The sequence below is a fragment of the Lactuca sativa genome, chromosome 5 (assembly GCF_002870075.4).
Source record: "Lactuca sativa cultivar Salinas chromosome 5, Lsat_Salinas_v11, whole genome shotgun sequence".
In the NCBI taxonomy this organism is placed as follows: Eukaryota; Viridiplantae; Streptophyta; class Magnoliopsida; order Asterales; family Asteraceae; genus Lactuca; species Lactuca sativa.
Genome location: NC_056627.2, coordinates 365,014,766 through 365,086,854, shown reverse-complemented (window position 1 = coordinate 365,086,854; position 72,089 = coordinate 365,014,766).

Here is a 72,089-nt window from a genome sequence, read left to right as displayed (position 1 = left end):
CTGGGAAGGAGAACGAAACATTTCCTTATAAAGGGGTGTGGATATCTTCCCTATCACAACGCGTTTTAAAGCCGTGAGGGCAACAGATCCCATAAGAACTCTGCAGTTAAGCGTGCTCGGGCGGGAGTAGTACCAGGATGGGTGACCCCCTGGGAAGTACTCGTGCCGAGTGGCCCAAAGCGGACAATATTGTGATACGTGCCAAAGGGGGATGTTAGAAATGGTATCAGAGCTAGGGCACGGGTCGATGTGTTCGACAGGGACGTCGAACCCTATAATGGGGGTGAAAGTGGGTTAGATCTGATCCCACATCGGCTGGGAAGGAGAACGAAACATTTCCTTATAAAGGGGTGTGGATATCTTCCCTATCACAACGCGTTTTAAAGTCGTGAGGGCAGCAGATCCCATAAGAACTCTACAGTTAAGCGTGCTCGGGCGGGAGTAGTACCAGGATGGGTGACCCCCTGGGAAGTCCTTGTGCCGAGTGGCCCAAAGCGGACAATATTGTGATACGTGCCAGAGGGGGATGTTACAAATGGTATCAGAGCCAGGGCACGGGTCGATGTGTTCGACGGGGACATCGAACCCTATAATGGGGGGTGAAAGTAGGTTAGATCTGATCCCACATCGGCTTGGAAGGAGAACTAAACACTCTTTATAAGGGGTGTGGATACCTTTCTTATCACAACGCGTTTTAAAGTCGTGAGGGCAGCAGATCCCATAAGAACTCTGCAGTTAAGCGTGCTCGGGCGGGAGTAGTACCAGGATGGGTGACCCCTTGGGAAGTCCTTGTGTCGAGTGGCCCAAAGCGGACAATATTGTGATACGTGCCAGAGGGGGATGTTACACGTTGTCATCAGCTTGGTCATATCCAAGAGAATTTCCCCCGCTTGGTGATAGGGGCAGCTCAGGGTCCATCGCAGGTACTTAGGTAGGAAGAGGGAGTTAGGGTTTCTTCAGGTGATATTGCAGGTATATTATCTGTTGCTTTCTTCTTGATTATTATCAGAATTTATATTGATTGGGAATTTTGTTCGAATTGTATCATCAAGAATTGTTATATGCCATTTTGTGTGCCATGAATCGTTAGTGGGTCAGTAAGGGGCTGTATCTTGTTAGTGGTTTTCAATGTGTTCGGTTGTTATTTTGGTTCTTGGTCGAGATCAGTTCAGGGGTATTGTGTGGAAGGACTATGATCAGCTTCATCAGGTTATTTCTCCAGTATCGTTGGGGTTTAGTGGTTTTATCATCTGTTTTGCTATGATCGGCGGTTGCCTATGGGAGAACTTTTGGGTTCAAGCACTACCGTTGCTAGGAGAGGAGCGGTAACAGGAAGATAGTGGTGCTAGGTTTGGTCACTGGATATGTCAAGGGAGTTTGTATATTCGCATGGGTTGTATTCAGTTAGAGTTCAGTGGTTCTGTGAGAATGGAAGTTAGCGTGAAGATTCGTCAGTCACGGTAAGGGTTATGGTTTCTAGTAGCCAGCATAGGAACTCAAGGAATTGGTATGGTATCATGGAAGGTGAATTGGAGTATCATATTTTTTAATATTTCAAGAGTACTCTTCAGGATTTCAGAGGTTGGGTGATCATTGGGTTCGAGCTAGTAATGGAACACTAGCATTGGTGAGTGCAGGTTGTCAGCAGTTCAATCATAAGGGGTAAGGTGGATTGGGAATCCTTCAAACCTTGTGTATTGGAAGAGGTTCGTCGAATCAAGTGGGGGAGAACCATTCAAATATCCGGGAGTGGATTCAGGCATGAAATTAGGATGAGTTTCACAACCCCGTCAAGGAGGAAGGCAGCTCAAGTGGCCGTCTCTGGATTGAGGATTGTGCGAGTTAGGGGTTCGGGAAACTTCCCAACAGTTGGTTAGCACCTTCTTGATGATGGATATCACGCTTTTGTTGGACCCAGGTTGGGGACTTCAGTCATGACTCAAGTTCAGCTTGGGTGCTTAGTTGAGTGCGTGCTCGACTCTGGATGTGTTCGGATTGATAGATGAGTGGCCATGCCATGGGCGGTGGTAATGGCAGTTAGTGTCGAAGTGTTTTAAGACTATGGGGTGGCCCGTAGCATTCACTTGTTGGTAGTTAGTGTGGAAGTGTTGTAAGACTGCGGGGTGGCCCATAACATTCACTAGTTGGCAGTTAGTGTGGAAGTGTTGTAAGATTGCGAGGTGGCCCGTAGCATTCACTAGTTGGCAGTTAGGGTGGGAGTGTTGTAAGATTGCAGGGTGGCACGTAGCATTCATTGGTCCCTGTGCAGCAGCAAGGGTGTGGCAAATCCATGATTGGTCACATATTTCTTCAGATGGTTTATATAGGGTGGGTCAATTTGTAAGACTGTGGGAGGGCCACAAAATGCTTGGAATCAGGAATTGGTAGGTCGTTGGAGAACGGGTTGTGATATAAGACTACAATTGGACATGTAGCATTCACTTTTAGCATTGGATTTAGTGATGAGATAGTTTGAGCATTTATTTTCATATGAGGCTTTCTTTCGGAAGCCACATGGGGTGACTGTGTGTGTGTCTTTTGACTCAACAACCAGGCGGGAATCCCGTGTTTCAATTAGTTGGCAGACAAGTTGGCACCAGGGAGGTCTCGGCTTCTATTGGAAAGCAGCTAGGGGCAACAAGATGAGTCAGGCGGTAATAGTGTTTTGGGATCCGTATGTGGAATCGGTTAATATTTGAGGAATATGCTAAGTCACTTGAAATTGCATTAAATAATCTCAAAGTAATTGGTTAAACCCTCTTGTGCAGGTCTCGTTTGAGTCTAATTGTTGCAGGGATGAATCTTCTACTCGAAGGATTATCTAAGCCTTCTTTCAAGTATAAGTGTTCTACAGCAGGAATGGCCAACGATTTTTTTTTCCTTATGGAGGTATCAAAATAATCAAGGATTGGAAGCGTTTTGTTGGTATGGAAGTAAATAAGGTTTTAGTATGGTAGTGATTCTATATGGGCGATCTGTTAAGGAGTCTGACCAATTCGAAAATTGGAGATTTCAAGTTTTAGCTAAGGTAGGGATGATAGTCTACATGGTTTTATGGATTCGTCTTCTTTGGGTTTGGAGAGTTCTGCTATGGGTGGGTTCGATAGCCTTGGGAAGGCCGGGTGTGTTCGTGGTTGTGATTGCATTCTTTAGGCTGTCTGGGCGCATGGGATGGTAAGGAACGATTTCGAGGACAAAATCTAATTCAAGTGGGGGAGAATTGTAACACCCATAATCTTGAGGAGCAATTGTAAGGAATAGATCCTATTTTGGGGATTGGAACGCGACGTGCTGCATGAACCAACACGGCGTGTCTAGTTAAGGACAAGCATGGTTTTTTATTAAGACCAACACAACATGTTGGTGTCTAAACACAGCGTGTTGCCAGCTGGGAAGGAAACCCTAATTTGCACCCTATAGAATCTCCTTAATCCCCAAGGGCTGGTCTTCTTACCAACCTCCATTTCCACTTAAACCTTAATTCGTCCCTTAATCTTTCTTGGTGGTGTTTTTGAACCTTGAGTGGATTCTTGTGATTATTATGCTCATTTCCAAAGGAAGCTTTGAAGATTGAAGGTGCTTAGCTTGGAAGGAAGATCATAGATCCTGAATGTCTCCACTTCTTGCAGTCTCTTTGAGGTATCAAGATTACATCTTGGCTTGTGTATGATTAGATCTCTTCATAGCTAGTGTGTTATAATTTTGGTCTTCTTTTTGGGTCTTGGTATGAGTTGAGTTATTTAAGGGCTTGTTCTTTCGGATATGGGTTTGTTTTGGTATTCTTGAGCATAAAGGTGCAAGCTTTATGTGAGGAATGGTGTCATGCATGCTTCAAGTCCCCTATTAAGTTCCTTTTTAGCTTAAGAGCTTTATTTAGTCATATATGGATGTAAAGTTGGCAACTTTACATGATAATCCAGCTCAAGGAGGTCAGATCTATGTTTTGGGGACATGTCTTTAAGGATTAAGTGCTTATTGGTTAAGATGTTGAATCTCAAGCAAACACAGCATGTTTTCAAGCCAACACGACGTGTTGGCTAGGGATTTCCTTATTATCTGGGAAGAACACGGCGTGTTGGGTCAACATGGAGTGTTGACCTTGACCTTGACTTTTGCAGTTGACCAGGGTTGACCATAGGGTATTTTGAGTTTGGGCTATCTTTTGGGCTTGGTTGTTTGGGGCATTGTTGGGCCATCTGAGAGCAAGTGTTTTGGACTAGGGAAAAGTTAATGGGCTTTAGGGTAAGGCCCATGTAAGGGTTTGGTCCCAATTTGGAAAATTAGGCCATAAGTGGACTTTGGTTGAGGGGTAAATGGTCTTTTTCCCCATGTATGTGTATTATCAGTTTTATTTTGGAACCCAATTGTTAACTGGATGTTATTTGTTTGATAGCTCGGGGTTTCTAGCAGATCAACGGTAAGATATTTATTCGTGGGTTCAGTTGTTGAGGTGAGTTTCCTCACTATGTTTAGCAGGTCAAAGGCACCAATGTCGGCCCATGTTTTGCTATGTAGGGTGCTAGATGTCTGTGTGGCTCTTGCACATGTATGTGTTTATATGCTTCTGGGCAGGTCCCGATGTTTATTATGTATGTGGTTACACATATATGATTGTATGTGGACGGGGCCCGATGATTGTATAGCATGCTATTATATTTGTGGTTTTCTCATGTGTTTTAATGTTTATATGATTTGAAACATCCCAAAAATATACTCCAAAATTTTCATTTTAATTTATAAATAAAACCATAGTAATTCAGATCATCTCATAAAAACATAAATGATAATATCTCAAAACATCATACCAAAACACTGTATCAAAATCACATGTCCAAATATTAGAGTAAATCCTCCCAGGCTAAACGTTATGCTGTGTGCGATGCAGTCATCCCGAGCTCTTCCCCTTACTAGCTGAAGTACCTGAAACCAAAAATGAAAATTATAAGCACGAAGCTTAGTGAGTCTCCCCAAACTACCACATACCATACACAAAATCACATAATAACATACATTAGGCCTTGCCAGCTACATCGGGCCCCGCATGGCATCAGACCGTAGTCCGGCATCGGACCGTAGCCCGGCATCGGGCCCCGCCCGACATTGAACCGAAGTCCGATATACAAATAACATATCAACAAAGCATATAACATAAACACATGACATAAGCATATAAACATTCCTCGGGCTTGCCCCGACATCTGACCGAAGCCCAGAACATATAAACATAACATATAAGCTAAACATTCCTCGGGCTTGCCCCGACATTGGACCAAAGCCCGGAACATATAAACCATCACATGCAAGAATCACGAAGACATCAAACCTAAGTCCGGCGTATACTAACGTACATAAATGGGCCGGCATCGAACTGAAGTCCGGAAACATATAACCTACATCAGGCTAACCCCGACATAGACCCTAAGTCCGACATATACTAACATACATAAACGGTTCGGCATTGGTGCCTTCGACCCGTTCCTACTGGAGGAAAACTCACCTCGCAAAGTTGAATGTGAAATCTCACGGTGAGGAATCTCTAACTGTTGCTCCAACGAATCCCCGTCTATCATTATCATAATAACACTTAGTCAAAATTCGATAATCCTTCTTAGGTTAAAATGACCATTTTACCCCTGGTCAAAGTCAACAGTCTGGTCAAAGTCAACATTCTAGGTTGATTCAACTCGTCGAGTTCCATAAATCAAAAACCCAGAAATCGCGATCCAACTCATCAAGTCATCCCCCTGACTCGTCGAGTTCACTGGCTACTCAAAGTTGCATTTAGACAAGTCAACTCACCAAGTCATCCTCAGACTCGTCAAGTTCTACTATGTTCAGAATCGGGACAAATCGTCTCAACTCATCGAGTTCCTCTGTGGACTCGACGAGTTCATCTGTTTGTTTGGGCCATCTTAACAGATTAAGCCCCTACACTTCAGATCTAAGATTCTTGCTTCTCATTCACACTAAAAACGTCCTTTTAAGGGTAAAGTTTCCAACTTTACCCATTAATACCCTCATTTGGCGGGTTTGTCTCAAACCCTAACTCTATAGGACTTAGATCTTGGTCCACAAGTCATCCATACTCCAAACTAAAGCATACAAAGAGAGATCTAGGCCTTAGACACCATTTGAACATGTAAAGTTTCCACCTTTCACTCCATGCATGGCCTTTTGGAGCTTAAAAGGCCAAAAATAACATCCTATGGCTTGCATGGGGATTCAATGGCCATAAAGTTTGCACCTTTATGCCATGAAAGCCCTTAATGATTCCAAATCTGATGGTTCACTCAGTTGGGACGTCCATATCCCAAAGATTAAGCTTCTTGGACCAAAAAATCAATAAAAAGATGATAAAGAGATCTAAGAAGCTACTAAGTGTTGGATTAGTGTCTAAGTCCATAACTATTTTGGTATGTACTTGACCCGATGGTGCATGGTCCTTTTGGGTTGCCTTCACCAAAACAACTTGATAGGATGAATTATGGAGAGAAAGGATTAAATATTATGTATTAATATATTATGAGAATAATATATTAAAGGAGAAATCATATTGTTTAAATTAATATTAGTCAATAATTAATTGGTAATTAGTTTTGTGACTAAAAGAGATTAATTAAACTTAAAGGACTGGAATTGTAATTATAGGACAATTGCAATTTGGGCTATGGATTGTCTTAAATTAAGGAGTGGACGAATTCTATGGGGAAACCCATAAGGAAATCGTCCAAGGCCCTAATTAAAGAAGTCCATGGGTTGCTTAGGGCTTAAGCATCCAAATTAGGGTTTCCTTGTTAGATAACCCTAATAGCCTCACTATAAATAGACCCCTTAAGGACCAAAAACATGGACAAGTAACCTTCTAGGGTTTGTAGACATTTTTGGGAATCCTACATCCTCTCTCCTCTTCATCCTCTTGCTTATGGTGTTTGTGAACCATTAGAGGAGTGACATTTGTGACTCTAAGCTTTCTAAGTCAATACAAGGAGGAATTGGATTGTTATTGCTACATAACAATCAAGGTAATATCTTAAACCCATTCTCATGTTAATATGATTACTTGTATGCTAGAATTAGGGTTTATAGTCTTGGATAACTTGCATGTACAATAGAGAAACCTAGATCCAAGCATTAGGGTTTGTATGAGCACATAGGATGTTCTTAGGACCAAAACCCATCACTAAGCACGTGTGAGACTTATTTACCATAAAATGATGAGGAAAAAACGAATTTGCTGGATCTAGTATCTCCGTCTTGAGTCCTCAAGCTTTCCCTTCCTTCACAAGCTTATAAACACACAAGGTTTTACTAAAAAATGGCTCACAAGCTCATAATGGCTTTAGGGTTTTTGAATCTAGGGTTTGGGACTTGGAGGCTGGAAATGAGGCCAGCAAGTGGGGATTAGGATGCTTAAATAAGGTGTAAAACCCTGAAATTAGGGTTTCATCCTGGCAACCCTACTCATTGAGTTGAGGCTCTCAACTCATCGAGTACGTGACTTAAAATCCCGCATCCATTCTGGTTTCTACTCGACAAGTTTGGGGCTTCCAACTCGTCTAGTTGCTCTACAAAAGTGAATAAATTGTAATTAAATGCGTACCAAGAGCCAGGCATTACAATTGTCCCCCACATGTCTTAGATTTCGTCCTTGAAGTCTGATGTGTCTGGAAACAACTCCGGGTAATGCTCCCTTATCTCCTCCTTGGGCTCCCAAGTCCACTCCGAGCCCTTGCGGTGCTGCCACTGCATATTTACTAGCTCCACCCTCTTGTTCCTCAGCTCCTTCTTCTTGTCGAGAATAGCTACCGGACTCTCGATGTAATTCAGGTTGTCATCAACCTGAATATCCTCTAGAGGCATAACCATGAGTCATCCACTAAGCACTTCCTCCGCTGAAAACATGGAAAGTGTTATGGATCTGGATGAGCTCTACTGGAAGATCCAAACGGTAAGCAACCCGGCCAACCCGAGCCAAAACCCTGAACGATACGATGTATCTGGGGCCCAGCTTGCCTCGCTTCCTGAACCAGATGACACCTTTCCAAGGTGACAACTTCAGAAGGACCATGTCGTCCATCAGAAACTCCAAGTCTGAACGGCGCTTGTCAGCATAGCTTTTCTTCCGACTCTGAGCAGTTTGGAGCCTGCTCCGGACCTGATGCATCCTCTCAGTGGTCTTGAGTACTACCTCAATACTCCCCATGTCTCTCTGACCGAACTCACCCCAACAGATTGGGGTCCTACACTTCCTCCCGTAGAGCATCTCGAAGGGAGGTCGGTCTATGCTGGCGTGGTAACTGTTGTTATACAAAAATTCCGATAATGGAAGATATGTATCCCAACTGCCACCGAAATCCAAAACACATGCACGCAGCATGTCCTTAAGAGTCTGAATCATCCTCTCGCTCTGTCCATCCGTCTGACGGTGGAAAGTGGTGCAGAAGCGGAGACAAGTACCCATCTCGTCGTGAAACCGCTTCCAAAATTTGGATGTGAAATGAACATCTTGGTCTGAAACCACCGAAACGGGCACTCCATGACGTGCCACTACCTCATGTACGTAGATCTCTACTAGCTTATCAACCGATATACTCTCCTAGATCGGGATGAAATGAGAACGTTTGGTCAACCGATCCACGATGACCCATATTGAATCTACTCCACGTGCGGTCCTAGGAAGCTTGGTGATGAAATCCATGGTGATCTCTTCCCATTTCCACATAGGAATATCCAACGGTTGCATCTTGCCATGAGGTCGCTAGTGCTCGGCCTTGACCTTCCTGCAGGTCAAGCACCGCTCCACATACCATGCTACATCCCGCTTCATGCAGGGCTACCAGTAATCATGGAAAAGATCCCGATACATCTTCGTCGCCCCGAGATGGATGGAGAACCTCGACTTGTGGGCCTCATCCATCAGAACCTAACGTACTCTACCCAGTACGGAACCCATACCCTCCCATGCAGGGTCAACAACCCACGACTATCATAATCAAATGATGCCACATGACCTATGATCCACTCAAACTTTTGGCGCTCCTCTTTTATACCCTCGACCTGCGCCTCTCGGATATGCTGCAGTAGCGGAGTAATCATTGTCATCCTCAGACATATTTCTCGAATCGGAGCTGCCACCACCTTGCGGCTAAGAGCATTGGCCACCACATTGGCCTTGTCTGGGTGGTAAAGGATCTCATAATCGTGATCCTTCACCACATCTAACCATCGACACTGCCTCATGTTCAGATTCGACTGATCCATGAGGTACCTCAAACTCTTGTGGTCTGTGTAAATTGTACAACGAACCACATAGAGGTAATTCCGCCAGATCTTGAGGGCGAAAACCACAGCCCCTAACTTTAAATCATGCGTCAGATACTTCACCTCGTGAGGGTTCAACTACCTCGAAGCGTAAGCTATCACATGACCCCGTTGCATCAATACCGCACTCAGGCCCGTGATTGAAGTGTCAGGGTAAACTACGATGTCGTCGACGCCCTTTGGAAAAGTCAGAATCAATGCCTCATATAACTGTTGCCTGAGAGTCTCGAAGGTTGCCTGCTGCTCATGCCCCCAGCGGAATGTCACCGACTTCTTGGTCAGTCGGGTCAGAGGAACAGCTATCTTGGAGAAATCCTGTGTGAATCTTCGATAGTAACCCGCTAGACCAAGAAAACTCTAAATCTCATATGGAGACCACGAAACCTCCCACTGCATCACGACCGCAATCTTGGCCGGATCGAACAGAATACTTTTCTGGTTGACAAGGTGCCCTAGAAACTGCACCTCGCGCAACCAGAACTCATACTTGGAGAACTTTGTGAAAATTATCTCCCTTCTCAGTGTCTCCAGCACCTCCCTCAGGTGCTCCTCATGTTGCTCCTGAGTCATGGAGTAAACCAAGATGTCATCGATGAACATTATCACAGACCGGTCCAGCATCGGTCTGCACATGTGGTTCATGAGGTCCATGAACGCGGCAGGGGCATTGGTGAGCCCAAACGGCATCACCACGAATTCATACTGACCATAGTGAGTCCGAAAGGTTGTCTTCGGCACATCGTCGTCCCTGAATCGCATCTGGTGATAACCCGATCGTAGATCAATCTTGGAGAACCAAGATGCACCCTTTAGCTTGTCAAACAAATCATCGATCCTCGGAAGGGGATAACGGTTCTTCACCGCTATCTTATTCAACTCCCAGTAGTCTATACACATCCGATGTGACCCGTCCTTCTTCTTCACAAACAGGATCGGGGCTCCCCATGGTGAACTACTCGGTCTGCTAAATCCCTTGTCTAACAGATCCTGCAGCTGTATAGACAAGTCCTGCATCTCAGGAGGAGCCAACCGATATGGTGCCTTGTCTATCGGAGTCGCATTAGGGACTAGGTCAGTCCTAAACTCAACCTGTATCTCCGGATGTACCCCAGGCAAATCCTTCGGGAATACATTAGGGTACTCTCGCACGATCGGTACATCATCCACTGTCGCCTTATCCTTCTCCTGGGTATCCATGACATAGGCGACATAACCTATGCAACCCTGCTACAGGTATCGCCTCGTTCTCACTGCTAAACATAGAGTCGGTCCACCCTGCGGCCTCTCCCCTGAATCACTAACCATCCCCCACTAGGAGTCCGAACTCTCACTAGCTGTTGCTCGTAGTCGATCAATGCCCCATTGGGGCTCAACCAGTCCATAACAACTATAACCTTATTCCCTCTCATGGGAATAGGGAACAAATCCACGGAAAACTGCTCATCGAACAACTAGAGTGTACATCCTCGGTGAATCCTCGCATCCGAAAGGTCCTATCATATACTATCTCCACATCAAGCGGGCAATCCAGCTCCCCCGGAGCCCCTATGAACCGCTTGTTGAGCGCAAGCAACACAAAAGATCGAGTAGCCCCTGAATCAAACAATACTAGGGTAAATATATTGTTCACAAGGAACGATCCGAAAATGAAACACAGAACTTAAGCAATAATCAATATAAGTAAAGAGATAAGGAGAAGATACATACTCGTCACCACGTCGGGAGCTGAACATGCCTCCTCCGCTGTCAACTAAAAGGCCCTACTCCTCGCCATAGGTGCCTCTGCCCGGCCCTGACGGTTGTTAGTAATCCTCAACGTAGCAGGAGCGGGTGCTGCCACGTGTCCTGCTGCTGCTAAACTCGGGCACTAGGACTGCTTGTGTCCCCTCTAATTTGACTGAAAGCAAATCAAATATGATACTGTCATGGTGGTGGTAGTAGCTATACAATCTCTGATCACATGACCAGTTCGGTCGTACTTAAAGCAGCTTGAACTCCCTGCCTTGCATGTCCCCTCGTGCAACTTGCTGCATTTGCCACAATAGTTGCATCCCTATGGGCTCCTAGATATGTGGTCTGATACCTTGGGCTTCTTGCCTGAACCCTCCATACTGTTGGATAAGGTGTCTAAGTCCATAACTTATTTGGTATATACTTGTCCCGACCCGGCATGGTCCATTTGGGTTGCATTTCATCCAAACTATTTATGGATAATTTTATGAGAGTTATACACATATGTTTATTAATATATTGTAAGTTATAATATATTAATATGAAGTTATTTAATTAGTGTTAGTCTTAAATTAATTATGAATTAATTTAGAGATTAAAAGGAAGACTAATTAAATTGTGGGCTATTGTTTTATATGGTGTGGGCTAACACTCATTTGTTAATGGGCTAGGCTTATATGGAAGTCCATGGATGATCCATGGAGCTTTTAACCCATGGATCCTTGGAAAGGAAAAGACATGGGTTATTAGGGTTTCACCCTAATCATGTACACTATATAAGCATGCTTATGTTGCATGAAATAGCCACTAGTGGCACTAGTTGTGTGAGACTTAGGTGTGGCCGATTTCTATGTGTGTGTACACTCTCTCAAAGTTTTCCAAGAGTTTGTGGTGATTTGTGATTCCATTTGAGGCATTCACACTATTGGTGCTTGGCCCTCAAACTCCTTAGGAATTGAACTCATCATCAAAAGGTATGTAATCTCATCTAATTCTTTTATGTTTAAAAGTACCCCATGCCATGTTAGATAGGTTATGAACCTTGGAAAAATTATTATTTTGCATGTATTTAGACAAACATAGATCCAAGGTTTATTAGGGTTGCATGCACACTTAGGAAGTGTTAGATTGCTCAAAACCCAACAGTGGTATCAGAGCCTAGGCTTGCTTGTTTGATACTTGATGCAAAATAGTGAAAAAGGTTGAAATTGTTGCTGTCTGGCTGATGGACTCGCCGAGTCCATGGGGGGGACTCGCCGAGTTCAAGGCAAAATTCATCCTACTCGGCGAGTAGGTTCGTGCACTCGGCGAGTAGAATGATCAGAATGCAGAATTTCGACTTTTGCTGCTGGAAATGGACTAGAAACATTACCCTAAACTGTTTTGGTGTTTTAAAACTTGTTTTAGTTGGTGTAATGGTTGTTCTAATCCATTTACAATAGCATATATCAAAATTCAATGATTTTTATGTGTTCATATAATTCTTGAAATTTTGATGATCATGTTCATGTTCTTATGAATTTAGAAGATGATAGGAATTATTTGCTGAATTGTTTAGAATTAATTCTTGATCATTTATGTGTTTTAATGGAGTCCATAATTTGTCCTCAAGTTATGGATATCCAAAGGTCACTTTTCTTTAACACACATTAAAAACACATAAGTTACATAAAATGAAGAGTCTTCATTTTTATGAACCTTTAATTCATAAGTTATGAAATGAAAAGTTTTGGATGGTTACAAAAGATGAAGAGTCTTGTCCTTAAGTTATGGAGGTTCAAGAGTCACTTCATTAATAAATATATAAATAAAGTGTAACCTTAATTAATTCCATAAGTTATAAAATAAAGAAAAGTAATTCTTTTATTAGTTTAAAGTCTTCCATAACTTGTCCTCAAGTTATGGAACTTGAAGAGTTTTTGGATTAAAACTACTTTAAACACATAAATCATGGAATTAATTAGTTTTGAATAGTTTCAAAACTTGCCCTCAAGTTTTGGAATTTGTAAAGTTTCACACACTTTAACAAACTTTAATTCCAACCCTTAGAAGTTTTAAAAGTTAAAATTCTACCCTTATACTATTATAAGATTAAGGGTTAATTATTATATATATATATATATATATGTATGTATAAGAACAAGTCGTTTTACCGTTAGTAGGCCTCATTCACGAAGCCGGTCTATAAGGTGGGTATAAGGTTGTTGCCTATAAAATGGCGACTTAATGGGTGTCCACTCTCACCCACCGCTTGCTTGACTGGTGGAGGGTCGTTAGCCGAACGGGTAGGACAATGACTTTAAATTCTCATTAAAAGTATAATGATTATTATAAAGTAACTAAATATTTTTATTTAAATTCCCAATCATAGTTACTTTAGGAAAAATGTGAATTTAGTGCTAGCCCATGGAATTCACACTTTGTACCTTACCAAGTTGTTGGTGGAGCGTGTGTGGTTAACCGGCACACTAACTTGGACTAGTAAGGATCACGAAGGGTGACTTAATGTTTGTCATAGATCAATGAAGCGTGTGTGGTTAACCGGCACATTGATTGGGTGATAATATTAAGGGTACCAAGTGAATTGGATTGTTTTGTGATCCTCGGCATCCCAGTCACAAAATTTGAGAGGGCACACTCGAGATTGAAACATGCCATTGAAAAGTTCAATGAATCTCAAAAGATCTAGGAATTTCAAATCCAATTAAAACCTAATAAATTATTTCGTTTTTCATGGTGGAAATTGGTGAATCGACATTCGCCTACCTTCAAATATTTTATAGCTTGGATTACGGCATCCCTCTTCCAAATTATAAAATATTGTGTTGGGTCCTAGCCTTAATATTTCATATTGGGTGTTATATTAAGGACTTTGAATCAACTAACTTGATTTTCTCCCATTATAGATGTCTGGTTCAGACAACTATGATCTTCCCAAATCTCTTGAAGATGGTGTCCCTCAACATCATGCTTCACTTCCTCCACCTCCTCCAATTATTCTCCCTCACCCACAAGTTCTTGAAAAGTTTAAAGTCACTCAATCCCTATTGGCAAGCATAGTCTATGTGTGCTCACATCTTGGAGATAGAGTCACATATTGACAAGCCGGGAGAGTTGGGTGTCAAAATCTCGTGAAAGTTGGATGTTCAATCACTTTCTTAGTAACATAGTGAGTCTCTTTGGGACTACTATGAGACAGACTATGACATGACCCTTAATGATGTTATCTATTTGCTTGGTGTTGTGAAATCAGCAATGATTTGGAACACCAGTAAAGCAAATTTGATTAAAAGAACAACTTCCCAAGTCTTAAATGGACATTGACAATGGTAGCATTGGATATCTAGAAAAGGATTTCTCTTCCCAATGGAAAGGGATCGGCCATAGTCAAATCGGTTGACCAAATGGTAAAGAGAAAGGCTAAGTCTGAGATAGTCTCATGTGCCATTACCAAAGGGTCCATGTGTTTTGTTGCCAAAGGAAGGGGCATTGGTTTCGAAGCTGCCCTATTTACTTGAAAGATCATAAGATTGATCAAGTCAAAAAGTTTGACTCTACTTCGGGTAAAGTCCACTGTCTAACTCTATTAAGTTCCTATTTGGAGATTCTTATTACATAATGTGAATGGGTCACATGCTAATGTTTTAAGAATCAAATAGGAAGCTTAAAGTAAGTATATGTTGATTCTGATTCCGAAGGTGGGTTTTGATCGCATGGTTCGGTAATCAAAATTTTGAGATGTTGCTTAAGAGTTATAATATATTGCTTATGAATAGATAACAACAAGGTTTTCATGTGGATTGTAAGGATAAGTTTTTCCGCAAAGTTTTAAAGTAATTTTATTTATTTATTTTAAAAATATCCTTACAATGGCATCTGTGGAAAACTGTTGCTTATATGTTTCCAGTAATAGCAATATTGGAAAGTGGATTTGATTCCTTCATTTGTGGTAGTGTCTGAATTTACTGAATGAAGAAATTTTTTCATCACCCAAGTTCCAATTGGATAGAAACTTGGAATCATACAAGTTGTATTGTATGATGAATGAGAATTTTCATCTTTGAAAATTAAGACTAATTTTTTGATTACATGTATATGTGAGTCAGTTGAAGGACTAAGGAATTAGGTACACTGGGTGTGCACTGGTCAAGGTCCACCACAAAGATTGACTTGTCATGATTTACTAAAGATTAGTAAATATGATTATACTTATAAGGTTAAGTATAATTATGTAACATTGGAAAGGTTACAATGTATGACAAAACAAATGAGAAGAATCAAATTATGCAAAAAGATAAAAGTTTCTCAAATCTAAAAGGATGGGAGAGTACTTTAGTATCGTATTTCATGATCATCTTAATGATTATGAAACCATATCACAAATTCATACTCTAAGGACGTCTTAGTGCATTGTTATGGCTAAGAAGAGAGGTCATGAATTGTTGGATTGGTTAAAATCAAGAAGATGAGTCATACTTCGTTCCAAAACAATTCTTAGAGTCATACTCCAAGATTGTAACTTTGAGTGACATAAAGGAAGATTTATTAACACTAGTCAAATGTAAGAGTAAAATGTTTTCTACTCTTGTACATTTGAGATTGGTAAGTTGTGATGTCTTGGATGAGACAAAGACCAACTAAGACCAATTTTGTGAAGTGTTAGTCTTGATAAGAATCCGCATTGTCCCTTGAATATTTGTTTTGTCAAGGAATGGTTCTTGACTGGGGAAACTTATATGTCAAGGGGACAGTGGGAGCCTTAAAGATCCTGAAAGAGTTTCAAGATTTAATCAAGAGTAAAACCTGTAATTTATCACTAGCACACGACTTAAGGTTTGCAACCTATCGTGTTGACATAATTCTTATTTCTGTACCTACTTCAAATAAGTTGAATTTGCATGTGAGTTATCAGAGTTCAACTTGGAAGCATTGGTGGGCCTTGTGCTACCAAGGTAACAAGAAACTAAAATTGAACAAGTTTAATCCATGTAAGGCTGAATTTGTACTAATCTTATCTTGTGATTATGGTTTTGACAAATTCACATGGATAGGAACTCATACACTATAAAATCTAAGTTTCATAAGGTTTCTCTCCGATTCATGAAAATGATGGTGAGGAAACGCTTTCACTAAGTAGATTTTATGTAGATATCAATTGTGTTATTTGCATTTTCAAAAGTCGTTAGTGGAGCGCGTGTGGTTAACCGGCACACTAACATGGACTTGTGAGAAATGGCAAATGCCTAAGCAATTGAGACTATGATTACGGCATCCTTTTTCATAGTCCTAAAAATTGTTTAGACACACATGTGAGCTATCTAAGAAAGGGTGTGTGAATCTAAATTTCAGAAGTCCAGTAACTTTCTGGAAATATGTCAGAGCTAGTGGGAGCATAAGTGTTATGCTGATAATCATCATGTTAGTGGGAGCATGATCATTACGTTTAGTGTTGCAAGTTAGCAATGTTAATTATAGAAAACAAAGTTTCAATTCGTGAAGTTGCAGGGGTTGAAAAGTTGTTTTGCTATAATTAAGGGAGATGAAATTATACTTCATTTTCATTCTAAACCTTAGATTGAGATTTTAATCATCTTTAGTCAAGAATATATATATGAATTTTATGTTGGAATGGTTCAACTTGAAGAAATTCTATATATATTGCGGTTTCAAAATTTGATTATGATTACGGCATCCCTCTTCATAGTTAAATTTTGAAAACATGGCAAATAAAAAATATTGTAGTAAAAGACTTGTCTAGTATCATATCTTTATGTCAAACATCATGAATCGTGTCCCATATGCTTCGGATATAGGATCGATTGCATGTGCTATAATATTCATCTTTTCTAAATTTTCCAAATGCTTAAGGCATTGAGAAGGGAAAAGTCTAGAACTGGATATGACTAAAGTGATTAACCAATTTTCGAGGACAAATATGAGGTTTGCCAAAGATTGGTTGCTCAGGGACAGTTGGAAGTATGATGTAAGTTGTCGGAAAGGACCATATTGACATATTCTGAAAAGAAGTAACTCTTGTTCGGAAGTGATAGTCAAAATGGGACTATGGAAATGTCTCCATAAGTGGAAGTTATTCAATCTATGTAAGATTAGAAAACCTTAATGCAAGAAGGATGTTCAAAGCAATGTACTTTGAATATGAGACTTCCGTTCCATAGAAGTTGACCTTCTTTGGAATACTCTGTAATGACTGGTGACAAGGTTTTGGTGACTTTGCGCATAATCATTACAAGAGGAACATTGCATAAAAGTTTAAAATCTAACAGATTTTTTGGTAAATGATAGGAATCGGGGATTCTCACATTTACAATAAGGATTTGGGATTGTGAAATGAGTATCAATGGAATCGTGTTCAATTGATCTACATCACAATGTAAGGATCATAGACAAACATAGTGTGCATACTTGGAGTATGGCATAACTATTGTTTAGAAAAACAAAGTGTACATGCTAGGAGCATGGGACGAGTGTTGTTTTTATTCAAGTCTTAAGTTGATTGTTTGAAACATTATACAATGAATAATGTGTAATCAATATGGTGATAAATAAAAGATGGTTCTATATATATTCAAAAGGGTTCTGAGACCATATTGGATTCGATTATTATTGTGTTTCACTTTGCATGTTTTGACTTCCAAAATAGCTAGGTTATTCTTTCCGAATGACTAAGTTATTTAAACACTCCACAGTCGTTCATATGTTGGAAGTAGGTATGAATCAAGACTGTCATGAATCGAGTTTGTAGATGGCTAAATGGGTTTAGTCATAGCAATGGTTGCTACAACATTCATGAGTGCTCATAAGTTATGAGTATTGGAATAAACCCACGCTCACTTGTATCACTTCATGGAATTTATCTCGAGTGATCATGAGAAGGTAATATCATATAAATCTTCAAACCTAGAGATATGAGTTGTTACCTATGAGTTGGTTGTGCATTGATTGCACGTAAACGCATCAGTAACTTGATGTTATAAAGCGTGCCTTTGTGTAAAATTCAACAAGTAGTAGAACAAGCATATGAGTCGAAGTTTATCTGTTCCTTCTAGAAATAGAAGCGATATCTGGGCCCCTCGATGATTTTGTTGTGACCTATGTACCGGCCGGTCAGAACTAAATTGATGTGTTCGATTAAGTTCTTTGTCAAACAAATCGGAAATCGGGAAACAAACTGCTGGACAATAAGTACAACATTGTTCCATGTATTTGTCCGGCAGATATCATGAGAACAGAGGATTATATGATCACTTATCTAAAATGGCGCTTCATAGTTCAACAGAGTTTTCGAGAGCTACGATTGCTGGTTGGTTCTTGAAGTAACATACGCAAATATAGTTATTAGACTTATCCAAGTGGGAGTCTGTTGGATAAGGTGTCTAAGTCCATAACTTATTTGGTATATACTTGACCCGACCCGGCATGGTCCATTTGGGTTGCATTTCATCCAAACTATTTATGGATAATTTTATGAGAGTTATACACATATGTTTATTAATATATTGTAAGTTATAATATATTAATATGAAGTTATTTAATTAGTGTTAGTCTTAAATTAATTATGAATTAATTTAGAGATTAAAAGGAAGACTAATTAAATTGTGGGCTATTGTTTTATATGGTGTGGGCTAACACTCATTTGTTAATGGGCTAGGCTTATATGGAAGTCCATGGATGATCCATGGAGCTTTTAACCCATGGATCCTTGGAAAGGAAAAGACATGGGTTATTAGGGTTTCACCCTAATCATGTACACTATATAAGCATGCTTATGTTGCATGAAATAGCCACTAGTGGCACTAGTTGTGTGAGACTTAGGTGTGGCCGATTTCTATGTGTGTGTACACTCTCTCAAAGTTTTCCAAGAGTTTGTGGTGATTTGTGATTCCATTTGAGGCATTCACACTATTGGTGCTTGGCCCTCAAACTCCTTAGGAATTGAACTCATCATCAAAAGGTATGTAATCTCATCTAATTCTTTTATGTTTAAAAGTACCCCATGCCATGTTAGATAGGTTATGAACCTTGGAAAAATTATTATTTTGCATGTATTTAGACAAACATAGATCCAAGGTTTATTAGGGTTGCATGCACACTTAGGAAGTGTTAGATTGCTCAAAACCTAACACATACCAGATGTCGCATCTGGTTTCCTCTTCTTCTCCATTTCTAAATTAATCTCTCTCTCTCTCTCTAACTCTAGCAATCATATCTTCTAGCGTATTGCAGCTGGATCGGCACACGAGCTGCCGAATATCGTTCCTCAACATCTCATGATATCGGGCCTTTTTCATCTCCTTGTCCGCCACGTACTGCGGAACGAGAAGGGACCTCTCCCTGAACTTAGCGGTGATCTCCGTCACCGTCTCAGTCGTCTGTCAGAGATCTTGGAACTCCCTAGCAAGTTGCTGCACCTCAATCACAGGTGCAAACTCGGCCCTGAACCTGGCCAAAAAATCACTCCAGGTCATTGCATCTAGAACTGCATCATCTCCAATGGCATGTCGGACCTCTTCCCACCAGTCACGTGCCCTGTCCTTCAGAAGATAGGAAGAAAGTCGGTCCTTGTCCCCCTCGGGACATTGGCTCATACGGAAGGCATTGGCGACATCAGCCAACCATTTGTTGCTAGCAATGGGGTCCCGAGCCCCATGGTAGTCTGGAGCTCCACAAGCTCAGAACTCCCTGAATGTCAGCGTGCGCGACCCCATCATGGCCGCCACCTCGGTGCAGAATGCACTCGGTCTCTCATCCAGAAGCTCTAGGATACCCTCCTTGATCGTACTGAAGATCACAGGAGTCTGGTCTAAAGTATTGCGCGTGACCTTAGACGAAATGAACTCTCTCGTCTGCTCGTCGATCTGCCTGGCTCCAGAGCCCGAGCCAGATCCCTCACCGACACCTGAACTGTCGACTGGCCTAGTTCATAACGTTACCATTCTGAAAATACACCATAACAAACATCAATATACACATCATAACTCGAGGGATCTCACATACTACAAGTTTCCTGGGTTCATCTCAGTCTTCCTTGATTTAAGTTTGGATCCTCTTCTTTCAGTAGTACGGGCCCTACTACCTTCCACATCTATCCATACTTTCCTCAACAACTACCTCGACTCCACCAAGTACCTTTTACTTTTATTTTTTCATGCGCTAATCTCATCCTAGGACTACCCTAGGGAAATCACCAACCCACTCTCTGCCATCAGCTTCATAAGAAATCCCTGTTATCTCCCACTAACTAGCTCGAGAATAACATTACATATCACTAAGACTAGATAATTCTTCGAATGAGAGGTTCTACCCTACAACGGTTGGACTCAAACAAGAGCTACAAAATAGAGCTAAACCTAACCTTCTGAAATTATTTAGTCCTCGCAATATGTAACTTAACATATTCGCTTACTAGTTAGTTGAAGATAACTAGAACTCCTAAAAGCACAAAGCAAGCAGCATTCACGCATTGAGTACAAACAATCAAGCATATCCTAATCAGGCCATCGTATCATTGATTAATTTGTACTAATCAGGCCATCATATCACCGATTAATATGTACTATCATGCAGTTCATAAAGCTAATATACATATAATAGGCACATAAGGCATCCTTCTTAGATCCTTAGCCCTAATCTAGCATGAAGTTCTCATAACATATCATAACTTAAACTTGTATGGGTAATTTGGGAGTACTTAGTTGAGCTCGGTTGATTGCATGCACCACACCCTTTTCTCTTTTCAAAGTTATTTTTCTCTTTTCAAAATTAATTTTACAAAAATGATTTTCTTTTGAAAATTTTCATACTAAGTCCTCAGTTTGAGTTCAGACACACCCGAGAGTGTGCCCGAACCAAGGCTTTGATACCAACTTGAAATATCCCAAAAATACAGTCCTAAAATTTCGTTTTAATTTATAAATTAAACCATAGTAATTCAGATCATCTCATAAAAACATAAATGATAATATCTCAAAACATCATATCAAAACACTATATCAAAATCACATGTCCAAATATCAGAGTAAATCCTCGCATGCTAAATGTTGTGGTGTGTGCGATGCAGTCATCCCGAGCTCTTCCCCTTACTAGCGAAAGTACCTGAAACCAAAACTGAAAACTGTAAGCACGAGGCCTAGTGAGTCTCTCCAAACTACCACATACCATACACATAATCACAAAATAACATACATTGGGCCTTGCCCGCTAAATCGGGTCCCGCCCGACATCGAACCGTAGTCCAGCATCGGGCCCTGCCCAGCATCGGACTGAAGTCTGGTATACATATAACATATCAACAAAGCATATAACATAAACACATAACATAAGCATATAAACATTCCTCGGACTTGCCCCCACATCGGACCGAAGCCCGGAACATATAAACTGTAACGCCTGTGTTTCCGGGCTTGCCACTTTTAGCAATGTAATAGTCTAGGTTAACCTTTGTAACCCATTTTGAAGTAATAAGATTGTACTATTTGAGTATTTTGTGTTTTGTGCTTAATTGCTAAATTATGTGGTTTGATTAATTAAGAATAAAAATAAGCGTCAAAATTTAAGTGTAAAATAAACTTAATAACTTTGATTTATGTTGTAGTAGTTGAAACGAGGTTTCCGAATATATATAGAGCGCCCACATCTGACTTCGTATGAGGAAGTTATGATTTATCGAAGTTTCGGCTTAGCAGTATGCAGCCTAAAATACTCGATTTGAGATCGAGCGGTTTTTAGCCGAAGCAATCTAAACGAGGATCGAAGGTCTCGTTGTTGGTATCGAAGCGATAAAAAGTTAGGCGAGAACGGACGTCAAACGAAGAAGTTATGAATTTATAACGAAGTTTTTCTGTCGCGGCCTATTAAAATAAAATAATAAAAATAAAGTCAAAATTAGCCGACGGAGTCTAAACGAAAGTCGTAGAGCGTAGTCTCACCTTTCCGTGGATATAAAGAACGTCGAAAACGGATTTCGTATGAAGAAGTTATGAATTTCCGAAGTTTATTAATCATTTTGTATTTAAATTTAAATCAAAATTCAGAAGCCTTATCCGAAGGCGAGTCATCGATTTGATCCGAGGTACGCGCCGCGTACTCGAGTACGCCCCGTGTACTCCGAAGGTGTCGACATCACAGCAAGTGGCTTCGGATGACGCATGCGCTTACGAACTTGGAGCAGTACGCCCCGCGTAATTGAGGCTTCCAGCCTCCTATAAATAGGATGCGAGGGTTCTGGGTTCATTTGCTAATTTCCTCTCGTTTTTGTGCCGAAGCTTTGTGCGTAAACCCCCGAAGCCATCCCGAAGCCCCGGTAATATTCCCGAGCCCCGAGGCAAGTCCCGAGATCCCGAAAATCCCGAGAAGTGCGGTTTCCGAGTCGAAGCTCTGCCCGCGAGAAGTTCGATTTTCGAGGAGATCTTCCAGATCTGCTGAGGATTACTACTTCTACAAGTCGTAGTGCTGTCCGATCATCTTCTGATCAAGTGAGTGTATACTAACTTTCATAAACACGATAATAATACAAGTTTGGTTCGAGTGTATTAAGTATATTGTTGTTTATAAGTGTGAGTGTGTAGTTACCTTCTTCTAACACATAAATATTAAGTATTTTCTATAAAATACGTGCTATGTGTATAGTATATTGTTGTTTATATGTGTGAATGTGTATTCACTCTCTTCTATCTCATAGATATGATTTATTCTCTATGAGATATGTGCTATGTGTGTGTGTGCCTCATCTGTTATGTGGATTATATGTTGATTAAAGCATGCTATACAGGTTTTTAAAGTATGTATACAAATGTATATTTTTATCTACTAATATGTTGGGTAGAATATGGGTAGATAGTTGGTGTGTAATAAACAGATGAGAGGCCTCGTTGTTGTTTGATTTAGTCATCTAGCGGAGTTTAGATGACGATCACATACTTTTCTAGACAGTCTTGTGGAAACATTAGCAGGTTCGCCACCTGTAGGTGTTAATGAACTCGGGTGTTCATTTGCTGTACTCCATCCCCCTCATGGTTACCTTATTTGACTTATATTGCTGAGGTACCCCCGAAGCATGTGTTGTCGCCCCGATGAAATATTCTTAGACTAGGTCCCTTGTGTTAGCTGTTTTAGGGACATAAAGTAAGAATAACGGGAATGGGTAATTGGGTTATTGTTGGTTGGTGAAAATTAAATATGATTATTTATTGTGGGTTGAAAACCCTATATGCTCACCAGGCTCCCAAGCCTGACCCACTCAGTTTTAATTGTATTACAGGAAGTGGCGCGAGGGCATGAGATGGATGAACCATCAGTTGTTTTGATTGCAAGTTTGTATATGTTTATATTTGTTGAATGACTTGTAATGTATTCGTTTATGCTTATTGGTCTGTATCGGAACATGACACCCCGAGTTTTGATTATAATGAAAATACATTTCTTTTATGAAATGCTTTGGTAAACATTGTTTTATCATGTTTTGTTTTTGGGAACAAATTCCGCAACTCTTTCAAATCAAAAGGATTTACTCTGAAAATATTTTAAAAGCATAAATGAAAATCGGTCTTTTCTGGCCGAGATTTTGGGGATGTCACAGTTGGTATCAGAGCATTAGTTTAAGCGAACTAGGAATTTGTAGGATTTCTAGACTTAAACTTAGAATGCTAAGTGAAGTTTTGAGATGTGTGTATGTTATGTTTTAGACACGAGCACTGGTTTATTTTAGGAAAGTTGCCTAAAATGATTTTATGTGCTAAATGTTATATGTTGCCATATATGATATTATTTGTTCGGATCTATGGTCTGTTGCTGACCGGGTCTGGAAACCTTATGTGTGTAGGATTCTAAGCATACGTCTACGATATTAGAACTAGCATGTAAACGTTTCAGTGTGATGAGGAAGATTTGAATATCTACCATGATTGAGGATCTAATTTCACCTTATTCGGTGTGTTGATCAAAATGGTGAGAACAAGAAGTGGAGTTGGAAATGCTAATGAAAACAGGAATCAACCACCAGTGATTGAACAAGTACCTGTCGTAGCAGCAGCACCTGAGCCAATAACCATGGCTGGTGTGCAAATGATGATTCAGACGATGTTGGATCGTCAGATGGATGAAACTAGACGGTTGCTTCAGCAGCATCGTGAAGAACTGTCAATTCGTGTGGAGGAGCCTGAATTAAATGAAGGGCACTCGGAAGGTGGAAACTTTAGTGGGTCTATTGGTCAAGCCAACCCACCGATAGCTAGGCAAGTTAACCATGATGGAAGGAATGATGGAATGGGATGCAAGTACAAGGATTTTCAAACTTGCAAACCATCGACCTTCAATGGAAAGGAGGATCCGATTGGGGTTATGGATTGGATCTCCGAAATGGAGTTAGCCTTTATGACATGTGGTTGCAGAGGCAAGTTGCAGACTATCTATGCCGTGCGTCAGTTCCGAGGTGGAGCCGTTCGTTGGTGGAACACTCTAGGGAAGACGTTGAGCCCTAATGAGCCACTGCAATTGTCATGGGCAGAGTTCTTGGTGCAGTTCAAGTGCAAGTTCTGCTCGGCTCAAAATCTGTTGGAACTAGAGAACAAGTTTCTGACATTGACGAAAGGCAGCATGTCAGTTGATGAATACACCAATAGCTTCACCGATAAGATGGAGTTTGCCTTGCGTATCGTCCCAGACGAGTTGACAAAGGTGGACCGGTATGCGAAGGGACTCCCATGGGAGTACGAGGTGCCAGTACGTCAGGCACTTACTCTAGAGGCAGCTATCTGGGCTGCCAAGTCTATTGAGAACATGATAAAGGGAAGAACCACTGTCAAAGTTGAGGTTGGTGAGAAAAGGAAGTTTGAGGGAACATCTGGTTCCGGTAAGAAAGGAAAATTTTCGAAATCTGATTCGAAAAAGTTTGGGGGAAAAGGAGGCGAAGCAAAGTGGTGTGATAAGTGTAAGAAAAGGCACTTTGGGAAATGTAGCGAGGATGTAACTTGCTACAAGTGTGGAAAGGTCGGACATTTTGCCAATGAATGTCCGAACAACAAAAGGATGTGTTTTGGGTGTAATGAAGAGGGGCACATTTTGAAAGACTGTCCGAAGAAGAAGGAGGCAGCTAGGCCCAACATTCCACTAAAGCCGAAGGCGAGAGCCTTCCAGATGACACTTGAGGCTGCGAAAGATGAAGCTGATGTCGCTTCAGGTACCTTTCTCGTAAATGAATTACCTGCTCAAATTTTGTTTGATTCTGGAGCCAACTACTCCTTTATTTCGCATGAGTTTGGTAGAAAGCTAGCTTTGCCTATTGATAGACTAGATGATGCTTTATTAGTCGAAGTAGCTAGTGGCAAGTTTGTACCTGTTAGCCATCGTATGAAAAACATCTTAATTGATCTGAATGGGAATAAGTTTCACGAGGAATTATTGCCTATCGAGCTTAATGGTTTCGACATCGTTTTGGCAATGGATTGGCTTAGCGCCAATGATGCCGAAATTTTATGCAAGAAGAAGATAGTTAAAGTAAACCCGCCTGGGAAAGATTCGTTTATGGTGTATGTGGACAAACGCAACAATAAAGAAGAAAGATGGAAGTATGAGAATGTGCATCGATTACAGAGAGCTGAACAAGGCAACAATAAAGAATAGATATCCGTTGCCAAGGATTGATGACCTATTTGATCAATTGCAAGGTTCGAGCTATTTCTCGAAGATCGATCTTAGGTCAGGATATCACCAGCTGAAAGTAAGAGAGCAAGATATCAAGAAGAATGCATTCAGAACTAGATATGGACACTACGAGTTCTTGGTTATGTCGTTTGGACTAACTAATGCTCCGGCAGCGTTCATGGATTTGATGAATAGGGTTTGTAATCCTTTCCTTGATAAATCCGTGATAGTGTTCATAGACGACATTCTGATTTACTCGAAAAGCCAGGAGGAGCATGGCAGACACTTGCGAGAAGTGTTAAAAGTTTTGAAGCAGGAGAAGCTGTATGCAAAGTTCTCCAAATGTGATTTTTGGATTCGTGAAGTCCAATTCTTGGGTCACGTGGTCAACCAAGAAGGGATAATGGTTGATCCAGCGAAGATTGAAGCTGTGACGAAGTGGGAACAACCGAAAAGTCCCACGGAGGTTCGAAGCTTTTTAGGATTAGCCGGATATTACCAAAGGTTTATCCAAGGCTTTTCTTCGATCGCTAGCCCATTGACAGCTTTGACCCACAAAGGAGCTACTTATGCTTGGAGTGATAAGCATAGAGAAGCATTCGAGAAGTTAAAGAAGAAGCTATGCGAGGCACCGATACTTTCTTTACCCGATGGAGTTGAAGACTTTGCTGTTTATAGCGATGCGTCTGGGGTTGGATTGGGTTGTGTTTTGACCCAAAGAGAAAAGGTGATAGCATATGCGTCTCGACAGCTGAAAGAGCATGAAATGAATTACCCGACTCATGATTTGGAGTTGGCAGCGGTAGTTTTCGCTCTGAAAATATGGAGGCATTACCTCTATGGCACGAAGTGCAAACTTTTTACTGATCATAAGAGTCTCCAATATCTCTTTAATCAGAAGGAATTGAATATGAGGCAACGACGCTGGCTAGAATTACTTAAAGACTACGACTGTGAGATACTTTACCACCCCTGTAAAGCTAATGTTGTTGCTGATGCTCTCAGTCGGAAGGTCAATCTTGAAAGGAAAAGGCCAAAGAGCGTTGAGAATTGAAGTTGTCTCAACCATTGTGGAAAGTATAAAGAAAGCTCAAGAGGAAGCTTCTGAAAAGAATGACCGAAAGGAGGAACGTTTGGGCAAAACGTTGGTGTTTGGTACAAACGGTCATGGACTGAAGGTATTCCAAGATCGTATTTGGGTACCTAAGTCAGGAGGAATTAGGGATCTTCTGATGGAAGAAGCTCACAAAACCATGTACTCAATTCATCCTGGTAGCACTAAAATGTATAGGGACCTGAAACCCTACTACTGGTGGCCGACGATGAAGCTCGATGTTGCAAAGTATGTGGCCGAGTGTGTGACTTGTGCGAGAGTCAAGACACAACATCAGAAACCTTACGGGAGTTTAGAACCATTGCCTGTGCCTATGGGTAAGTGGGAAGACATTGCTATGGATTTTGTCACTAAACTGCCCAGAACAAAGAATGGTCACGACATGATTTGGGTGGTCGTAGATCGATTCACTAAGAGTGCGCATTTCATAGCGGCCAAGGAGAAATGGTCTATGGAAAAGCTTGCGAATTCTTACGTGAAGGAAATTGTGAGGCTTCACGGTGTTCCGTTAACGATTGTATCGGATCGTGATAGTCGTTTCACCTCAAGGTTTTGGAAATGTCTACAAGAGGAAATGGGTACCAAGTTATGTTTAAGCACAGCTTACCATCCGCAGACTGATGGTCAGAGTGAAAGAACAATACAAACACTTGAAGATATGCTGAGAGCATGTACCTTGTAATTCCTAGGTAATTGGGATGAACATTTACCTTTGGTAGAATTTTCCTATAATAATAGTTTCCACTCGAGCATTAAGATGGCACCTTATCAAGCTTTGTATGGACAGAAGTGTCGTACGCTATCTTGTTGGCTTGAGGCTGGGGAAAAGCAGTTTATGGGACCGGAGTTGGTTCATCAAACTGCTGAAAAGTTGAAAATAATTAGGGAAAGAATGTTAGCAGCTCAAGATCGTCAAAAGAGCTATGCTGACAAGAAGCGAAGACCGATGACTTTTGAAATTGGAGATTCGGTTTTGCTTAAAGTCTCGCCGTGGAAGGGACTTATAAGATTTGGTAAAAGGGGAAAGTTGAGTCCAAAGTTTATTGGACCGTTTAAAGTTCTTCAGAGGATTGGGAACCAAGCTTACAAGCTCGAATTACCCGAAGAACTGAATGGAATTCACAACACTTTTCATGTGTGTTATTTGAGGAAGTTCACGGGAGAAGTTCCCGATATAATTCCAATTTCTGAATTGAGAATTGATGAGAACAAAAGGTTGATTGAAGAACCAGAGGCAATTGTTGACCGAAAGACTAAGAAGTTGCGACCCAAAATGGTTGGGTTAGTGTTTGTCCGATGGAAACACATGAATGGGCCGAATCTCACCTGGGAGACGGAGAGTGACATGTTGAGTCGCTATCCGCATTTGTTTGTTGATGTGTCATTCCGGGGACGGAATCATTCTAAGGTGGAGAGAATTGTAACGCCCGTGTTTCCGGGCTTGCTACTTTTAGCAATGTAATAGTCTAGGTTAACCTTTGTAACCCATTTTGAAGTAATAAGATTGTATTATTTGAGTATTTTGTGTTTTGTGCTTAATTGCTAAATTATGTGGTTTGATTAATTAAGAATAAAAATAAGCGTCAAAATTTAAGTGTAAAATAAACTTAATAACTTTGATTTATGTTGTAGTAGTTGAAACGAGGTTTCTGAATATATATATAGAGCGCCCAAATTTGACTTCGTATGAGGAAGTTATGATTTATCGAAGTTTCGGCTTAGCAGTATGCAGCCTGAAATACTCGATTTGAGATCGAGCGGTTTTTAGCCGAAGCAATCTAAACGAGGATCGAAGGTCTCGTTGTTGGTATCGAAGCGATAAAAAGTTAGGCGAGAACGGATGTCAAACGAAGAAGTTATGAATTTATAACGAAGTTTTTCTGTCGCGGCCTATTAAAAATAAATAATAAAAATAAAGTTGAAATTAGCCGACGGAGTCTAAACGAAAGTCGTAGAGCGTAGTCTCACCTTTCCGTGGATATAAAGAACGTCGAAAACGGAGTTCGTATGAAGAAGTTATGAATTTCCGAAGTTTATTAATCATTTTGTATTTAAATTTAAATCAAAATTCGGAAGCCTTATCCGAAGGCGAGTCATCGATCTGATCCGAGGTACGCGCCGCGTACTCCGAAGGTGTCGACATCGCAGCAAGTGGCTTCGGATGACGCATGCGCTTACGAACTTGGAGCAGTACGCCCCGCGTAATTGAGGCTTCCAGCCTCCTATAAATAGGATGCGAGGGTTCCGGGTTCATTTGCTAATTTCCTCTCGTTTTTGTGTCGAAGCTCTGCGCGTAAACCCCCAAAGCCATCCCGAAGCCCCGGTAATATTCCCGAGCCCCGAGGCAAGTCCCGAGATCCCGAAAATCCCGAGAAGTGCGGTTTCCGAGTCGAAGCTCTGCCCGCGAGAAGTTCGATTTTCGAGGAGATCTTTCAGATCTGCTGAGGATTACTACTTCTGCAAGTCGTAGTGCTGTCCGATCATCTTCTGATCAAGTGAGTGTATACTAACTTTCATAAACACGATAATAATACAAGTTTGGTTCGAGTGTATTAAGTATATTGTTGTTTATAAGTGTGAGTGTGTAGTTACCTTCTTCTAACACATAAATATTAAGTATTTTCTATAAAATACGTGCTATGTGTATAGTATGTTGTTGTTTATATGTGTGAATGTGTATTCACTCTCTTCTATCTCATAGATATGATTTATTCTCTATGAGATATGTGCTATGTGTGTGTGCCTCATCTGTTATGTGGATTATGTGTTGATTAAAGCATGCTATACAGGTTTTTAAACTATGTATACAAATGTATATTTTTATCTACTAATATGTTGGGTAGAACATGGGTAGATAGTTGGTGTGTAATAAACAGATGAGAGGCCTCGTTGTTGTTTGATTTAGTCATCTAGCGGAGTTTAGATGACGACCACTGGCTATTCTAGACAGTCTTGTGGAAACATTAGCAGGTTCGCCACCTGTAGGTGTTAATGAACTCGGCTGTTCATTTGCTGTACTCCATCCCCCTCATGGTTGCCTTATTTGACTTATATTGTTGAGGTACCCCCGAAGCATGTGTTGTCGCCCCGATGAAATATTCTTAGACTAGGTCCCTTGTGTTAGCTGTTTTAGGGACATAAAGTGAGAATAACGGGAATGGGTAATTAGGTTATTGTTGGTTGGTGAAAATTAAATATGATTATTTATTGTGGGTTGAAAACCCTATATGCTCACCAGGCTCCCAAGCCTGACCCACTCAGTTTTAAATTGTATTACAGGTAGTGGCGGAAGGGCATGAGATGGATGAACCATCAAGTTGTTTTGCTTACAAGTCTGCATATGTTTATATTTGTTATATGACTTGTAATGTATTCGTTTATGCTTATTGGTCTGTATCGAAACATGACACCCCGAGTTTCGATTATAATGAAAAATACATTTCTTTTATGAAATGCTTCGGTAAACAATGTTTTATCATGTTTTGTTTTTGGGAACAAATTCCGCAACCCTTTCAAATCAAAAGGATTTACTCTGAAAATATTTTAAAAGCATAAATGAAAATCGGTCTTTTCTGGCCGAGATTTTGGGGATGTCACATAAACATAACATATAAGCTAAACATTCCTCGGGCTGGCCCCGACATCGGACTGAATCTCGAAACATATAGACAATCACATGCAAGAATCACGGAGACAATAAGCTTATAAACATTCTGTGGGCTTCCCCCAGCATCAGACCGAAGTCCAGAGACATATAACCTACATCGAGCTAACCTCGACATCGGACCTAAGTCCGGCATATACTAACATACATAAACATGCCAGCATTGGTGCCTTCGACCCGTTCCTACTGGAGGAAAACTCACCCCGCAAAGCTGACTGTGAAATCTCGTGGTGAGGAATCTCTAACTGTTGCTCCAACGACTCCCCGACTATCATTATTACAATAACACTTAGTCAAAATTCAATAATCCTTCTTAGGTTAAAATGACCATTTTACACCTGGTCAAATTCAACATTTTGGGTTGATTCAACTCGCCAAGTTGACCGATCAACACGTCGAGTTCCATATATCAAAAACCCTGAAATCGCGATCCAACTCGTTGAGTCATCCCCCTGACTCACTGTGTTCCCTAGCTACTCATATTTGCGATTAGGCGAGTCAATTCGCCGAGTCATCCTCAGAATTGTCAAGTTCTACCATGTTCAGAATCGGGACAAATAGACTCAACTCGTCGAGTTCCTATATGGACTCGACGAGTTCCACTGTCTATTTGGGCCATCTTAACGGATTAAGCCCCTATACTTCAGATCTAAGATTCTTGCTTCTCATTCACACTAAAAACGTCCTTTTAAGGGTAAAGTTTCCAACTTTACCCATTAATACCCTCATTTAGCGGGTTTGTCTCAAACCCTAACTCTATAGGACTTAGATCTTGGTCCACAAGTCACCCATACTCCAAACTAAAGCATACAAACAGAGATCTAGGCCTTAGACACCATTTGAACACATAAAGTTTCCACGTTTCGCTCCATGCATGGCCTTTTGGAGCTTAAAATGCCAAAAATAACATCCTATGGCTTGCATGGGGCTTTAATGGCCATAAAGTTTGCACCTTTATGCCATGAAAGCCCTTGATGATTCCAGATCTGATGGTTCACTCACTTGGGTTGTCCATATCCAAAAGATTAAGCTTCTTTGACCAAAAACTCAATAAAAAGATGATAAAGAGTTCTAAGAAGCTACTAAGCAAGTTTGAGACTTGTTTACCAGAAAATGATGAGGAAGAAACGAAGTTTTTGGATCCGGTATCTCCTTCTTGAGTCCTCAAGCCTCCCCTTCCTTCACAAGCTTCAAAAGACACAAGGTTTCACTCAAAAATGGCTCACAAACTCACAATGGTTTTTGGGTTTTTGAATCTAGGGTTTGGGGCTTGGAGGCTAGAAATGAGGCCAAAAGTGGGTTTGGGACTTGGAGGCGCAAAACCCGAAATTAGGATTTCATCCTGGCAACCCTACTCATCGAGTTGAGGCACTCAACTCATCGAGTAGGTGACTTAAAATCCCGCATCCATTCTGGTTTCTACTCGACGAGTTTGGGGCTCCCAACTCGTCGAGTTGCTCTACAAAAGTGAATAAATTATAATTAAATGCATACCAGGAACCAGGCGTTACAATTATATGGTTATTCGAGTGTTCGGGGCCCGTATCTCATCGTTATTCGAGTGTGGGAGGGGACCGTATCTCATTGGGCAGGGGCCATTATTCGAGTGTGGGCGGGGCCCTTATCTCATTGGGTGGGGCCCGTTATTCGAGTGTGAGCGGGGCTCCTTGTGCGAGTGTGGGCGGGGCCCGTTATATGATATGTGGGGTATGTGGTATTTGGGGAACTCACTAAGCTTTGTGCTTCTAATTTTTGGTTTATGATTTCAGGTACTTCCGGTTCGAAAGGGAAGTACCCGCCTTGATCGCAGCACATACACCCGTGTTTTCTGCTATACGTGATTTTGGGAATGAACTTTGATAACTATTTTATCTTGGAATGCTTTTAAATGTTTGAATAAAGGCTACAAGAGTGTTTCGATTATAATAAAATTAAAATTTTTACCTTGTGATTTTCGGGATGTTTCACCAAAAATGACCTACACCCTAAATGACTTTTCATACGCTTTTAAAAGTAAATGATTAATTCTTTTGTTTGATAACATTATAATACATGATTATTTTAGAGATGGATACTTGAGAGTTTTCCTGTCAGCGGTTTGTTTGGTACCCGACAAGCACATGTGATCCCTCAGGCTGTTGCATGGTCGAAATTGAGGCCTTTCATGCAACAGAGTGCAACCAGTTTATAAAAATTGATGATGTATGGTTACTACTACATTTTATAATTTTATTTTATATGTACAATTTATGTTTATTTATAATTTTATAATTTGTTAGCAGGATAATAGACTTGTACATAAGTTGGAGCAGACAAAAGCTGAGAGTCGTGTTGAATGGTGGATAGTTAGCTCGACGTGAATTGATCATCCTGATTTTCTTGACACAGAAGTTCATAGGGCACCTTCGCTAACACCATTACCCAAACACTCCCCTATCCAAGAGCCTCAACAAAAGAAGGCACATATAGATGTTCCATCTCACCCGTCACCGCCGCTGTTGCCGTCGTCCACTGTACCACCAACTGATAAGAACCAAATTATTACTGAGTAGAAAAACGAGATTTGTGAATTGCAAAACGAGGTTAGTTAATGTCGCGAGCAGTTGAGGTCACAGGATAAGCACTTAGTAGAGCATCACGCTACTTTAGCCATGCTTCTAAAACTTATCAATAAGACCCCCGAAGATGATGTTGGTACCTCGAAGGGGGTGTAGGTACATTGTTAAGTATTCCACTCACAAATATTTTTTATTTAACTTTATGGTCCTTATGGTTTGAATCGTTTATACTTAAACAATATTGAACCGTGCATACATTTATCATGCAAGATGTTGGTACCATAAAGTACAATGATAATAACTTATGGGAGCATGATTATGGGTTAGGCACACCCGAACAACCGTTGAACCACGACTCTAAGCACCCGTCTGCATGTATTCAATCGTCAGATGTAAAAGAGATTTTGCACAGGGATGGATCCACCTTGGAGCCCGGGATGCTCTACAAAAAAATTAGTAGCATATTTTTTTCGGAAAATTTTGTTTATGTTGCGGTGATGGAGCTTGAAGTGTCTTCTTCCACACTAAAACCCTAGCCAACCTCACTCATTTCTAGTCTTTTTCTCTCGGGTTTGGTAGCTAAGAAGGAGAGAGAAACGATTCAAATGGTACAAGGGAAGGTTACTAAGGATAAGGGTTAAGAGGCTTTCCCAGATTCGCATTCCTGCTGGCCTAAATCGAGAAAAGGTATCCAATGTATAACTGCGATGCTACAATAAAGAACAGGCTCCATATTTTGGATTTTAACACAAATTGACCCTCATGTTTGGCATATAACCTAAATCTAACATAAATTCTATTTATTTTAACTAAAATAGTTTTTGAAAGTTACCGTTCACCCCCTTGACATATATATAATGTTTATTCAATGAGTAATATTTATTTTTATTATTACTATTAATATTATTTATTATTATTATTATTATTATTATTATTATTATCTTTTAAAACAATTAAAAAAATTACATACGAAATTGAAACAGATGTTACAGATATCTATTATCACTCTTTGTTCTATGGAAGCAGCTATCTTTTCTTTTGGTTTATAGATTATTAAAACTAACTTTAGTTTTGTCTGTTGCAACCGCAACCGTTGAACGGTGTTTTTCTGCAATGAAGTTGTTGAAGACCGATTTGCGTAATAGAATAGGTGACAGTTTTTTGAATGACGTTTTGATTTGTAGATTAGAAAAGAAAGTACTTGTGAATGTTAATACTAAAAATGTAAGTAGTTGTTTTCGTAAAATGATAGAGCGTAGAGGTGAACTTTAAAACATAACTGTGTTAAGGAAGTTTAACTTTATGTCGAATAAAATTGCAGTTTTTATTATTTTTTTTTTATATTACACGATTTTTTTGGATACCCCTTTACTTTGACCTTTGCTCCACCATTGATTCCGCAGGACGGATACAAAACGTCGCCGATAGCACCTCTTAGGCGTTTTATGTGCCAAAAGATTGAGTGTTTCTGTATTGGTTCCTGGAGATGTTGATTACCGGGAAATCGTATTTTATACAGGGTAAAAACAGTCCGTGGACTATATCATATCGTAAATGATTGGCGAAAATTTTTTGGGGTACAAAAACAAAAGCCATTTGAACATTGTAATATTATATAAAACAATCCCTTAAGTTTATACGTTTATTTATTATTATTTTCTTTTTGTTGATTTTTAGATTACAGTTTAATTTTAGATTTTATAAAAACAAAACTTATACAAAAAGAAAAAGAAAAGAAATAACACAAAACACATTTTACGGAAAAAAATTGGAATGAATGTCCAGAATACTAATCTGTTGTTTCGCATAACTCTATGAATTGCTTTATTCCGAACATAATCGTTATTTAAAAAAAAATCTTTTTTTTTCATTTATATGTATTTTATTACTCAATTTCCTTTTTGCAAATAAACTTAATATTTTCCTATATTTGTAATTATCCCATAATCAAAATTGTAAGAATCACCATCAGTATTAATGTATAAAACTATTTGTCTTATATGGCCATAAATATAACGGTAATTGTAGTATTTAATGAGACAGTGAGAGATATATGACAACTTGTTAAAGAAGTAACAAGTACATGAAAATAAATCATACTGAGAATTACTGATTCCATTTTTACTAATTACACAACCTTCGCATTTCTGACGTTTTACCAATTTCCACTCGTACCTTTTGCATTCATTAATCCTCCCTGCCCACTCCATCACTCTATTCAATTTCACTCTCATTTCATTTCTTTCAATTTCAGTCTGATTTATTATTTAAATTATATGCAAGTCCAAGTAGATAGGTTATGTTAATTAATGAGTTGATCAGATATATCTTTTCAAATAGTTATTTAAGATATATCTTTTCCGATAGTTATTTATGATATCTTTTCAAAATATTTGGTAATATTAGTAGTTCTATTAGAGCTGGGTTAATACCTATTAGGGTTTAGGTTAGGCTAAAAGCTCATTTTATATACCTATTAATATAAGGTTAAATCATCATTATCAATCAAGCAATCTATTTTATAACAGTATTCTAAACACTGGAAACCAACTATGTCAATTAAATCAGAAAAGTCAGTCGATACTTGGAACATAATGAGAAGAAAAATAAAATGAGAAATTAGGTTTACAATGAACTGTTTATATAAAAGAATCTAGAAGAAGAATTTTTACTAATTTCTAGATGACTTGAAGATTTATAATGAATCTTTTATATAGGTGAATCTAAATTTGATAGTTACTGGTAAATTTTTAAAAATTAAAAAAAAAATGCAATTTTATAAAAAATAAGCCTTAATCAATATCTGAAGGCAGTCATGGAAATCGTGTTTAAGTATAACTAAAACAGGAAAATAAAATGAGAAGTAAGCATGAATTGAGGTAAAATTGTAACCGTTAAGAACTTTTCGTCCCACTCGAAATTCATGACGGATCAAAAGTCATGATTCTTATTGCCATTTTTATTAGTCTTATTTATGTGTATTATTACCATAATTAAATGTAAAATACATTAATTATAAATAATGTTATTTATATTAATATTTATTATATTTAATTATGATAATATTCCTCGTATTAACACTTTACTTAATGCTTCTTATATGCGCTTTTAAGACATAGTATTAGAAAATTCCTTTATTAAAACCTTTGCTAAGTCCTTAATATCTTGTGCATCAAAACCAAATTAAACTGGTTATAATGGTGCACACCTTTTCGTAGTAAAAATGGTTAAAATTTCAAAAAGAAATACGGAATTTGAAACCGGTCCAGACCGATTTCAAACCCATTTTGTACACCTTTTAGCTCTAACGAAATAATGAATAACACAACATATTTATATTTTGCAAACAAAATAGTGAAATGATGAGAGCATATTGGCCCAATAGAGAGGCCCAAATACTACAAACAAATGTAACATTATTTTTTTAAATTTTTTAAAGGCAAATCTAATCTTCTATTAAATTATTTTGCCACAACAAAACTTGAACCTTCAATTTAGAAGAAAGGACCCTTTAATACAAATGTAACACACTAATTTCCTCGATGTTTAACTTTGTAATATAACTCTTTATTTTCTAAACTTTTATGTTTACCCTTCTAGTATATATATTTTATTTTATTTTAATAACTTTCATTCGTTTATTTATTAAAAAAACATTTTATGTGATTTTTTATGTATGTATCGGTATAAATTGAAGGTGGTTAATATTTCAATGTAAATTTAGAATTTTTGTTACTTGCTTTGTTTTATGTATATGTCAGTATAAATTCTAGATAAAATTGCAAAAATGGTCCCTGTGGTATGCAAAATTTTGGGGTTTTAGTCCAAACAGTGACTTTTTTGGTTTCGTAGTCCTTTTGGAGTGGTTTGTATGTGAAAATGGTCCCTCCAAAAATTGAAATGACTATAATACCCTTGGGGTATTTATTTTTCATTTTTCTTTCACTATTCTTAAATTTTAATATTTATTTATTCATTTTAACAATTAAAAAAATAATAAAGGACCCACCTTTCTCTCTCTCTCTCTCTCTCAAAAACTCAAGCAGAAAACGGAGGCTGTTACCCTCTGTTCCAGCCATGTTTCTTTCTTCTTTCTCGATGACAAAGCAGAAAACGGAGGCTGTTACCCTCTGTTCCAGCCATGTTTCTTTCTTCTTTCTCGATGACAAGCAAGCCAAACAATTACCGATACATGGTTTTGCTACCTTCCTCCTCTTTTTTCACTTCTCTGGACTTGGAGGAATCGTCTTCACCACCGATCATCCATATCGTCGGCATCCAAACCCACCGGATTTCTATAGGTAAAAAAACACCAGTTCTTACCAACATCCTCGTCTCCTTCCCCTCTCTCTCATATAATATATTTATGGAGGTAAAATCGCATAGAACATTGGCACACAAATCACCGGGAATGGGAGAATGGAGGTTTGATTTTGGGTAACTGCATCGAGAAATTAATCACTTTGGTAACCAGGGTAAAGAACATGGAAGAAGATGGATACTCCCTTCATCATCATCAACCATCGATCACATGCTTCTGCTCTAAGGTATCTTCTCCACTTTTAGGATTTCAGACACCTAATCTTTCTCATCGTTTCCCATCTAATCATCCTCAATCCAAGGGTTTTTGGAAGAAGCTGGATAACCCCCTCTTATCATAAACATCGATCACAAACCACTCATTCGCAAACTCCTATCGATCCGGATCCACTTTTCTGAATCCCTACATAAACATCAACCACCGGATTAGATCATCTAAGGAAGAATCGTTGAAGTCGATACCTTTCAGATGAACGAGAGATAGAGAAGATGAAGAATGTGGATTTCGTTTTTGGTGGGGATTTGGCGATGGCTGATCGGAAGAAAAAGAGGCACGAAATCGATAGCAAACAAGCAACCCTCTTCAATGATTGATTGGTTTGAGGAAGGAGATGAGCGATGCAGAAAGGCTGCTCGCGCAGTTCCTAATCCATTGTTTCTTCTGCCTCGGAAGTGATATGCGAGGGTGAAGGGTTAGACGGGGGCTGCAGCGGATCTCGGTGGTGTTTACTCAATCGAAAGAAGAAGAAAATGGGTCTTCGATTCCTTGACTGACCAAAGGGAAGAAGATGAGCAGAAGCAACCATTTCAAAAAGATGGATCAATAAGCAGAGGTAGAGATGTATAGCTGATCTCTGGGGAGTCCTCGTGATTTCCTTTCTCGTCTTCAGCAGTAGAACACAAAGAAAGAGTTGGTGTTCGTCAGGAAGAAGGGGAAAAACGAGAGAGAGAGAGAGAGAGAGAGAGGTGGGTCCCATTCTTGATTTGATTTAATATTTATAATTAAATAAAAGAAAAAAATATTTAAGTAAATGGAAAAAAAAATAAAAGGGCAATATAGTCTTTTCAAGATTATCAGGGACCAATTCTACAATGAAAATAGTCGAAAAGGACCATCAATCCAAAAAAGTCACTGTTTGGACTAAAACCCCAAAAAATTGCATACCACAGGGACCATTTTTGCAATTTTGTCTAAATTCTATTATCTATGTTTCGAATTAATTTTTTTTAAGTGTTTGCGTTTATGTTTATGGATGTTTGGTCGCTTCCTACATACGAGTTTGGTAACATATAATACGTTTTTTATTATTTGAACTTTCGTTTGTTAACTTAAAACATAATCTTACTTATTAATTTTTTTTATGTACGTGTCTCATTAACTCCGTCAAATGTCAATTTCACACCTCCGTTTTAAACTTTATAAACTGTCACTTCAACCGCTTGACATTCTAAACTTTTGTGTTAACCCCATCTACCGATAGTAATCTTAGCCTTATATATTTACCAACCAACATATACAATAGTACCTGACTTTTATTAATACAATTATCAAAAATTCAATTTACAAAACATATTATCACTGCCAAAAATACTACTTTGTATTAAAGTATAACTTCTATAATCTATATTCAGAGCTTCTTGGATTTATATTTCAACCATTCTCATTTCGTTGTGTTTCACATGAACTTAAAGCTTCTATGAAGATCCAATATTTTTCCTGTATGATAACTATTCCTTTTAAACTAAGAAAGCGTGTTTCATATACTAAGAAAAAAAAAACATTTCTAAACTTTTGGACTAAGCCGTTGGAACAAACATCAATATAAGTAAAAGTAAGATATTACAAAACCAAACAATATATATATATATATATATATATATATATATATATATATATATATATATATATATATATATATATATATATATATATATATATATATATATATATATATATATATATATACCCTTAAGGGTTTATAAGCATAGGTACTCACACTTTATTACGTCGTTTTGTATTATATATACATTGTAATTGTCCAATGTTCTTATAATTCAACTTCTAATTTAATTTACTTCCAAAAATTTTATAATATCACATTCATCGTCCTCTTACATAATTTTCATTTTCAACTATAATATATATAGTTTACTAGGTGTTCATTAAAAAAATATGATGTAAGAGGAATATAACGCTGAAATTTTAAAAATTTTAAAAGTAAATCAAAAAAACCATAAAAATCATAAAAATGCATAAAAAAATACTTAGAGATCACAAAAGTTTTTTTTACTTTAAATATGAAAAAATTGCAGGTTTTTCTTAAAATTCGCTGAAAAAAAAAATCGATTTTGTTTTTTTTTTTCAAAAAAAATTCCAGCAAATTTTCCCTAAAAACTGCGATTTTTTCATTTATAAAAGAATGGTTTTGTCATCCAGAAAGGGCAAGCGGTGCAGCTTGTTGCTCGTTTGGCTTCAATCGATATGTATTGAACTTTTATGTATATATTATGTTTTCAAATTATATAATAAAATTTCACTTATTAAAAAAAATCAAAATTTTTTTTTGTGATCTCAAAGTATTTTTTTTATGCGGTTTTTTGTTTTCCTTAAAACCTGAACTTTTATATATATATATATATATATATATATATATATATATATATATATATATATATATATATATATATTTCTCGGAGTCGGAGGAAGATCTCTCATCCGATCATCCTAAACACGAAGGAGCTTTTATATATATATATATGTATATATATATATATATATATATATATATATATATATATATATATATATATATATATAATGTCTTCAAAATAATATTAATTTTATTATAACTTGTACATTGTATGAAAGCATGGTATACCGTCGTCTTCCTATATATAAAATGACCATTTACTCCCTCACGGAGTGGATGCCTGGGTGGAGGTATTGAGTGTAACACGTCAACATTTGTCTTAAGTAACTTATTTATTTTCTATTTATGGAAAGTTTTTGTAGAATCAAGTGTACTTGGGTGGGGTTCTTTCTTCTTCAGGCAGCCTCCCCATTCAACGTCACGTGCTAATCACGTGGCTATCTTTTATTGGAGTTATTCAAGGAGTGGCATGAGGTGTCATGTGCTCTATTTATTACGGTGAAATTAGGCTTCAATTTGGATTGACGAATATGATTTTAATATATTTACATTAGTTAGATTGATTTTTAACGGTATCGCATTATTATTTTAATTTTCAGGTTGTTTTTTGGTTATCAAAATGATAATCGAAATATTTTTGAAGAAAAGAAGTGTGGATAATATATGAAATTTTATGCAATGGATCAAATTTTGTCATATCCAAAATATTTATAGTGAATGCAATTAACATCCCAAGTAATAGGCCCCATGACCGGTCGATAGGATTGTCATCCAGAAAGGACTAGCGGCGCAGCTTGTTATCCGTTTGCCTTCAATCGATATCTATTGAACTTTCATATTTATAGGGGAAAAAATTATCATATGATATGACAATTGTTATCTACTTATTTATGAAAGTATTTTCATTTTATTTTATCAAAAAATAATCGAAACAAACCGAATAACATTTGTTTATTTAATATATTTTTGCTTTTTAATTTATTTCTTTAGCTGTTTGTAAAATTAGTAGCATTGTTTTTAACTCAAATTAGAACAAATGTTCAAAATAAAAAAGATTTAATTAATATAATTTTATTTTTAAGTAAGTTATCTGTTTTTCTATCTTTGTTTACTAAGATGGTATGATACTATGATGATTGGTGCGAATCAATACTTTGTGGAATTAAATTTGAAAAATCAAGTTTCTTAATATTAAAATTTTATATTTATTGTTTAGGAATATCTTCCGGCTTAATTATAATTTAATTGATTTCGTATAGAATTTTAATTTATTTAAATTATTTATATTTATATTTTAAAATTTGAAATCAATTAAAATTAATTTCTTAGACCAATTGTCCGTGTGAGATTTGTCCATCATTTAATCGGATGATACATGTGTAGTAAAAAAATGATGTCAGCGTCACTTCTAGTTCCCTCCTACTTTGGGTTGCCAGACCGTGTGAAATGACCGAAAGCATACGTATACTTACCAATGTACAACTCCTTTGTGCGTAAGATACAAGTATGAGCGCAATTAAGTGACCATTTTGAATATTTTAATATTTTTTTATATAAAAGGTAATTGATAAAGAAATAAAAAGGAACGGAAATATTAGAAATACATTCAAACATTTAAAAGACAAAATTACAAGAATGGTATGTGTATTATGTAACAGCTAGTAAGTTTATCCAAAAATATTTTGATTATTATTAATGGTCCAAAACTTTAATTTTGTTATGAGTTTTTCTTTTTTTTCTTATTTATATTTTTAATTTTCAGATTTAAAAAAAACAAGAAAATTAAAATTAAAATTAAACTTACCCTTACTATCACACCTACTCACTATCTCTTTAAATTATACTCTCTCTTTCTCTCTCTCTCCATGTGTCATCGGAAACAACCGTCATTTGCCGAAAACTACTATCGCCTGCCATAAATCACCACCAGCAACCGGAAATCACCACCACCAACCGTAAACCATCGCTACAACTGTCATTCTTCCTCTACTCCATCTCTCTTTCTGTCCACGTCTCTCTCCTTCCCCGACATAAAGTGTTTATTTTTTTTTTTTCACCGGAAAAGCTTTTCAAATTCGAGATTTCCTAGATTTGTAGTTTTCGTTGGAAAAACATTTGGATATAAGATCAACCACATTATTTTTCAGATCTGTGAAAACCCTTTGGAAACCACCATGTATAACATCCCAAAAATACCAAGTAAAAATTTCATTTTTAAATTAGTTAAAATCATTCATTCATTGTTCCAAAAGACGATCAGAGTTAAGGTATTCTCAAAACATCAGTAGTAAACTGTAAACATCCAGTGCAAAATAAAACTCCAGGGGATATAATGCGATCAAGTCGGGCCCTTCCTTTTGAAAACGGAAGTACCTAAAACTATAAATATAAATTGTAAGCATAAAGCTTATTTAGATTCCCAAAATACCACATACAACACACATAGATAAATATAACAGCATGTGGTTGTGTCGGTTCCGTATCAACCCTCGGATACATATCAACCCTGAGTCCGTAATGACTCCATGTAACAACATGTAGCTGTGTCGGGTCCATATCCACCCCGATTCTATAATGACTCTGAGCCCATATTGGTTCTATGCATATAAGATACAATCATACTAGTATTAGTCACAAAGACAATAAGCACATACAAGCACATAAGTAAGTGTCACAAAGACCACTACTATCCTACAACATAATCCAGTAGGCCGACTGTTAAGGTGCAAACTCACGCTTGGATGTTATTAGTGTTTACCATCTTGTATTGTGTAATGAGTAGTCTTTCCTATAAATAGGAAGTGAGTGACACTCATTTATGTAAGGAACATTTGTGAGAGCATTAGTTTTAGAGAGAGAAATAACAAGACCCATTTGTACTCTTTCTATAAAAAACTAATGAGAGCTTAAACCATATTTATTTACTCTTGTGTTCTTCATGTTCATGATTCTTACAATGATTCCCTAGATCTTTCATATTCTGCATTTGTCATCATAATCAACTCTAAAACAATTGATATCAAACATGGTGTTCTTGATTTGATCAAGAACAATTTTCTTCACTAGAAGTTCAAGTGATTTTTGTTTTCTCTATCTAGAAAACTCATTCAAAATCACTTTCACTCTCTAGAAAATTTTAAAGTTTTTGTGATCATGGTGTATTTGCATTATGATTCTTAGGTTGTGATCATTGAAGATGTCAAATACAAAGTCAACAAAAATCAATTCTATGGGTTATTGTTGAAAGCAGATTGATTACATGGGGTACTATGGTTTCTTATGGAGGTTTGAAAGATGATCATGGAAGATTGTTTTTTAACCACTTTTCAAAGATTGGATGCTTGGTTGAAATCTCCATGATTATGTTATCTTGGTGTGAAAATCAAAAGGAAGGAAAAGAAAGAGAATTATTCAAGAAGCAATATGTTTCTCTAATTGAAAACCCAAGTGATCTTCATGCTCTTAAGTATGTGCAGAAGACTGCTTTCAGGACCAGGTATGGTCATTATGAGTTTGTGGTGATGCCATTTGGACTCACCAATGCCCCAGCCGCGTTCATGGATCTCATGAATCGCGTGTGCAGGCCGATGCTGGATCGGTCAGTGATAGTATTCATAGATGATATCTTGGTATATTCCAAGACGCAGGAGCAGCACGAGGAGCACCTGAGGGAGGTGCTAGAAGTTTTGAGGAGGGAGAAACTTTTCACAAAGTTCTCCAAGTGTGAGTTCTGGTTGCGCGAGGTGCAGTTCCTTGGTCACCTCATCAACCAGAAGGGTATTTTGGTGGATCCGGCCAAGATAGGGGCCGTGATGCAGTGGGAGGTCCCGAAGTCTCCATCTGAGATTCGGAGCTTCCTAGGGTTGGCAGGGTATTACCGGAGATTCATTCAGGATTTCTCCAAGATAGCAGTGCCGCTCACCCGACTGACCAAGAAGTCGGTGGTATTTCGTTGGGGGCCAGAGCAGCAGGCAGCGTTCGAGACCCTCAGGCAGAGATTGTGCGAGGCTCCGATCCTTACCTTGCCAGGGGGAGTTGAGGACTTCGTAGTCTACTGTGATGCCTCAATCATAGGTATGGGAGCAGTGTTGATGCAGCGAGGCCATGTGACAGCTTACACCTCAAGGCAGTTGAAGCCTCACGAGGCTAACTATCCTACCCATGATTTAGAGCTGGGGGCGGTTGTGTTTGCCCTCAAGATTTGGAGGCATTATCTTTATGGGGCCCGTTGTACTATCTACACGGATCACAAGAGTTTGAGGTACCTTATGGATCAGCCGAGTCTGAACATGAGGCAGAGGAGGTGGTTGAATGTGCTGAAGGATTATGATTGTGAGATCCTTTACCATCCAGGGAAGGCCAACGTGGTGGCCGACGCCCTAAGCCGCAAAGTGTCGGCAGCCCCTATCAGAGATTTGTGTTTGAGGATGACAGTGATTACTCCGTTGTTGGAACAGATCAGGGAGGCTCAGGTTGAGGGCCTCAAGGAGGAGAGGCAAAAGTGTGAGAGGATAGTGGGTCGAGTAGCTTCGTTTGATTATGACAGTCGGGGATTGCTGACACTTCAGGGGAGAGTGTGGGTACCGTACGAAGATGTATAGAGATCTTCGACCTGATTATTGGTGGCCCTGCATGAAGCGGGATGTCGCTTGGTATGTTGAGAGGTGCCTGACTTGCAGGAAGGTCAAGGCGGAGCACCAGAGGCCTCACGGCAAGATGCAGCCGTTAGACATTCCCGTGTGGAAATGGGAGGACATCACCATGGATTTTGTCACCAAGCTTCCTAGGACCGCACGAGGAGTAGATTCGATATGGGTAGTAGTGGATCGGTTGACGAAGAGTGCTCATTTTTATCTCGATCCAGGAGAGTATATCAGCAGAAAAGTTAGCCGATATCTATGTGCGGGAGATCGTGGCACGTCATGGAGTGCCGGTATCGGTGGTGTCAGACCGAGATGTCCGTTTTACATCCAGATTCTGGAAGCGGTTTCACGACGAGATGGGTACTTGTCTTCATTTCAGCACCGCTTTCCACCCTCAGACGGACGGGCAGAGCGAGAGGACGATTCAGACTCTCGAGGACATACTCAGGGCATGTGTTCTAGACTTCGGTGGCAGTTGGGATACGTATCTTCCGTTAGCAGAATTTTCGTATAACAACAGTTATCATGCGAGCATTGATCGACCTCCCTTTGAGATGCTTTATGGGAGGAAGTGTAGGACCTCGATTTGTTGGGGCGGGGTCGGTCAGCGAGTCGTTGGGAGTATAGAGGTGGTGCTCAAGACGACCGAGTTGATTCAGCAGGTCCATAGTAGACTGCAGACTGTGCAGAGTCGGCAGAAGAGCTATGCCGACAGGAGGCGTTCAGACTTGGAGTTCCGGGTGGGCAGTATGGTCCTCCTGAAAGTCTCACCCTGGAAGGGTGTCATCAGGTTTCGGAAGAGGGGCAAGTTGGGCCCCAGGTTCATTGGTCCTTTCAGGGTTTTGGCCCGAGTGGGTCGGGTTGCGTATCGGTTGGATCTTCCTGTAGAGCTTAGCCAGATCCACAACACTTTCCATGTGTCTCAGTTGAGGAAGTGTTTGGTGGATGAGTCAGCAGTTGTTCCCTTAGAGGATATTCAGGTTGATAGCAGCCTGAATTATATTGAGAGGCCGGTCGCGATTCTGTACCGGAAGACAAAGACCTTGAGGAACAAGGCAATTCAGTTAGTGAAGGTGCAGTGGCAGCACCGGAAGGGGTCTGAGTGGACGTGGGAGGCTGAGGAAGAAATGAGAGAGCACTACCCGGAGTTATTTGCAGATTCAGCCGTAGCAGACTTCAAGGACGAAGTCTGAGACAAGTGGAGGAGAATTATAACGCCTCATCTCTGGTATGTTGTTCTTGTGGCATTTATTTAAAAGTTTTATTAAGGGACTCGGCGAGTCTATGGCCTGACTCGTCGAGTAGGGTTGAGTTTTCGTGCACGTGTTAGTCGGCGATTCGGCGGGTCCATATTCGGGACTCGGCGAGTCTGCCTGCCTGGAAGAAACCCTAAATCCCCGGGTTGCTCACTATTTAAGCAATGCTATGTGCCCCAAACTCGCCTCCTTCACCCTCAGAGAGCTGTGAGAAAACCCTAATCCATCCCTTATTGTTTTAAGTGCTTTTGTGTGTGGTTTTTGAAGGCATGAAGAAGAAGAAGAAAGGAGCAAAGAGAAGAGGTGTAGAGCAAAGATCCAAGGGCAAAATCAGAGTTCATTGAGGTATTTCTCGGATTCCTTCTGTTTTATGCTTTAGACCTCCATTAGAACTCTTCTAGGGATAGTTTGATGCATTTCCAAGCCTTATGGTTGTATGGATGTCTTAATAGGTCGAGATATCCCTAGATCTGTTCATTTAGGAGTTGTAGAGCCCGGATCTATTACCTTTTTGAAGATGCTTTGCATAAGAACCCTAGATCTAGCCTTTATTATGCTTTTTGAGCCTTATTATCTTCTTGGTCGCTTATGGGCACGTAAAGATAGAATCTTTACGTGCTAATCGAGTTAAGGAAGCCCAGATCTATAAGTTTCAGACGCTGGATTCAAGCAGAATCGAGTTTTGAGTAGCTGCATGGATGTGACTCGGCGAGTCGGAAGAACGACTCGGCGAGTCAAGTCGCGAGTCCCGTTTTTCCCCTTTTTGAGTGATGTCGAGTGGAAGCCTGTGAGTAGTAGAGTGGACTCAGTGAGTTGGAGGGCAGACTCAGTAATGGAAGGACTCGACGAGTTGTTCATACAACTCGGCGAGTCCAAGGCAATCTTCTTAGCTCAAGAACAACTCGTCGAGTTGTTCATATGACTCGGCGAGTCAGATGAAGATTGTCTGAGTTCTTGGATCGAGAGGGTACCCGTCGAGTCGATTCCATACTCGACGAGTAGCCACGAGTAGGGTTGAGAAGTGAGACTAGAGACTCGGCGAGTTGGCGGCCCAACTCGACGAGTCAGGTCAACTGTGGGTTGATTTTGACCAAGAGAGTTGACTTTGACCAAGGGTAAAAGAGTCATTTTACCCCAGTGCAGTGTTTAGCATTTGATTGAGTGTGTTTATGGATTTGTAGCCGGGGAGATACCGAAGCAGAAACAGTTAGCTTCCAGAGCCATTCATTCAGCAGCCAGTTCACGAGGTGAGTTTCCTTTCAGTAGGAACGGGTCTACGGCCACAATGCCGGCCCGTTTAGTTAGCAGTAGTCCCGGACTTTAGTCTGATGCAGTAGTTAGAGTGCTTGATGTCTTTGTGATTCAAGTATGTTTGTGTTATGTGTTCCGGACTCTGTTCCGATGCAGTATGCAGTATATGTGTTTATATTAGTTGGTATGTGTTATGCTATGCCATGATCAGCCAGTTCCGGACTTCGGTCCGATGCAGGGGACAAGGTCCCAGTCAGTTCCGGACTTCGGTCCGATGCAGTCAGTTCCGGACTTCGGTCTGATGCAGCTAGTTCCGGACTTCGGTCCGATGCAGTTAGTTCCAGACTTCGGTCCGATACAGTTAGTTCCGGACTCCAGTCCGATGCAGGGGACAAGGTCCCAGTCAGTTCCGGACTTTGGTCCGATGCAGCTAGTTCCAGACTTCGGTCTGATGCAGTGGGCAAGGCCCAATATGTGCTTTATATGTATTGTATGGTATGTGGTAGTTTGGGGGAGCTCACTAAGCTTCGTGCTTACAGTTTCAGTTTTGGTTTTAGGTACTTCCGCAAGCAAAGGGAAGAGCTCGGGATGATGGCATCGCACACACCACAACTTCAGTTTTTGTCCTGGGAGTTGATTCCGTTAGTTGATATGTTCGGATACAGTTGTGATACAATTTTCTTTCTCTCAGTATTTTATCATGGTTTTTGAAACACGCGACGTATGTTGTCGTTATGAGACACTTGGTTTCATGTTTTTGTTATGATAAAAATTGAAAATTTTGGGTCGTATTTTTGGGTTGTTTCAATTTTTATCCGACTTCTTATTTTCTTTTGAACGTTATCGAACTCGGTTGTATATTCGGTGGTGCATATCTCGAATATTAATCTTAGATTTCTTGAGTTTCATTTTTTATTCAATGATCTTGTTATTCGATTAGAGTTTGTTCTTGAATCCAGACTTGTAAATCGGTTGTATATGCTTTGTGCTATTACCAAGCCGATGATGAACAAAAAAATGCCAATCAATGCTTTGATTTTAAAAGATCTTGATCAAGAACACATGAATGTGATGAAGAACAGTTGGATAATCATGTTTTGATACGAAATGTGTTGTTTGAATCATCGATTTTGTGTTTGTTGATCTTTGACTTCGAACAGTCAAACTTAGAAAAAGTCAAAGTCGATGTAAGTGATGAATTGATGTGTTGGTGGAAGAAATTGGTTAATACAAGTTATTTTGAGGCTATGGATGTCAAAATCAAGGTCGATTTGAGGTTCAATTTCGAAAATTAGCTTGGAACTGAATTTTGTTGTCAAATGCATTCTTGAGAACGAAGGCATTGGAATGTCGATTGATGCGTGTTTATGTCAACATTCGAAGGGTTCTCAAATGCCATACCCTGATTTCTTAGGCCTGATGAAGTGAAGGTCCTTATGTGGAATCGACATCGATGGGTTGTTTTGGGAAGGAGGTCGTTGGCAATGTGTTAAAAGCAAACGGTTGGAGTCGAGTACGGAAGTTGTTTTGGATTGAGAATGCTAGGGTCGAACAATATATTATTTGGATTGAAATCGATAGTGTTTTGGAGCTGGAGTAGACTTGGGGGGTGTTTGGCTTAGCTTTTGAATGGCCAAAAGTCCTTTTAGAAAAAGATCATAGGCAAAAGATGTTTGGCAAAGGACTTTTAAAAGCTACTTTTGGATTTTGCAAAGAAGGAAAATCAACTTTTTGGAAAAGTCAGGAAAACCTGACTTTTTGTAACTTTTCCAAAAAGATCTTTTGGCCTCTAAAAAGCTAAGCCAAACACCCCCTTCGATTTAATGTCGATTTCAGCTGGTTTAATTTGGATTCAAGAGTCGACGTGTTTGATTGAAAGCGAATACTGTGAATGCTTTGAAATTGGCACATGTACTGGAAATCGAAGGGTTGGAATGAGTTTGTTGGAATCGATTGGGGTTGTCGATTAATGATTTTGGAGTCAGTGTGCCAAGCCTTGGGGATCAATATCGATGTTTTGGGATGACTGAAAAATGAAGGATGAGTTTTGAGGTAGATGGCAATCTGTTCATGGGATTCGAAGGGTTTGATATTGATGAACGAAGACTTGAGACGAAAAGTGTAGGGTTGAGGTCAATTGTCGACGTTGCTTGATTAAAACTGAAGGAATGATTTTGACTTGTTATCAATGACCCTTCGTGCTTCGTTTTTTCTGTTGAAGGCATGTACATGAAAAGCGAAGACCCGGTAAGAAAGTGAATTAGGGAAGAAAACATTCATTTTCGTTTTGGGTCCCTGAACTATTAACAATTTGGCAGTTTTAGTCCACATTCGACATTGGGATAAAAGTTTGTGTTAAATACAGACTTTTAGTATCGTATCCCGGATGTTTCGAAGACTTGGCAAAAATTACCTAACTTCGAAATTGGACTAATAATTCTGAGAAATGGAGAATTTTATGAGTTTAGTGCCTGCAGTTAATGCGAATTTACGCTTTATGCCCAGTTTCGCAATTGGTGGAGTGTTTCGCATCTTAGACTGTTTTTGGTGCAACGGGTCACTGCAGAATTCTCAAAGTGGCAGTTTTAACCCGGATTTTTGAAATTGTTGCAACTCTCACCCAAAAGTTGAAAATTTTCACAAAATTGAAAATTTTTCATAACTTTTTTTTGTGATTGTTTTTCCATGTAAGTTTTTCTTGGTTTCATTTTTGGCAAACATCAAGGGCGCTTTGTGAATATTATTCCTTAGGTGCTTCTCAGCCGGTTTTATAATCATTTTTTGATTATAAAAAGGGGGAGAATGAAGAGTGGGTATTCGAAGCTTCTCGGGTATTTATTTGCGGATTTGAAAACCAGTATTACTTCGAGGGGGAGTTGGTCTTGATCGCGCGAGCTCGTTGGATATTGAAGCTGGGACATCCAATCCTAACTTTGAGGGGGATAATGTTAGGATGCAAAGTCGCGCTTAGATGTTATTAGTGCTTGCCCTCTTGTACTGTGCAATGAGTTGTATTTCCTGTAAATAGGAAGTGAGTGAGACTCATTTATGTAAGGAACATTTGTGAGAACATTAGTTTTGGAGAGAGAAATAGCAAGCCATTTGTAATCTTTCTATCAAAAACTAATGAGAGCTTAAACCATATTTATTTAATCTTGTGTTCTTCATGTTCATGATTCTTACAATGATTCACTAGATCTTTCATATTTCGCATTTGTCATTATAATCAACACCACTACACCGGCATTGGTGCCTTCGACCCAAAAGTACAGTGAGGAGACTCACCTGAATCACAATGATTATTAAAACCTAGCGCAACGCCACACCGAACACATCTAACAGCTCTCATCGACAAAAGATGGGTGCTAAACACCTCCTAAAATCAACACCAGGCAAACCCTAAGTCTACCTTCTAAAAAAATAGAGATTGACTAGAAGTCAACCCATGCCAAAAGTCAACGATCAAAGTCAGCGGCCAGAGTTGACTTTAGCTACCTGTCACGTCGTGGCATTCCTTGGCTACGATATGATCCTCATAAAACTAGCTGACGAGAAAAACCAAGTTGCCACACCGTGGCACTTATGGAATATCGTGGGCACTAGGTTTCCAACAACTTAATGGATTAAATTGTTTTCTTCGATTCCAAGAGCTCCAAAGCTCAGATCTAGTCCAAAATATGCTCTAAGTGGATAAAATTTCCAATTGTATCCATTAAGACACCCAAAGAGATCAAGATCTTTAACCCTAGGTCCAAATAAAGCCAAAACCATAATGTCTTAACCATTAAACTCTTAATCCAGAAAAAAACATAACCCAACTAACCCATAATGATTTCTAATACCAGATCTAACATAAAGGTGGAAGCTTTATAGACATGTATGTCCAATACATGTATAAGATCCATTTTATGTCAAATATGAGCTCTAAAGACCAAAGCTTAAGCAAATGATAAGAACATCCATCAAAGGCTAGATCCATAACATATAATACTCTTGGGATCCATGAGAGTCATAAAGTTGCCAACTTTATGAACTTCTTCCTTCCAAACTTGCCCAACATGAATAACAAGGGACAAAATTCTAGATCTAACCACAAAAGGTCATAAAGCAAGGAGATTGGACACTTACAAGGGTCCAAAGACAATGTGAAGTGATGATAATGTTGATTCCTTGCAAGTTCCACTAAAAGATCAAGTTCTTCTTCTTCTTCTTTTGTTCTTTTTCAAGCCATGAAAGCTCCTAAAAAGCTCAAGAATCAAACAAGGAATAAAGGCTAGGATTTTATAAGGTGAAAAAGGGGCTTGGAGGCTGATAATGAACCCTAAAATGGGTTTAAAGGGGTTTAAATACAAAAGGAACCCTAAAAGAGCCATGGGATTGGGCCTGATCAGCTTCCACGTCGTGGCCTCCTTTGGCCAGGTCGTGGTGGTCCAAAAATACGTAATCAAATAATTATTGCCACGTTGTGGCCTTCGGGGCCACGTTGTGGCATATATTTTTCTCCAAAACTCCCTCCTTGGTCCTTGATACAAGTAAGCTTAACCAATCCGGAACACGGTTGTTACAACTCTCTCCCACGTAAATTAGATTTTGTCCTCGAAATCGCTTCTTTCCACATTCCAAGACACCTAGACGATTCAGCCAATACTTCCAGAACCCTGATAAATGTGACTCTAACATTTGATGGCCTTCCAATAATCTAACCCATCCTTTGCGAAACTCACATACTAATGACGAACGAATCATTTCCCTGCTAACGTTAACCAAAGAAGAATAACCATTGCTACTCAACTAAAAATCCAGAAATCCAATACATTGCCTGACTTCTCGACATACTAAACCATTATGAATCACTTCCAATAGGACTCCACTTCACATCCCAAACAGAACATAAATCCATCCTTGAATCATCTTGGTGATTCCACTGGGAAATAGAATCCCTGACCATTAATCGCAACCAAAAACCTTCCACTTGATAGCAAAAGAGACTCTCAACACAAGTCTCAATCATTGGTACCATCTCAGGCTCATCTTGTTGTCCCACAATCACAGTTCTGATCTAACTTAGAACTCTTTGGCCTCGAACTTACCTTCCAATTAACCAAAATACTGGATTTTCCACTAGTTGTTGAGGTTGATAGTCTCACGCATAATCGTACCATGCGAATCCGAACGAGTGTCTATCTGACAAGAGCTATCCTAACTTTTCTTGCCATATTGGCTCCAAAAACCCTCCTGGTCCAACCAAGGATAACATAACCAACCATTACATCGATGCAACATAATTTATGTAACACCCAAAATTTTCAAATATTTTTTTTCAAATTTCAAAAACATACTTTCATTCATAAATGTTATCAAAATGTCATTGTATCACATATCAATCCATAGTAACACATCCCAAGATCATAATATATAAAAACTCCTCATGTGTGTACTGATCATACCGGCGCCTTCCCACGATCCTCACTAGTACCTGAAACACATAACACAACACTGTAAGCATAAATGCTTAGTGAGTTCCCCAAAATACCACATATAACACATAATAGCCACTCGAGGCTATAACTCTGTGACCCTCCGGTCCTAACTCTGTGGACCCTCTGGTCCTAGCTCTGTGAACCTTCCAGTTCTAACTCTGTAAACTCTGGAACATACATGGCATGAATCACTTAGAAATAATGCAGTGCATCACAATCACATAAATAACATACACGATACTCTGTCATATACTCTAATTACCACTCTAGGTAAAGTATAGTGAGAAGACTCACCTCGGGTAACTCGGCAATCTCGAACTTGGTAAAATCTGGTCTAGCCTCGGCCTAATCACATGGAATAAGCACTCTAATCAATACAAATCTCAAGGCTAGACTATTCCCTTTCTTAGCACTCTCAGAAGGGTAAAAGACCATTTTACCCCTCTCATGGCTCAAAGACCCTAACGTTGAGCAAACCCTAAAAGTCAACAAAAGTCAACTATTCGGGTTACGCTGTGTGTACCAAACCTGTACGTTGGGCGTACCCGGCGACCTCACAGAAACGGGGAACGCGACCCCCTACGTCGTGCGTACTGGGATTACGCCCCGTGTAACTCCTAGTTTCAGACTCCTTAGCTTTTGGGGTCTTAAACAGTTAAGACAAACGTCCAACTTTCAGATCTGACCATCCCTAAGCCTCTTAATCCATAAAGTTGGTGACTTTAAGCCTTTGCATGGCTGCAATAGTCACCAACACCGATAACATTCTATTTCCAACCCTAGAAAGGCTCATAACTCAAGCACGACCCCATAACAATGACCAAGTTGGGATTTTTATGGATCTACAACACATATATCACTGAAATGGGACAGATCTAGGTCCATGGAGTCCCTTATGCTCATAAAGTCTCCACCCTTGGGACTTTAACCCTAGAAATGGTCCATGCAACACCAAACCCAAATAAAGAGGAAAGTTTTGAGCTTTTTACCTCTAGATGAAGCTTCTCCCTCTAAAGAACTCAGATCCAAACTTGAACCTCAAACTCTAGCCTCTTCAAGCTCCTCTCCTTCTTCTTTACGAACACACAAAGGCACTTTTATCTCAAAACACTCACACACAAGCTTTGGGACGAAGGAAATGATCTCTTAGGGTTTCACTCTCTGATATGGTGGTTGAGGATAAAGCCTTAGCATTCCTTATATAGCGCACAAGGCAAATATTAGGGTTTGCATCTTGGCCCGCTACGCCCAGCGTAACCCTGGGTACACCTAGCGTACCTAGGCGAGTCCGCGTCCAAATTAAGCGCATGAGTACGCGCAGCGTACTCTCCAGTACGCCCAGCGTACTCATTTGCTACAATTTCCACTCAAGGGCTAGTCTTGACAACTTGACAAAAAAGAGAACGGTTAAATAGCTTTACCTGAATTTTGGGATGTTACAATTCTCCCCCACTAGAACTAGACTTCTCCCTCGAAGTCTCATGCCGAAAACAACTTCGTATGCTGCTCCCGCATCTCTGACTTCGGCTCCCAAGTCAGTTCGGACCCCCTCCGATGTTACCACTGGACCTAAACCAGAGGCACCTCCTTGTTTCTCAGAACCTTGACCTTCCGGTCCAAGATCGCGATCGGTCTCTCAACATAATTTAGACTCGCATCCTCCTGGATATCCTCCAACGGCACCACTGCCGACTCGTCGGCTATACACTTCCTCAGCTGAGACACGTGGAAGGTATCATGAATCTGGATCAACTTCACATGTAGCTCCAAACGATATGCTACCCTGCCCACCCTCGTGATCATTCTAAACGGTCCAATATATCGGGGCCCCATCTTGCCTGTCTTTCTGAATCGAATCACTGCCTTCCAAGGAGACACTTTTAGGAGCACGAGGTCTCCCACCTGGAACTCAAGCTCGGATCGTCGCCTATCTGCATAACTTTTCTGGTGACTCTGAGCCGTCAACAACCTTTGTCTAACCTGCTGAATATGCTCTATCGTCTAAAGCACTATCTCAGTGCTGCCCAACACTTGCTGCCCTACCTCTCCTCAACAGATGGGAGTCCGACACCTCCTCCCATACAACAACTCTAAGGGAGGCATACCAATGCTCGAATGGTGACAGTTGTTATAGGAAAACTCAGCCAATGGCAAATATGTGTCCCAACTCCCTCCGAAGTCCAACACGCATGCCCGAAGCATGTCCTCGAGCGTCTGAATCGTCCGCTCACTCTGTCCGTCCGTCTGTGGGTGGTAAGCGGTGCTGAATGCAGCCTAGTACCCTACTCCTCATGGAACTTCTTCCAGAACCAGGAAGTGTAACGCACATCTCGATCTGACACAATCGAGATCGGTACACCATGCCGTGATACCACCTCTGTAACGTCTGTGTTTCCGGGCTTGCCATTTTTAGCAATGTAATAGTCTAGGTTAACCTTTGTAACCCGTTTTGAAATAATGAGATTTTATTATTTGAGTATTATGTGTTTTGTGCTTAATTGCTTAATTATGTGGTTTGATTAATTAAGAATAAAAACAAGCGTCAAAATTTAAGTGTAAAATAAACTTAATATATTTGGTTAATGTTGTAGTAATTGAAACGAGGTTTCCGAATAAATATAGAACACCCAAATCTGACTTCGTATGAGGAAGTTATGATTTATCGAAGTTCCGGCTTAGCAGTATACAGCCTGTTTTACTCGATTTGAGATCGAGCGGTTTTTAGCCGAAGCAATCTAAATGAGAATCGAAGATCTCATTGTTGGTATCGAAACGATAAAAAGTTAGGCGAGAACGGACGTCAAACGAAGAAGTTATGAATTTATAACGAAAGTTTCTGTCCTGGCCTATTAAAAATAAATAATAAAAATAAAGTCGAAATTAGCCGACGGAGTCTAAACGAAAGTCGTAGAGCGTGGTCTCACCTTTCCGTGGATATAAAGAACGTCGAAAACGGAGTTCGTATGAAGAAGTTATGAATTTCCGAAGTTTATTAATCATTTTGTATTTATATTTAAATCAAAATTCGGAAGCATTATCCGAAACGAGTCATTGATCTGATCCGAGGTACGTGCCGCGTACTCGAGTACGCCCCGCGTACTCCGAGGGTGTCGACATCGCAACAAGTGGCTTCGGATGACGCATGCGCTTACGAACTTGAAGCAGTACGCGCTGCGTACTGCTGTACGCCCCGCGTAATTGAGGCTTCCAGCCTCCTATAAATAGGATGCGAGGGTTCCGGGTTCTTTTGCCAATTCCCTCTCATTTTCGTGTCGAAGCTCTGCGCAAAAACCCCCGAAGCTATCCCAAAGTCCCGGTATCATACTCTAGCCCCGAGGCAAGTCCCGAGATCCCGAAGATCCCGAGAAGTGCGGTTCCCGAGTCGAAGCTCTGCCCGCGAGAAGTTCGATTTTCGAGGAGATCTTCCAGATCTGCTGAGGAATACTACTTCTATAAGCCGTAGTGCTGTCGGATCATCTTCTGATCAAGTGAGTGTGTAGTTATTTTCTTCCAAATACAATAATATGAAGTATTTTATATAAAATACGTGCTATGTGTATATATTTGGTTGTGTTATGTGTGAATGTGTATTCACTCTCTTCTATCTTATAGATCTGATTATTTCTCTATGAGATATGTGTTATGTGTGTGTGCCTCATCTGTTATGTGATATATGTGTTGATTAAAGCATGCTATACAGGTTTTTAAACTATGTATACAAATGTATATTTTTATCTACTAATATGTTGGGTAGAACATAGGTAGATAGTTGGTGTGTAATAAACAGATGAGAGGCCTCGTTGTTGTTTGATTTAGTCATCTAGCGGAGTTTAGATGACGACCACATACTTTTCTAGATAGTCTTGTGGAAACATTAGCAGGTTCGCCACTTGTAGCTGTTAATGAACTTGGGTGTTCATTCGCTGTACTCCATCCCCCTCATGGTTGCCTTATTTGACTTATATTGCTGAGGTACCCCCGAAGCATGTGTTGTCACCCCGATGAAATATTCTTAGACTAGGTCCCTTATGTTAGTTGTTTTAGGGACATTAAAGTGAGAATAACGGGAATGGGTAATTGGGTTATTGTTGGTTGGTGAAAATTAAATATGATATTTATTGTGGGTTGAAAACCCTATATGCTCACCAGGCTCCCAAGCCTGACCCACTCAGTTTTAAATTGTATTACAGGTAGTGGCGGAAGGGCATGAGATGGATGAACCATCAAGTTGTTTTGCTTACAAGTCTGCATATGTTTATATTTGTTATATGACTTGTAATGTATTCGTTTATGCTTATTGGTCTATATCGGAACATGACACCCCGAGTTTCGATTATAATGAAAAATACATTTCTTTTATGAAATGCTTCGGTAAACAATGTTTTATCATGTTTTGTTTTTGGGAACAAATTCCGCAACCCTTTCAAATCAAAAGGATTTACTCTGAAAATATTTAAAAGCATAAATGAAAATCGGTCTTTTCTGGCCGAGATTTTGGGGATGTCACAACCTCCCTTACATACACCTCTGCCAGCCTCTCTGCGGAAGAGCTCTCACTGATAGCAAGAAAATGAGCGCTCTTTGTCAGCCGGTCAACGATCACCCAAATTACATCGACTCCTCTGGCATTCCTAGGCAGTTTGGTGATAAAATCCATGGAAATTTGTTCCCACTTCCACTGGGGAACCTCAAGTGGCTACAACTTGCCATGTGGACACTGGTGCTCGGCGTTAACCCTGCGACAGTTCAAGAGCCTCTCTACAAACCACGCTAGATCCCTCTTCGACCTGTGCGCCTCCTACATCAAAATGGTATGTGCCCTGCCCTCAAATGGCACCCAAATCCGGCCCTGGAAGGTCAGAAGCCCTCGGCTATCGGTAATGAACTCAGATACTTGCCCGATCACCCGCTCTCTCTTGTGGTTCTCCGGTTTCATGGCCTCTACCTGGGCCTCTCGAATGGTGTCCAACACCGGAGTCATCACTGTCAACCTCATACAAACATCCTGTATCAGGGCACTCTCTGCCCTACGACTCAAGGCATTGGCTACCACATTAGCCTTGCCCGGGTGGTACAGGATCTCACACTCATAATCCTTTACCACGTCCAACCATCTCCTCTGGCGCATGTTAAGGTTGGGCTGATCCATCAGATACTTCAAGCTCTTGTGGTCCGTGTATATGGTACACCAAACCCCATACAAATAGTGACGCCAGATCTTGAGGGCGAACACCACAACCCCCAGCTCCAGATCGCGAGTAGGATACCTCGTCTCGTGAGGCTTCAGGTGCCTCGATGTGTATCCTATCACATGCCCTCTCTGCATTAACACCGCACCCAGTCCCGATATCGACGCGTCACAATATACCACAAAATCCTCCATCGCCTCTGGAAGGGCTAACACTGGGGCTTCGCATAATCTCTGGCGAAGTGTCTCGAATGAGGCCTGCTGCTCCGGGCCCCAACTGAAAGCCACACCCTTCCGGGTCAGCCTGGTGAGAGGAACAACAATCCTAGAGAAATCCTTGATAAATCTTCGATAATAACCGGCCAACCCCAGAAAACTCCTGATCTCTGAAGGGGATCTCAGCACCTCCCAACTCATCATCGCCTCAATCTTGGCCGGATCGACCAATATCCCATTCTGTTTGACGAGGTGTCCTAGGAACTGGACCTCTCGTAACCAGAAATCGCACTTGGAGAATTTGGCGTAAAGCCTCTCCGATCTTAGAACTCTGAGGATCTCCCTCAAATGCTCCTCATGTTGTTCTATGGATCTCGAATACACCAATATATCATCAATGAACACGATCACCGAATGATCCAACATCGGTCTGCACACCCTGTTCATGAGATCCATGATCACCGTCGGTGCATTGGTGAGCCCGAAAGGCATCACCATGAACTCATAATGCCCATAACGAGTCTTGAACGCTGTCTTCTGGATATCCTCACCACGCACCCTCATCTAATGATATCCAGACCTCAAATCAATCTTGGAGAACCAAGACGCTCCCTGCAACTGATCGAACAAATCGTCGATCCTCGGTAAGGAGTAACGGTTCTTGACCGTCAGCTTGTTCAACTCCCGGTAATCAACGCACATCCGGTGTGAACCATCCTTCTTCTTGACAAAAAAGGATCGGCGCTCCCCACGGCGAGCTACTCGGCCGTATCAATCCCTTTCCCAGCAGCTCCTAAAGCTGTGTGGATAACTCCTACATCTCTGGAGGCACAAGGCGATAGGGCGCCTTGGCGATAGGCGTTGCCCCCGGAACCAAATCTATACGGAACTCCACCTGCCTCTTGGGAGGCACACCCGGCAACTCCTCGGGGAAAACATCTGGGAACTCATGCACTATCGGGACCTCATCGACCGACATCGGTCTCTCTGCAACTACTCTCGTATCCACAACATAAGCCACAAACCCACTATAGCCCTGCTGTAGACTCTGCCTCGCTCTAGCGGCCGAAAAAAATGCTGACACAGAACGGGTACCCTCGCCATAAACCGAAATAACTCCCCCACTAGGGTCTCGTATGGTCACCAGCTGTCGCTCGCAGTCGATAACTGCTCCAAATCTGCTCAACCAGTCCATGCCCACGATGACACAGACATCTCCCATAGCAATCGGGACCAAATCAATCGGAAACTCAACGTCAATGATCTCGAGTACACATCCTCGAATCACATCTGTGGCATACACCGCTCTCTCGTTAGCTATGGAAACTCGCAAAGGTCGAATCAACGCCTCTCGACAGATACTGATGTGCTGAATAAAGGCCAACGACACAAAAGACCGACTCGCACCCGAGTCAAATAACACCAAAGCAGGTACATAACTCATAAGAAATGTACCAGCCACAACATCGGGCGCTGCGCGGACCTCCTCGGCTGTCAAATGGAAGGCTCTCCCGCGAGCCTTTGGCGCCTCGGCCTTCACCGGCCGACTCTCTGTAGCTCGTACAGAAGCAGGGGCAGATCCCTGTGATGCTCCCTGTGTTGACCCCCGCAACTGTGGACACTCGGCCTTCTGATGTCTGGTCTGGTTGCAGTGAAAACAAACTGCAAACCCCTTGGGGCAATCCTTGGCCATGTGCCCCTCATTGCCACACTTGTAGCAAGACCCTGCTCTACAAACCCCCTCATGAGTCTTGCCGCACTTGCCACAAGTGCGTCCCTTCTGGTTCCCTGATCTCGAATCGGCGGGCTTGGCCCGCTTAGCTTCCGGCTGGGACTGTGCCGGTCGCCGATCCCTCCCCTGAGACTCCGCCTCCTCCCTAGCGTGGGTCTTGAGCTCAATCTCCCTCTTCCGAACATTTGCCAGAAGCTCGGCAAATATCCGGTACAACGAGTTCGCCACGAACTTGCGGATATCTCTCCTCAAAATGCTCAAATATCGACTCATGCATGCCTGCTCGGAAGACACGTGCTCTGGGCAGAACATCGCCCTCTCATGGAACATCCTGGTAATCACTGTAACAGACTCGGCACCATGCTTGAGGGTCAAGAACTCCTAGGCCAAACGTTCCCTTTCCACCGGGGGAACGTACTCATCACGAAACATAGCGGTGAACCTCTCCCAGGTCACCGCGGCAAGCTCTGCAGAAGAATAATGCGCTGTCACAAACTTCCACCAGTCCTTCGCTCCCAAGCAAAGCTGGTTCAGTGTGAACCGAACTCTCAGATGCTCCGGAAAAGAACATGTATAGAAGCATCCCTCAATATCATAAATCCATCTCATCGCAGCGATCGGGTCCTGCGTCCCATCAAACTCTGGTGGCTTCGTGTTGCTGAACTCCCGGTACAGCAACGAGTCACCCCCCTATGGCCTCGTAGCAACGACGGCTGCGGTGGCCGCAACAACAACAGCATCAGTAAGAGCAGCGTAACACTCGTCAAAAGTCTCGATTAGGGTGGTCTTGTTAGACCCAAGCATCTCTGGTATCTCAACTCGGATGACAACAGCCACCTCCTCGTGAATCAACATGCGGATCTCCTCATCGCTAACACCACTACTCTTAGGTGTGTGGCGTGTCCCAACCATGATGTCTCTCTGAAATACAACACAAAATATAAGAGACTCGCTCGAGTGTACACACACTCGATATCCCATTCCTACTCGCTCCCTGGTACCCTAAGGATTCTTACTTGGGCTGTGCACTGATCCGGTGCCTTCGGTAGTACGGGCCCAATACTACTGTCCACACCGCATCAGTATTCACCCCAAGTCCTCCTCCTAGGATCCCAAGTCCCAAGTACTCTACTCTCTCTATGCATAGTCTACTCTTTAGCAAATCTCTCATAAGCTCCTCGCTGCTATCTATTCACTCTCAAGCATCTCCTAGTAGCAAAACCCATAGGCTAAGGCATCACAAATCAGGCCACTCTAGTCCAAATAAGAGTACCTAGCCTACTCTAGCATGCATATCATATCATAACATATCTCATAACTCATAATGTAAGGGTATTTTGGGAAATCACCGTTCGGGCGCTGGCTGATCGTACACGCTGCTCTGCTCTGCTCTTTCAAAAACTTTTTACTCTTTGAGAAAAATTTTGTGATTTTATTTTGAAAATCTCTCAAATCCTCAGTTTGAGTGCAGATACGCCCGAAGGTGCACCCGAATCCCTCAAACCAAGGCTCTGATAACAACTTGTAACACCCAAAATTTTCAAACAATTTTTTTCAAATTTCAAAAACAAACTTTCATTCATAAATGTTATAAAAATGTCATTGTATCACATATCAATCCATAGTAACACATCCCAAGATCATAATATATAAAAACTCTTCACGTGTGTACTGATCATGCCGACGCCTTCCCGCGATCCTTACTAGTACCTGAAACACATAACACAACACTGTAAGCATAAATGCTTAGTGAGTTCCCCAAAATACCACATATAACACATAATAGCAACTCGAGGCTAAAACTCTGTGACCCTCCGGTCCTAACTCTGTGGACCCTCTGGTCCTAGCTTTGTGAACCTTCCGGTTTTAACTCTATGAACCTTACGGTTCTAACTCTGTAAACTCTGGAACATAAACGACATGAATCACATAGAAATAATGCAGTGCATCACAATCACATAAACAACATACAAGATACTCTATCATATACTCTAATTACCACTCTAGGTAAAGTATAGTGAGAAGACTCACCTCGGGTACGCCCAGCGTACCTAGGTGAGTCCGCGTCCAAATTAAGCGCATGAGTACGCGCAGCGTACTCTCCAGTATGCCCAGCGTACTCATTTGCTACAGTTTCCACTCAAGGGCTAGTCTTGACAACTTGACAAAAGAGAAGGGCTAAATAACTTTACCTGAATTTCGGGATATTACAATTTACTTTCCTCTAAATGAATGTTACACGCCCAACTGTAGTCTTACAACACTTTTACTACTACCATGGTCCCAACACATGGTCTTGCCAACCAACCACAAGGAAACTTAGCCGAGAAGCAATACAAGCATGAACTTCAATCTGTCGAATCCCAACAGGAATTCGGGTTGTGCTTCGAACCTCAAGGCCTTATTAGATAAGAACAGGCAGAGAGGTCCTAACACCGCCCTCAGCCTGAAACTAGGCACAAATCTATACTGCATTTCCACTGATACTCTATGCTCTGAACAAGATAACCTGCATTTCCAACCTATGTTTTTATGATAACAACAAACTGTTTCACATAAACACTTGAATAAACCTCAACTCGAAAGCATCACAAATCAGGCCATTCTATCCAATATCTGAAATCCATACTAGCATGTTGTTCCACAAGTTCAATCAACATTGATATATAGGCATCTCTCCTAACATTCTATCATGCAATCCTGAGCAGATACTTACCCTAATCTAGCATGCAATTCTCTTATATTCATACCAAAACAATAAGCATAACACATGTAAGGGTATTTTGGAAAATACTTACTTAAGCTCGGCTAATTGCATGCATCGCACCCTTTTTTCTTAAAAACCTTTTTGGAAAACTCATTTTCTTTTAAAAGATATTATTAACTCATCAATTTGAGTTCAGACACACTCGAGAGTGTGCCCGAATCCTTCAAACTAAGTCTTTGATACTAACCTGTAACGTCCAAAAAATACAGCAAGCGCATACAAACATATCAGTATGTGTTATAAATACCACTACTATCCTACAACATAATCCAGTGGGTTGGCATTAGCGCCTTTGACCCACAAGTACAGTGAGGAGACGCACCTGGATCACAATGTTGATTAAAACCTCGTGTAACGCCACACCGAAAATAGTCAACAGCTCTCACCACCAGAAGATGGGTGCTAAACACCTCCTAACAATCCACACAAGGCAAACCCTAATTGTACCTTCTAAAAAATAGAGATTGATCAGAAGTCAACCCATGCCAAAATTCAATGGTCAAAGTCAATGAACAAAGTTGACTTTAGCTACCCGGCACGTAGCCACGTCCTCATAAAACTAGCTGACGGGAAAAACCAAGTCGCCACGTCGTGACACTTATGGCCATGCCGTCAGCACTGGGTTTCCAACAACATAATGGATTAAGCTACTTTCTTTGATTCCAAGATCTCCAAATCTCAGATCTGGTCCAAACTATGCTCTAAATGGATAAAGTTTCCACGTTTATCTATTAAGACACCCAAAGAGATCAAGATCTCTCACCCTAGGTCCAAATAAAGCCAAAAAAACCATAATGTATTAACCATTAAACTCTTAATCCAGAAAAGTCCATAACCCAACTATCCCAGAAGGATTTCTAATACCAGATCTAACATAAAGATGGAAGCTTTATAGACATGTATTTCCAATAAATGTCTAAGATCCATTTTAGGTCAAATATGAGCTCTAAAGACCAAAGCTTAAGCAAATGATAAGAACTTTCATCAAAGACTAGACCAATAACATATAATACTCTTAGGATCCAAGAGAGTTATAAAGTTGCTAACTTTATGAACTGCTTCCTTCCAAACTTTCCCAACATGAATAAAAAGGGATAAAATTCTAGATCTAACCACAAAAGGTCATAATGCAAGGAGCTTGGACACTTACAAGGGTCCAGAGACAATTTGAAGTGATGATAATGTTGATTCTTTGCATGCTCCACCAAAAAATCACCTTCTTATTCTTCTTCTTTTCTTCTTCTTTAAGCCAAGAATGCTCCAAAAAAGCTCAAGAATCAAACAAGGATTTAAGGCTAGGGTTTTCTAAGGTGAAAGGGTGAATTGGAGGTTGATAAGGAACCCTAAAATAGGTTTAAAGGGGTCTACATATGAAGGGAACCCTAAAAGAGTCATGAGATTAGGCTTGATCAGTTGCCATGCCGTGGTGGTCCATAAATACGCGATCAAATAATTATTGCCACATCATGGCCTCCTTGGCTACATCGTGGCATAAAGTTTTCTCAAAAACTCCCTCCTCGATCCTTGATACAAGTAAGCTTAACCAATCTGGAACATATATGTTAAACCATGAAACCACCACCACCATCGATTTATCGGATGGTTTCCATCTTATAACAACCCAAAAATAGTGATAAATTTTTTCATTGAAAGACTATCAATTTTATACATAAATTGTTTCAAAAACCATCAACAGATATAATATCCAAAGTATTAGGGTACAGTTATTCAAAAAGCGGAAATCGTTAAGGGAGGATGTTGTGGCATCATGTCAGGCCCTTCCCTTTTTTTTACGGGTAGTACCTGAAACCATAAACATAACTATAAGTACAAAGCTTAGTGAGCTTCCCCAAAATACCACATACCATAAACATATACATATAATAGCATGTGGCTATGTTAGGTCCGTAACAACCCCATATGACAGCATGGAGTTGTGTTGGGTCCATATCAACCCATACGACAACATGTAGTTGTGTCGGGTCCGTATTAACCCCCGAGTCCATTATGATTCCAATCCCAGATTAGATCTATATATATATTATTCAATCATATCAAACATAGTCACATAATCACATATATATAACACATATAAATCAGTTGGCCAACATTGGTGCCTTCGACCCACTAGTGTGGTAAGAAGACTCGCCTTCAAAAGAAGATAACTGAACTGCACACTCGGGATACTGCTAACACGACTCCCCATACTAGTCATATTCCAAAAATAACCCTAATTAATAATCAAGGTTCTAGCCTATAATAAATAGTCCATATATTCCAGTATCCTAAATAAGGGTGAAAATGTATTTTTTTGCCCTTCCATTCATAACCCAACTTAAGAAGTGCAACTCCTAATGGTCCAAGGCCCAAAGGTTGAATATGGGCAGTACGTTGTGCATACAAGTTTCCGATGCAGAAGGAAAGACGGGATAGAGGTGCAGTACGCGTAGTGTACTTCCATTTATGCCCGACGTATGCACCATGGTTGAAAATCTTCTATTAAGGTCTTAATTCCTTAAGACCTACTGTCCAAACTTCAGATCTAAGCTCAATAAAACGTCTAAGTACATAAAGTTGCAACCATTATGACTTTGAATGGCTACAAGGTTCCCAACATCAAAATCTAACTCATTCAACCATTTACAACTCCATAACTCTTGCATGGAAGCAAACCAAGATCCATGATTGCATTTTTATGACCAAAATGACCCTAAAACGTCTGAAATGACAACTTAAAAGCTTTGGAGTATCACATACTTACAAAGATCTAGGTTTTAGGGCAAAAGAGCGAAAATATAAGCTTAACCAATATCTAAAGAGACATGCATCAAGGTTGGAGCTTTATACCTACAAAAGGTGCACAATGGAGAGAAAATGTTGGTTCCAAGGACTTTAGGGGAAAACAAATTCGTTGATGATCTTCCGTCATAAACAAGAATACACAAAACTCACTCAAAAGCTTCAAATCTCACTCCCAGGGCTAGGATTTTTGATCTTACGGTGTATAGGAATGGAGGCTGGAGGTAAGGGTAGGTTTGAGGTCATAATGATCTTTAAATAAGGTCCAAACCCTAAAAATTTAGGTTTGTTCCTAGCTTGCGTACGCCTAGTGTACATACATATACGCCCAGCGTACGTGGTTGAGTCTGAAATCACATGTAAGGCCCTACGCCCAGCATACCTGGCTCGTACGCCCAACATAAGGGTATTTCTTGCCAATTTAGAACATGAAGCTAAAGAAGGAAATTACCTGGAACACTGATGTTACAAATATCCCCCAATTGAATCAGACTTTATCCTGGAAGTACGTAGCTGCAAATAAGTCTGGGTAATGCTCCCTCGTCCAATCCTCATGCTCCCACGTCCATTTTGAGCCTTTCCGGTACCGCCATTGCACCCTTACCAGATTCACCTTTTTGTTGCGTATAGTCTTAGTCTTCATGTCAATGATCGCAACTGGTCTCCCCACGTAGTTTAGACGTTCATCGACCTGAATATCATCCAAGGGGATCACCGCCAACTCATCAGCTACACACTTCCCCAACTAAGAGACATGGAAAGTATTATGGGTCTGATTGAGCTTATCAGGAAAATCCACCCGATACGCAACCTTACCCACTCGGGCGGTAATCCTGAACGTACCAATAAACCGGGGGCCCAGCTTGCCCCACTTCCGAAACCGGATGATACCCTTCCAAGGTGAAACCTTTAGAAGCACCAAGTCTCCCACCAGAAACTCGAGGTCCAAACGTCGCCCAGTCAGCATAGCTCTTCTGTTGGCTTTGCGCGACTCGCAACCTGTCGCGTACCTGTTGAATCAACTTAATGGTATTAAGCATCACCTCAGTACTCCCCATGACCCAATGTCCGACCTTGCCTCTGCAAACCGGGGTCCTACACCTCCTCCCATACAACATCTCAAAAGGTGGTCGGTCAATACTAGCGTAATAACTGTTGTTGCACGAGAACTTGGCCAGTGCAAGGTAAGTATCCCAACCCCCTCCAAAGTATAACACACAAAACTGCATCACATTTTCAAGCGTCAGAATTGTCTGCTCACTTTGACCATCGTTTTGGGATGATATGTTGTACTGAAGTGCAACGGAGTGCCCAAATCCTCATGAAACTTCCTCAAAAAGTTGGAGGTGAAACGTACATCTCAGTCCGAAACCAGCACCCCGTGCCGAACCACCACCTCCTGAATGTAGATGTCCGCTAACCTCTCAGCATATATACTCTCAAGAATCGGTATGAAATGTGTACTCTTGGTCAATCTATCAACAATGACCCAAATAGAATCAACTCCACGCACTGTCCTTGGCAGCTTTGTGATGAAATCCATGGTAATCTCTTCCCATTTCCACATGAGAATGGGTAACGGCTGCATCTTGCCATGGGGTCTCTAATGTTCGGTTTTGAATTTCCTGCAAGTCAAGCATCGTTCTACGAACCATGTTATCTCCCTTTTTATACAGAGCCACCAATAACTCAACGTTAGATCCCGATACATACTTGTGGCTCCTAGATGGATTGAAAATTTTGACTTATTAGCCTCTTTTAGAACTGTGTGCCTCACCTCACCAATAGTCAGAATCCAAATTCTACCACACTGAGTCAACAACCCTCGATTGTCGCTAACAAATAAAGGATCTATCCCCTGATTCACTCTTCCTTCTAATTTTCCTTTTTTACTCCCTCCACCCCATCCTTCTTGGTCATATCCAACAGGGTCAAAAATAATAACCATCCTCAGACAAACATCCCTGATGGGAGCACTCACCATCATACGGATCAAAGCATCGGCCACCACATTGGCCATCCCAGCGTGATACAGGATCTTGCAATCATAGTCCATCTTCGTTGTCTCATAAATCCACGGAAAGGGATAACGGTTCTTCACCATTAACTTGTTCAACTCTCGGTAATCAACGCACATCCGATGTGAACCATCCTTCTTCTTGGCGAATAGTATCGACGCTCCTCATAAAGAGTTGCTCGGTCTGATGAACTGTTTACCTAGCAGCTCCTGCAGCTGAGATAACAAATCCTGCATCTCAGGTGGTACCAAGAGGTATGACGCCTTGGCAATCAGGGCCACACCTGGCACAAGGTCAATCCTGAACTTGACCTACCCCTCGAGAGGCACACCGGGTAACTCCCCGGGAATACATCAGCAAACTCCCTCACCACTGGAACCTCTGAAATGGAAATCTGATCACCAACTCGACTGTCAACCATATAAGCCAAATAACATGCATACCGTGCTGAATATACTGACGAGCCCAGGCTTCCGAAGAAAACCCTGAACCGACCCTGGTTCCCTCTCCATAGATAACCAGTTCTCCCCCACTTGGGGTTCGAACTACCACTCGCTGGCCCTCACAATCAATCATGACACCAAACCTGCTCAACCACTCCATACCTACTATCACGTACACATATCTAATGGGAATAACGATCAGATCAATTGGATAAGGCACCACAAAGATCTCTAGAACACAACCCTGATATACCGCAGTTGTAGAAACCCCGTGTTCATTGGCGATGGAAACCCACAACTGACACTTTAACTCCCCAATATGTATATCAAACTCCCTGCTAAATGATCGAGATACAAAAGACTGAATCGCACCCGAGTCAAACAAAACAATAGCAAGCAAAGAGTTCACTAGGAACATACCTATCAGTGGCATATATATAAGCATAACATAAAACATAATCAACAGAATAAATAAATAGAAACATACCAGTCACAACATCTGGACCTGCTCGGGCCTCCTCGATAGTACGCTGAAAAGCGCGACCTTGAACCCCCGGGGGCTCCGCCCTGCTCTGACTACCATCAGTGATCCTCAGAGGAGCCGGCGTTGGAGCCTATACCGGTCGGGCAGCAAGTAAGGGGCACTGGGCCTACATGTGGCCCACCTAATCACAATGATAACAAAGTCTGATGCCATAACCTCGAGCCTCCTGTCGGCAGTCCCTCGCAATGTGACCCTGCTTACCACATTTATGGCATCCCGAAGAAGTTTGCAAGCTCCATCTTGAACCTTGCAGCAATTTTAAAAACTACGGGCCCTCTGACTCCTAGATCTAGAATCAGTGGCCCTAAATCGTTTAGGCACAAGCTGCGACTGTGCCGGCGTCGGCGCCGGTATTTGCTCACTCGTTTGGAGCTCCATCTTAATCTCACGCTGCCTGGATGCCTACTGCAACTCCAGTAATGAACTATAACATTGTATGGATACAAACTACCTGATATCCGTCTTGATCATACTCAAGCAATGGGTCATATGAGCTTGCTCAGATGCAACAAACTCAGAACAAAACATGGCCCTCTCTGTGAACATCCTGGTGATCTCCATCACCGACTCTGTCCCCTGCCTCAAATCCACATACTCCTAGCCCAACCTCTCACACTCCACCAACGGAACATATCTAGAACAAAACATCTCCGAGAACTGCTCCCAAGTCATTGCAGTCCTCTGCTCAGGAGAATACGAGCTGGTAACAAGTCTCAACCAATCCTTTGCTTCGAACCTTAGAAGTTTTAAAGTGCACCTGACCTTTTGGTCAGCCGGGCAAGAGAAAGTGAAGAAACACCCCTCAATCTCAGACAACCACCTCATAGATATGATCAGGTCCTGAACTACATCAAATTTCGGGGGCTTCGTATTGTCAAAGTCCTGATTCTGAAAGACTCTGTCAACATCAACACCAGCAGCGGCAACGGCTGCGATGCCTGCAACAACAGCAGCCTCAGACAAAGCATCATAACGCTTATCAAAATACTCCACCACGGTGGTCTTAATTGACCCAACCATCTCTGGAAATTATGCTCGAAAGTGAGAAACAAACTGCTCCTGAAGGATCTCCCTAATCATATCCTAGGAAATAGTTGGCCTACTCTGGCCACCTGTCCCTGATCCTAATCCGGATTCTGCCTCGAAACAACGTGTCATAACCATACTGAAAATAAACCAGGGATATATCAGATAACATGCATATCATATCAGGGGAACCAACTCCCAACAAAGCCCTAGCGGTTGTGACTTCCATGTTATGCGTACGGGTACTATGCTTTAAGTAGTACGGGCCCACACTACCTTCCACACCTACCTATATTTGTCTCAAGTATCATCACAACAACCCTAACAATACACACTAGAATATTCATACACTCGATTCTCACTCCCTAGAGGAAAACTAAACATCACGAAACTGGCTGGCTGACCCCACACAACTCATCCATTAAACTTCCGCCAACCCTACTCTACTCGTGTATGCTAATCCTACATAACACTGGACCATATAGAGAGTCGAATATCTGATCCTACCCTAATCCCTTCATCAAAAAGGAACAGGAAATAAGGCTAAACCAAACATTCTCAGGCTATAGAATCTTAGCTATGTACAACTATGATGAATACACAAAGCAACTACAGTAATGATGTCAATTCCATATAAAGAAGAACCCTAGGCTATAAGGCATCATATATTCAGGAAATTCTATCATGCAATTCCTGAAGATCCCTAGCCTATCACTAGCATGTTGTTCTAACATATCACAAGATCAAAACCAATATGGTACTTTGGGGTCTACTTGCTGGCTCCGGTTGATCGTACACATCACACCTCTTTGATTATCTTGAAAAGATTTTAAAATCTTTTTCCTTAGTTTGAGACTAGATTCGCACAAGTGTTCCACCAATTCACTCAAACTTAGGCTATGATACCAACTTGTAACATTAAAAAAACCATGATAAATTTAAACTTTTTAAAACCAACCAAATTCACAAATTGTTTACAAGCATAGTTTTCAAAATCAATTCAACATCAGAGTTTCCCAGAATCATAAATCAAAACATGAGGATGTGTACGGTCATGCCTTCTCCTTCCCGCGGTAATCTGAAGTACCTGAAACATAATCCAAAATTGTAAGTCAACACTTAGTGAGTTCCCCCAAAATACCCTAGGCCCTCAACCATTGAGTTGGAATGCTGATATACTATAGCTCCAGTCAACATCGGGTTGGAATACCCCAGGCCCCTCAACCATCGGGTTAGAATTCAAATACACAACGGGTCCATTCATCCTCCGGATGGAATATCCTCGGTCTGTTGACTTACACACAAAGCACTAAAGCCTCAGCCACTAACCAAATATGTACACATATAACAGATAATCATATAACAGTATACAGACAGACAAACACATTTACTGATCACTAAGCATAGCATCATCCTATATACCAGGATACCGATCTAACAGATAACTAAACTAAATTGCACGCATAACAGGATATCGAGTCCAAAGGGCTGGAATTGGTGCCTTTGACCCGTAAGTAAAGTGAGGAAAACTCTCCTCGCAAATTGGAAAAAAGTTGATGAGGTATCGACTCCAAATCTCATCTCCAATCGACTCCTATTCCAACAAATTACCCAAATCTCAATCAAATTCATGAAATACCTAAAATGGACTTAAGGTCAAACTTGGTCAAACCTTCAAAGTCAACCGAGTCAACCCAATCGAGCCAACTAAAACGGATTGACCTAGTGCGAGTACGTGGGGCGTACTCTGAAGGTATGTTGAGCGTACACTAAACCCTTATAGTTGACCACCATCGGGGTGGTTGATCTCGTACGCAGGGCGTACTCTGAGTACATGGGGCGTACTCTTGCAGACTTCAAAACTCGATCCAAAGCTAAAATACACACTAGAGTCATAAAGACCTTCTACAAGATGCATGGAGAAAAACTAATCATTTGGACTTCATTTTTATGACTTAGGACCCCTCCTAGGGTCTGAAAGGACAACTCAAGTCGTCAAGAACTTGCCATGCTGAAGATAAGACATTTGGGACCAAAAAGCATCACTAAAACACCAATTTCTAGATCTATGTGATTGAAAGATAAAGTTGCAAGATTTATACCTTTGAAGGGTTGCAAAAGAAGAATAAATCGCAGATCCAAACAGCTTCACTCTTCCAAGATGAGCTTGGCTTCCTTCCTTTTTCCTCTACGCACACAAACACACACTTTTAGGCTAGGAATAGCTTCTCAAGGTGAACTAGGGCTTCAAACATGAATGAAAGGGTGGAGGCTGATAAGATGAAGGGAAATGAGGCCATAAGGATGCTTAAATACCATCCAAACCCTAAAAATTAGAGTTTCCTCATTTAGCAAGTACGCCAAGCATAAACTGATGTACGCCCAACGTACTAGGGCGCACCCTAGTACACTCAACGTACACCACGTATGCATGGCGTACTCCGGAGTCCTTAAATTAAAATAATACCATTAAGGCCTTTTTTCATACATTTATTTAACTTTGGGACCAATGCAATATCAATAAATTAAAAGGGTTTAAATTTAAGAGTACCTCACATCGGGATGTTACAAAATATCTCTTTGGTTCCTTTTTAATCTTTCCCTTTTGCCAACGTGTGGAATTTGGGGGAAATTGGTTTGCGACCAAGTAGTTTACAATATCTTCATACCATGGTTCTTCTTTAGTCACGAATAAGTGCTCATCTGGAA